The sequence below is a fragment of the Pelobates fuscus genome, chromosome 6 (genome assembly GCF_036172605.1).
Source record: "Pelobates fuscus isolate aPelFus1 chromosome 6, aPelFus1.pri, whole genome shotgun sequence".
In the NCBI taxonomy this organism is placed as follows: Eukaryota; Metazoa; Chordata; class Amphibia; order Anura; family Pelobatidae; genus Pelobates; species Pelobates fuscus.
The window spans coordinates 171,107,569-171,179,657 of NC_086322.1; the positions used below are offsets into that span (position 1 = coordinate 171,107,569).

The 72,089-nt window shown below is 40.9% G+C and overlaps 1 protein-coding gene across 2 annotated transcripts; it reads left to right on the plus strand.

The window, feature by feature from the left end:
* The first annotated feature begins 43,518 nt into the window (after positions 1 to 43,518).
* LSM6 (LSM6 homolog, U6 small nuclear RNA and mRNA degradation associated) lies at positions 43,519 to 50,509 on the plus strand. 2 transcript variants are annotated; one of them, XM_063460088.1, is made up of 4 exons: positions 43,519 to 43,622; positions 45,828 to 45,929; positions 48,110 to 48,223; positions 49,809 to 50,509. In XM_063460088.1, the coding sequence occupies exons 2-4, from the start codon at positions 45,836 to 45,838 to the stop codon at positions 49,841 to 49,843; spliced, it is 243 nt and encodes an 80-aa protein (XP_063316158.1). In that variant the 5' UTR covers positions 43,519 to 43,622; positions 45,828 to 45,835; the 3' UTR covers positions 49,844 to 50,509. The 2 variants fall into 2 exon arrangements, with proteins under 2 accessions (XP_063316158.1, XP_063316159.1); XM_063460089.1 differs by lacking the exon at positions 43,519 to 43,622 and adding an exon at positions 43,638 to 43,659.
* Positions 50,510 to 72,089: the final 21,580 nt, after the last annotated feature.

Below are 72,089 nucleotides of genomic sequence, written 5' to 3' on the forward strand. Positions count from 1 at the left end.
GCGGTTAGGTAGTTACCGATCTCGCTAGCGGGTCCGGTATAGGAAGGCTAACGGTGTACATAAATAACATACTTAACAGAATTGACATATATTACAACATCATACCCATCATTGCCCATCAAATACCAATCGAAAGGCAAAAGGTAGTTCATTTCTGTGTTGAATTTGCTCCCGCCATGTGCCAGTCCGCACGAATTTTCTTCGGAGAAACTCCTCCATGTGCCATGCCCTCACCTTCCGTGTTGCGCCATAGTCCCCATTCTGAGAGGGCCTTCATACCTTCACTTGGATCGGTAAAAATCCGGGTAGAACCCTGTCTCCATACGATCAATTTCGTCGGGTATCCCCACTTATAGTTCACATTGTTGTTGCGCAGCGTCTTGGTGATGGTGACAAACTCTCTCCGTTTTGCCATGGTGGCAGCTGATAAATCCGCAAATAAGGCAATGTTTGAATGTGGATCCGGGAGGGTCGACAATTTCCGTGCTGCTGATAATAAAGCTTCTTTGTGAGCAGTGGCGTACACACAACCCATGGGGCCCCGGTGCGAAAACTGATCCGGGGCCCCCCCCTCCCCCCGCGCTTACTCTGCGCAGGCTGGGGCCGCAACACATGGCGGTGGGCACCGGGTCGCAGGGCTGCGACCCGTGCGACCGTGGTATGTATGCCAGTGCATGCATAAACACATACACTTAAAGGACCACTACAGACACCCAGATCACATCAGCTCAATGAAGTGGTCTGGGTGCCAGGTCTCTCTAGTTTTAACCCTGCAGCTGAAAACATAGCAGTTTCAGAGAAACTGCTATGTTTCACTGAGGGTTAATCCATCTCTAGTGGCTGTCTCATTGACAGCCGCTAGAGGATTTTCTGCGATTCTCACTGTGAAAATCACAGTGAGAAGACGCTGAACGTCCATAGGAAAGCATTGAGTAATGCTTTCCTATGGGCGGTTTGAATGCGCGCGTGGCTCTTGCCACGCATGTGCATTCGGAGCTGAGAGGCGGATGGGGACGGAGAGATCCCCAGCGTTAAGGGAGTCCGGCGCTGGAGAAAGGTAAGTGCTTAAGACACACACACACTCTCATGAACAGACGCAAACATTTACTGACAGACACACACTCAGTGACAGACGCACACAAACATACTCAGTAACAGACACACACACTAACACACACACTCTAACACTAACACACACTCTAACACTAACACACACACTCTAACACTAACACACTCACTAACACACACACTCACTAACACTAACACACACACACTCACTAACACTAACACACACACACTCACTAACACTAACACACACACTCACTAACACTAACACACACACTCACTAACACTAACACACTCACTAACACACTCACTAACACTAACACACACACTCACTAACACACTCACTAACACTAACACACTCACTAACACTAACACACTCACTAACACTAACACACTCACTCACTAACACACACACTCACTAACACTAACACACTCACTAACACTAACACACACACTCACTAACACTAACACACACATTCACTAACACACACACTCACTAACACTAACACACACATTCACTAACACTGACACACTCACTAACACACACACACACACTCACTAACACACTCACTAACACACACACACTAACACACTCACTAACACACACACTCACTCACTAACACTAACACACACACTCACTAACACACACTCACTATCACTAACACACACACACACACTCACTAACACTAACACACACACACACTCACTAACACACTCACTAACACTAACACACACACACACTCACTAACACTAACACACACACACACTCACTAACACACTCACTAACACTAACACACTCACTAACACACACACTCACTAACACTAACACACACACTCACTAACACTAACACACACACACTCACTAACACTAACACACTCACTAACACTAACACACTCACTAACACTAACACACACACTCACTAACACACACTCAAAGGTTTTTTTTTTATTTAATCCCCCCAGCCTCCTTACCTGTGTGAGAGCTGGGGGGATTCCCTGGGGTCCAGTGGTGTTGCTGGCCCTGCTGTCACCCGGCTGGCAGGCGCGCGAGGGAGCACTGTCCCCTGAGTGCTCCCTCTTCAGCTCCCTCGCGCGCCGCGTACTGATGCCGGAGCCGGAAGATGACGTCAGCTGAAGAGGGAGCACCCAGGGGACAGTGCTCCCTCGCGCGCCTGCCAGCCGGGTGACAGCAGGGCCAGCCTCAGGGGGCCCGGAGGTGGCCGGCTCCTGGGCCCCCCAGCAGAAGAGGCTGGCCCTGTGGGTACATACCTGGGTCGCAGGGGTCGCGGCTGCAACTGGGCCCGGCCCACCAGGGGTATGTACGCCACTGTTTGTGAGCATAATAGTGGAATTTGACTATTACGTCTCTGGGTACCTCTGTTGACAGCCGCGATGGACGTGGAAGTCTGTGCATGCGGTCATAGGCCCATGCAGAGTCTGGCAAAGCAGGAACTAAGGCCTTGCATAGAGAGAGCACGACTTGAGGGAGAGCATCTTGGGAGACATCATCCGGGATCCCCCGAAATCTGATATTTTGCCTCCTTGATCTGTCCTCCAGATCTGCCATTTTCAGCTTTAGGGATTCATTTTCTTCTGAGAGAGATTGAAGTTTGTCTACAACTTCATTGTGTGCGTTGCAGAGATCTCCCGTTTTGTTTTCAAGATGGCTCGTCCGGTCTCCCAGGCTCGCAATTTCCCTGCGTAGTTCGCTATCTATGCGGTGAAAATCCGCCTTAATCGTCGTTCTTAGCTCCTGGAGCATCTTGTGTAGGCTTTTTTCTGTGATTGGAGCGTCAGAGTATTTTGAGGAGGTCGAATCTTGATCTGAGGTGCCGTCCGACATAGCCTCAGCATCTTCGGCGCCATCTTGGCTCATTGGGTGGCGGTCTTTTTTCTTAGTTTTAGCCATGTCTTGAATCTTAGGTTGTTTGTAGGGTGACATCCTGCTATGCTGTATGTGCCCTTACAAGTTTAGCCGGTAATTAACGTGAGTTACCGCTTTAGAAAGCTTGTTTGTAGCTAATCAGGGTGGGATTTTGCCAGAGCTCTTAGTCCATGCGACTGCTCGCGCCGGAAGTCAGACACGCCCCCCGCGGGCTATGTTTTTAAGATGGAATCTACAGGATTTGGCAACATGCTGGATGTGAGGCTCAAAGGTGAGACCAGAGTCAAGTATGACTCCAAGACAGCGCGCTTGCAAGGATGGACTGATGTTGGTACCACAAACTTGAAGGGAGAGCGAAAGAGGAGGATCAGTATTAGGAGGAGGAAAGACAAGGAGCTCCGTTTTTGAGAGGTTGAGTTTCAGAAAGCGGGAGGACATCCAGTCAGAGATGGAAGAAAGGCAAGCAGTGACACGTTGCAGGACGGCAGGGGAGAGGTCCGGGGAGGAGAGATATAGCTGGGTGTCATCAGTGTACATGTGGTAGTGGAATCCAAAAGAGGTAATAAGTTTGCCAAGAGAGGCAGTATAAAGAGAAAATAGAAGGGGACCAAGGACAGAGCCTTGGGGGACTCCAACCAAGACAGGGCGAGGGGAGGAGGTATCATTAGAAAAGGAGACACTGAATGAGCGTTGGGAGAGATAAGAGGAAAACCACGAGAGGACAGAGTCACAGAGACCAAGCGATTGAAGAGTTTGTAGAAGGAGAGCATGATCAACGGTGTCAAAGGCCGCTGCGAGGTCAAGAAGAATTAGTATGGAGTAGTGGCCTTTGGATTTAGCTGCGATTAGGTCGTTAGTAACTTTGATAAGGGCAGTCTCTGTAGAGTGGAGAGGGCGGAAGCCAGATTGAAGGGGGTCAAGGAGAGAGTTGGAATTGAGGAAATGAGACACACGGGTAAAGACAAGTCTTTCCAGAAGCTTTGAGGAAAAAGGGAGCAGGGATATGGGACGGTAGTTAGAGAGGGTGGATGGGTCGAGGGATGGTTTTTTTAGTATAGGTACTACAGTGGCATGTTTAAGGTCAGCAGGGACGATGCCAGAAGAGAGCGAGCAGTTGAAGATGTGTGTTAGAGAAGGCACGAGACAAGTGGAGAGAGATCTGATAAGGTGAGATGGGACAGGATCGAGCGGGCAAGTGGTGGGGCGAGAGGAGCAAAGAAGAGTTTATGCAGCCCTAGCCACACCTCCCCTGGCTATGATTGACAGAGCCTGCATGAAAAAAAAAAACTGGTTTCACTTTCAAACAGATGTAATTTACCTTAAATAATTGTATCTCAATCTCTAAATTGAACTTTAATCACATACAGGAGGCTCTTGCAGGGTCCAGCAAGCTATTAACATAGCAGGGGATAAGAAAATCTTAATTAAACAGAACTTACAATAAGGAAAGCCTAAATAGGGCTCTCTTTACAGGAAGTGTTTATTGAAGGCTGTACAAGTCACATGCATGGAGGTGTGACTAGTGTTCATAAACAAAGGGATTTCTACACTTAGTTCCTTAAGTAGACGGTATCCATCCACGTGTACTTAAGGACCTAAGTGTAGAAATAAGTGAACCTCTGTTTTTAATCTTTCAAGATTCTTTTCTTTCAGGAAGTGTTCCGGAGGATTGGAGGAAGGCAGATGTGGTTCCTATATTCAAAAAGGGTTCAAAATCCTTGCCTGGAAATTATAGACCTGTGAGCTTAACTTCTGTGGCTGGTAAAATATTTGAAAGGTTATTAAGGGATTATATTCAAGAATTCCTTGAGAAGAACATGGTTATCAGCAAAAATCAGCACGGTTTTATGAAGCACAGGTCGTGTCAAACTAACTTGATTGCATTCTACGAAGAAGTAAGTAGAAGTATTGATCAGGGTGTTGCAGTGGATGTGATCTATTTGGACTTTGCCAAGGCATTTGATACAGTTCCACACAAAAGATTAGTGTTCAAACTCAAGGAAATCGGTCTAGATGAAAATGCTTGTTCTTGGGTAGAACATTGGCTTAAAAACAGAGTACAAAGAGTTGTCGTTAATGGTAAATTTTCAAGCTGGACAGAGGTGGCAAGTGGTGTCCCTCAGGGGTCTGTTCTGGGACCCCTTATATTTAACATTTTTATAAATGATCTTGAAGACAGCATTGAAAGTCATGTTTCAGTGTTTGCAGATGACACAAAACTTTGTAAAATAATACAATGTGAGCAAGATATTACTTTGCTGCAGAGGGATTTAGATAGACTGGAGGACTGGGCACTCAAATGGCAGATGAAATTTAATGTTGAAAAATGCAAAGTTATGCACTTCGGCGTAAAGAATACACAAGCAACGTATACCCTTAATGGAAGCGAATTAGGGATAACAACACACGAAAAGGACTTGGGAATTGTTATAGACAACAAACTATGCAACAATGTGCAATGTCAATCAGCAGTGGCCAAGGCCAGTAGGGTATTGTCATGCATGAAAAAGGGCATTCATTCTCGGGACGAGAATATCATTTTGCCTCTTTATAAATCACTGGTAAGACCACACATTGAATATGCTGTGCAATTTTGGGCACCTGTTCTAAAGAAGGATATTATGGCACTAGAAAAAGTGCAGAGGCGGGCTACAAAATTAATAAAAGGAATGGAACATATCAGCTATGAAGAAAGGTTAACAAATTTAAACCTATTTAGTTTAGAAAAACGTCGCCTGAGAGGGGATATGATAACATTATACAAATATATTCGAGGCCAATACAAACCATTGTGTGGAAATCTATTCACAAACCGGACTTTACATAGGACACGAGGTCATGCGTTTAGACTAGAAGAAAGAAGATTTAGTCTAAGGCAAAGGAAAGGTTTTTTTTACTGTAAGAACAATCAGGATGTGGAATTCTCTGCCTGAAGAAGTGGTTTTATCAGAGTCCATACAGATGTTCAAACAGCTACTAGATGCATACTTGCAAAAACAGAATATTCAAGGATATAATCTTTCAATGTAGGGTAATAACTGCTTGATCCAAGGATAAATCTGACTGCCATTCTGGGGTCAAGAAGGAATTTTTTTCCTAGCTTGTTGCAAAATTGGAAGTGCTTCAAACTGTTTTTTTTTTTGCCTTTTTGCCTTCTTTTGGATCAACAGCAAAAAACATATGTGAGGAAGGCTGAACTTGATGGACGCAAGTCTCTTTTCAGCTATGTAACTATGTAACTATGTAACTCCTAAATGGCAGAGGATTGAGCAGTGAGGCTTCGGGGGCATGTTCTATACACCAAAACTGCTTAAGCTAAAGTTGTTCAGGTGACTATAGTGTCCCTTTAAACAGTCAATCTAGACATAACTACTACAGCACCTTGTTGCGATTATGGTGCCACGAGTACCCTGGCACCCTCTCGCAGTAAGTAGTTCAACCATTTCTGACACTTAACTGGGTACACCATTTGCCTCTGGTCCTGAACTTTTCTCTGATCCATCTTAAATGGAAGTTACCTTTCCACAATAGATAGCTGTGTGCTAACAAATGAGCTATTCTTTTAATGTAAACATGCTCCACACATTTGATTGGAACAAACTATAGAGACAATTACAGTGCGCTGTAGTGGTTATTTTACTTAGACTATTCATCCGAGCAATTAGATATACAGGGAAATAATTAATATTTACAATACAATAGGTTCAAATTTTCTCTAACATGTGCCAGATGTGCTGGGTAAGTTGCTGGTCCATGCAAGGTACTTTCCCAGAATGGATGAGAGGGTGAAACACAGAGGTATTATGGAGTTTCTTGCAGAGAAGGGTTCCTCAGTCTGCTGGAAAGTTGTATGGGTATGCCACAATTGATGTAAGCAGGGTCTGAATTTGGGTCTTGAAATTCAATGAAGGAGAAATAGACATTTCTGATAAATATCACAGCGGCCAACCATCAACATAATCTACAACAGAAAGAAAAGTAAGTATGAATGCGCTCATTCTGGAATACCATATTGTCTGCAGGTGACTGTGCACGGATATGCAGTTGAAAAGTATAAAGTTATGCACAGAGCTCCTGGAGATGTTTGAGACACAAGATATTTTTAAAGATTTTGGTCCTAGACTGAGCCCTTTTTCTGGGAAATGAAGAGCAATATCTGTGGACACCAATTTGCAGAAATCAATGTTTAAAAGGTGAGGTCAACAATGCCTCAGAGAATTATTTTAACAGGGTTTCAGTGCATGGGTTCAACGGAGGCGTAAATGCATTCAGCACAACAGGATTATGTTGAAGAGGTTTTGTTTTGTATCTCGAAAATAAAGAAAGTTACAGCTCAAGAGGCATTAATTTTTTTAATAACCTCATATTTGTTATTGTATTTATTTAATAGCCATTTAAAATATCTGCCACTTAAAATGGGCTTTTATCATTTGTTACATGACTTAGTTCCTATAAATACGCTCTTATATAACCTGGGTGTCTGATATAATAAATATACAATCATGACATATAGATGGAAATATATTCCAGTTTAATCAAAATATAAACTATATGAAAAATAAGCAAACACAGTGTGTAACATGATGCATATGCTAAATAGTTCATATGACATGATGTTATATCTGTCTTGGACTACATTGCTATTTATGTAATGCAATTAATGTACAATGTGTGGTGTATGTCTGTTTGGAAAATTAAATATTACTAGTTTACATCTCACAGCATACACAAATTCAAATAGGAATGTGTGAATTAGTTTTTGCAGTCAATTTCAGAATGGTCATTAGCATTTTTTTTTCAAGAACAACAAAAAGGATAATGATGGCCAATGTGCAATCTGTATTTTAGTGCAGCTCTCCAAGGATAAGTTTCATCTTTCTGTTTCAATTCTAGTCTTTTCATCTACCAAGGTCAGTACTTTCGAGAGTCTGTGACAGTTACATCTTCCCGCAGCTAACACACATACATACAATAGGTGGATGACCTCAGTATATGCCCAGCCTCCTGACAAAGCAGGGGTTCTTTCTTTCATTTTTTTCCAACCATTCAATGGGTTGAAAAAAGGTTCCAAAGTGTTGGCTAAGCTGCTCTCGCTGTGATGATTACACTCTTATGCACTCTTCTACCTTGGTAAAAGGCGACATCAGTCTACAATAACCTTGCTGCATCAAAGATTTACTACTCTACAATTAACAAATAAATATATTTATCTATAAAAAAAAATTTACCAGGAAGAATACATTCAGATCTCTCTTGTTTTCAAATATGACATGATGGGTACATACAAATATAATACATATACAATTATAAATTAATTGTTACACATATAATAAACATATAAGATACAATTAGAAATTAACAATGAGTGCCGTTTCCGTAGATGGATGTATATTTTGTTTCCTGGAGTTGAGATTGATATTCTCTGGCAGGTTCTTCCATGTATGTGGAGCTCTGTAACAGAAAGATACTAAAACAAGCTCATTTTTTAGGTGGGGAATAGAAAGTAAGGAGCAGGGAGTGGAGCAGAGGATGTTGGTAGTGTGGGCAGCAGGAGTGAGCACACTGCTCAGATAGTGTTAATGTTTTATGGAGAAGTGGTTATGAACAAGTGGTTATCGGCATTCAATCAGTAGCCAGATGCAAACAGTCAATAATTAACAACTTTTTTTCCTATGTAAATGCATTGAATTGGCAATGCAATGCAATTCTGATGATGTCAACCAAGGAGGCGGATCAGGGATGAAGCCAGTGCCGGCAGACCTGAGTGGCGCTGTAAAAAGGGAAGTTGTATTAACTTTTAAGGGAGAAAAGGGGGGTGAGGGAGGTCAAGCCACCTAAATGGTGGTTTTAACACTATAGGGTCAGGAATACACATTTGTGTTCCTGACCCAACAGTGTTTTTTTAAGGACTTCTGGTTGGTAAAGGATCTTAGGCAATATTTTGCTTTTAATAAATGCATGTTTGCAAACTGGTAACATGATAACATGATGGTCTAATGTGCCTGTTGTAGAGATGTGTGTGTAACCCTTAGATCACAAATAAGTTGATTCTTCTGGAATAGTTAAAATTAATTCCCAATCTGCTGAATAGTGTAAAGTGGTTTACTGTAAAAATATTTTATTGCCTCCCACAAAGAGCAAATTACACTACAGGTTATATTAAAGGAAGACTACACCTATAGTTCTAACGCTATAGTGTCCCTCTACCTAGTAAAATACAGATGTCCCTCCATTTGCCATGTAAACATTGTAGTTTCTAAAAAAAAACATGCGATGTTTACATTGCAGGGTTAAAAGTAAAGAACCACTGGATATACCTTCTTTTGTACTTACTTCTTTTATGTGACTGTATGAAAAAGCTTAGTACCATAACTGTTGAATACATCATTTAATTAAGTCATTTTGGATGAGGAGCCATGAAGCTAAAAAGTTAGGAACAATGCATGGAGACCCAAAATAGAATATTTAAACAATTGACTATAGTGTTCCTTTAAGAATCTGTGCTACAAACAGCGGGGTTAAAATGATCAAAGTAACATTGATCTCAAAATAAGCTAAAATAGCCAACATCCTGATATAGCACTATTTTTTTGAGGCTTGAGCCAATTATCTATTGCATGATTCATAGTTTAATTAGGAGAAATGCAATCTCCTTTTCTATTAAAGATTTGTTATAATTTCTTACAACAAATAAAGAATGTTTCAGCTTTTCCCCAGTATCACCTCCTTGCCTGTCTGTTTTCTACTTGTTATAAATGTTTTTCAATTTCGTTTACCTCTATCATTTTGCAGATGTTTATTTTGTGTCAACTCACTGCCATGTCAGATCATTCAAACTTTTTTTTTAGTGAATGGATTAATTATTTCACTACCAAGTTTTTTTTGCAAAAAAAGAAACACAAAAGAGCACTTATTTGAAAATGGCATGCATAGTTAGCATCTGAAATTAGATCAAAACTACTTTGTGCATAGATTTCAGTACAGGAATGTAAAAACTGTAAATTATGTATTCACAGACTCTTTCTTATTAGTGCATCCTAATCCCGAGGTCCCTAAATGGTCACATATATATGTGCTTGTGGGGGGTAGACCATTGCACGCCCAACCCTGCTTTTATATTTAAATAGATCCGCCCATTAGTGGAGGGCACTATGTCCTCCCCCCTTGTAAATGTAATGGTTCATGGGTGGGGACAGGGGGGACATTAGGATCCCCCTCCCCTGCTTTTTTAAATTCCATAGCCCACACCAGATGGCAATGAGTAGAGTAGGTGTGGACAATGGTCTGTCCACCATAAATTAACAACCTTGGGGTCCCCAACCTAATGCCCACAGGTGGGGCCATGGAGTGGACTAGACCCCCTCTGTTTTTTCTCAGACTTTAAGTGAAAGGAATGGGGATTTTCTAGCGACCGGGCAGCAATGGTTAACTGCTAGCGCTGCCAGCAAACAATTAGTACTTGAAATTATCATTCACTTGCAAAAAGCATGTGAATGAGAAATTGCAAACATGCACCCTTCCAGATGAATGATGATACAAGTATTATTATTTATTTAATCAGTGTACTCCAAATATTCAGAATCCTATACATTGTGCAGGGTTAAGATGCAAAAAGCACTCCAACGAATCCAGGAATGGCATACAGCCCCGGACCACAAATTATGGGTGTCACTAGACAGGGAAGGCACAAATAAAGCCCTCCACGCATACGTATGGCATAGACCCTCAGAAGTGACGCAACACCTAGGTAAGGACTCTCCCATCACACAGACATTGAAGACTTGGGTCACTCTGAGAAAGGACTCATACATACCCCCGCAACTGAGCCCACTGATTCCACTGACGCGCAACACTGCCTTAGGTGGCGAACTGCCGCCGAATGTATGGCCCATTGCAGATAGAAGTGAGTTTGTCCCCCTAAGTGGGATTTTAAGCAATACAGGGCTGAAAAGCCTGCGAGAATGGTCCACTGAAGAGACCACCACACTGTTGCACAGGTTTCACTAGGTGCAACTACGACACTTCTATCATAGTTTACCAAATAGGGCTGCAATGCACAAGGGAGCGACATGGTTTGAAAACGTGTGTGTGACCAACACTGAAACAGACGGCAGAGTATCCGTCCTATATCAGCGACTGATTGTAGGAGAACACGTAAGAAAATATGCCTTTAAGAGGCAATGGGAAGATTTGACAGAACGGTGCTCCAGGGAACAGATACTTGTCCTACAACATAAAAGCTCGGTCAGCTCCAGGTATCAGGAAGTCAACTTTAAGTTGATCTCTCACTGGTACCGCACGCCCTCGTTAATTGCACTGAATATTACCAGAGGTCTCCGACATGTGCTGGAGATGCGAATCACAGATAGGCACCCTATGACACATCTGGTGGGACTGTACTAAGATCAGAGCGTACTGGGATGGGATCAAACTGGAACTGGCCAACATCCTGGGCGAACTACCAGATCTCAACATCGAAACCATGCTCCTCCATTTCACAGACCCATTGATTGCTCAATACAAAAAATTAATCCTGAGACACCTTCTCAACGTAGCTATCAGGGGTGGTGGTCCGGTGCCCGGGACCCAGACAGTGTCCGGGCGGCGGTGCAGGACCGGGACCCAGTATGCCTGATGTTCAGAGTAGGAGTCACAGTGTGGAGGTGGATTAGCAGGGTCAGGTGCAGGGTAACCGCACGCCCCCTGGTGTTGAGCACCAGCGTTTGTGCAGCCACATACCAGAACCCTGAATCAGCTTATGCGGATACCAGGAACTAGGAGCTTGGAAATTAAGCAGACCTCCCAGGAGCTGAATAGGGAGGCTCTGCAGCAAGACTGTATCCAGTACTAGAAACAAGGCAAGACTAGAGATAGGCACCACACATTAAAACAAGACAGAACTAATAGAACCCAGAACCAGAGAAAGATAGTAAGCTAAACCCAGAACATATACACAAGACATGAGGAAAACATGAACATAACATGGGCATGACTGGACAGGACTGTACATGGACTGGGTATACAAACTAAAACAAGACAAGATAACAGGCAAAACAAGAGGAGAAATAACTAAGCACTATATATGGAAATCAAACGGGTGTGGCAAATTAAACAAACATTTAAATGAATCCAAGAGACTGGGAAATCCAGGGACGGACTACAGGAATGAACCCAGAATTCCCAGCATAAAGAAAACCAGACATAGAATAGAAAACCAAAAAAAAACAAGAAAAACTAAACAAAAATAGTAAAAAGAGTACTGGATACCAGAAGCCAAGGCCAGACATCTCCACAGAACAGAGCAGGATGTGACAGCAGCTAAGTCATTGATACCCGCCCTGTGTAAGCAAACTTAACCACCCAACACGGCACAATGGTTAGTAAGGGTAGAAGAGATTCATACAGGGGAAGCGAAATATGCAGAAGAATGAAGCATGATGGAAGACTGTATGTGGCTCGTAATTCTGGGAAGGGTAAGATGTCCCCCTGTGAACATAGATCATTAATATGGGTAATTCCCAGTTCTGACCATTTTGCTAACGATAACCATGGTGATATAGATTGTAGTGCCCCTATGGGTGCCCATTTTAGGAATTTGTTATTAGTCGCTTGCAGGCGGTGCAACTGGTCCCAAACCTGTATGGTGGCCCTAGTAAGGGGTAATAGTGTGTGGTATTTGTCTCGTGGGCGTTTAGGTGTCCACATATAGTGTATAGCTGAGCTTCCTGTACAGTATTCATTCTCCATGTCAACCCACTGTAGCGTATTTTTTAGAGCATGTAATTTTATAGCTGCTTCTATGACCGCTGCCCTATGGTACTGTAGAACATTAGGGAAGCCCAATCCTCCTGAGCTAACCGGGGTTTGCAGCAAGGAAAGGGGAATGCAAGTTTTTTCCCACACAAAACCTATAATAATCTCTGAATCTGAGTACTCAGCGAGGGTGAGAGAGGTAGTGGCAACATTCTGAAAACATATAGTAATTTCGGTAGTACCATCATTTTGACAGTATTTATCCTGCCTAGCCATGTGATCTGTACATCTTTCCATTTCTGTAAAAGCTGCTTACACATTTGAGGGAGTGTGGATATGTTATGCATGGCTGTTCTCCTAGGAGTAGCAGCAATTTTGACCCCTAGGTATGTGATGTGAGAGTGTCTCCAGTCGAAGGTGAAGTGGTTTTGTAGTGTAGCTACAGTTGTGGTCGGTAGCCGGATTGGGAGTGCTTGGGTCTTAGCTTGATTTAGCGTGTAGTACGATATTTGTCCAAAGTTATGTAGAGCGTGTGTAAGATGTGGTAGGGATTGCGTGGGCTGAGTCATGGATATTAGGACATCATCCACAAACATGGCCAGTTTGTATTCTGCGCGTTTTATCTGTATTCCCCTGATGTTTGTGTTCTTGCTGATTGTGTGTGCTAGTGGTTCAAGGGATAACACAAACAACAGGGGGGACAGCGGACACCCTTGGCGCGTTCCGTTTGTGATCTTAAAGGGGTTCGATAAGAAGCCTCCATTGGTGACCTTGGCTGCTGGGCTGGAGAACAGTGCCAGTACGCCTGTAATGAATGTTGCGGGGAAGCCGAATTTTAGGAGAACTTGCTCCATGTACTTCCAATTCAATCTGTCGAAGGCCTTCTCTGCGTCCAGCGCCAGTAGAAGACCTTCCATTTTATGTGTTTCCATATGGGCCAGTATGTTGAGGATTTTCCTAGTGTTGTCTGACCCCTGTCTTTGCTTAACGAAATCTGATTGGTCATTATGTGTTATTCGGGTTAGAATGTCTTTTAATCGTTCGGCTAGAGCCTTAGCGTAAATTTTCGTATCGCTATTGAGGAGAGAGATTGGTCGGAAGTTCTGACATAAATTTTCCAGTTTTCCAGGTTTGGGTAGTGTGGAAATATGTGCGAGTAGCATGTCCGGAGGCATAGACCCTGTTGTAAAGCAGTGATTTAAGAGGTCTGTTAAGTGAGGTATCAGTAGGTCGGAGTATGTCTGATAATATACAATAGTAAAGCCATCCGGTCCTGGGGATTTGTGTGTGGGCAATTTATTTATGATGTTTAGTATTTCTGTGCTAGCGATGGGGCGAGTAAGGGTCTCTATTTCTGCTTCCGTGAGTTTGGGTAGGTCAATGTCAGCTAAGAAGTGTTGTATTTGAGTTCCTGAAGGAACGTGAGTAGACTCTTGTTTCTCTAAATTGTAAAGTGAGCTATAATAGTTTGCGAATTCTTCCACAATGTCTTGTGGGTTCATCAGTTTTCGCTTATCTGAAGATAAAAGAAATTCCACCTGTGAGTGGGAAATGCGTGTTTTAAGCTTGGAGGCGAGGATTTTCCCTGATTTGTTGCCTTGCGCAAAGAATTTGTGTCTGTATCTTTGTAGGATATGATTTGTTTTGTCTAGTTCCACCTCATTGAGTTGGGTTTGTAGTGTTCGAAGCTTGTCATATTGTGTTTGTGTGGGGTTTTGTTTATTGGCGTGTGTGATGACCATGATTTGTTGAAGAAGGTTATCGTACTTAGCCGTTCTCAGCTTTTTGGCATAGCTGCCGTATTTGATCAGGGAACCTCTGATGACCGCCTTATGGGCTTGCCATATTGTGTCAATATTTGAGTCTCCTAAGCAGTTTATATCGAAATACGCTTTAATGTCGTCTCTAATGTATTGAACAATTTGGGGGTCTTTTAATAATGACTCGTTTAGTCTCCAGGATCCTCGGCCCTTGTTCGGGAATTTCTCTGTTATCGTCAGGGTTATGGGTGCATGGTCAGACCATGTTATCTGTCCTATGCTTGTTTTCTGTACTATCGGAGTTAAGGAGTGAGGGATCAGGAATCTATCGATCCTAGAATATGAGTTGTGCGCCTGGGAGTGAAAAGTAAAGTCCTTTTCTGAAGGATGTAGCACTCTCCAGATGTCTAGTAGGCCTGCCTTGTGTATGTGACTCCTAACTCGGTGTGTAATGGCAGATCGTTTCTGAGCAGTGGCGTGTGACACTGTGGTGTCTGATGTTGTGTCTAGGTTACTATCTAGGAGAAAGTTTGTGTCTCCCCCTATAATCAGTTTACCATATATATGTGTTTGGGCGAGCAGAGTTATTTTGTCTAAGTATGTACACTGGTTTTCGTGGGGACCGTAGACATTCAGAAGCGTATACGGTACGTTATTAATCTGACATTGTACTAAAAGGTATCTCCCTTCCTTGTCCCCTACTTTCTTATGAAGTGTGAAGGAGACGTCCTTACTGACCAATATTAATACGCCTCTCTTCTTTTTTGTGTAGCCTACATGGTACCCAATAGGGTAGAATTTAGACGAAAATCTAGGCATTTTGTTCTTGAGAAAGTGAGTTTCTTGGTAGAAAGCTACGTGAACTTTGAGGTTTCCTTGCTTCGGCTAGAGCTAATCTCCTTTTATGAGGTGAATTAAGCTCTTTGGTGTTTAGTGAAAAAATAGTCAAAGCCATTTATGTTGTGTATTGATGCTATCCCTAATTCTTTTTTGCGTATATCGCACCCACCTGGAAGTTATTAGTTTATATTTATCACCTTTTTTTGGTGGTTGTACATTAAGAGTCAAGGCGTATTGTCTTATCCTTTCCTGTGTGTTTACCTGACCAGTTAGGAAGTTTTCTGGTGGGTACCATGAAATAGGTGAACCTTGAGGGGGGAGGAGTGGGGGAGGGGTAGATAGCCAAGTGGCAACTATATACAACATGAAGTACAGACGGTCTCCGTCTGTTATCAAGAACTGATCTTGCGGCTCTATGGAGCCAAAGTGGGGGAGGGTGTTCGTGAGATTTGAGAAACTGCCAAATACCCTTGTGGTATCATACGCTCTTGGGGTAGTCTGGGAGCTAGAGTGTTAGGCTGTTTGGCTACATACGGTTCTATGTATACATTTAACATTCCTGTCTGGTAAGATGTTATTAAAACAATAAAACATAATTCTCAACTCATAACAAAACATCAAATGCATTCAGGTATGTATGCTCATGAATCTCTATGACTGTGAACCAGGTCCGTGGTAGAGAACGGCAACCAAAAGGATGTTTTTTTGTTTTTTTTTGTAACTCAGTTCCTGTCACTTGTGTTTAGACACTGATATCCAGTCTTTGGACACTTTTGTAGGTGATTTGCGTTGTTTCCCAGGCGGGTCCGCGGTCTCATGTGTTGCAACGGGCAGGTTCCAGTCCTTGAGCAGCTGGACGCCTTCTCTGGCGGTATGGATTTGGTGCTCCACTCCGTTCCTCCTGACAATGATTCGAGTGGGGTAGCCCCATTTGTAAGGCATATCAGCGTCCCTTAACGCTTTGGTGACCGGTGCCATATCTCTGCGTTTAGCCAGTGTCGTTGCCGACAGGTCTGTGAAGAGTTGTATGCCATCGTATTCCCTTGGGATGTTATCCCTATGCCTTGCCGCTCTCATGACGCTTTCTTTAGAAGTGAAATAGTGTACTCTAGTGAGTACATATCTTGGTATGGAGGCTGCAAGGAATCGTGGCTTGGGAAGCCTGTGTATACGATCCAGGCGCAGGTCTTCCTCTGGAAGATCTGGGCACAGTGCTTTGAATAACTTTATGGTGAAGTCCTGTAATTCCGTCGGCCTAATATCCTCTGGGATGCCGCGCAGGCGTATGTTGTTTCTTCTATCGCAGTCTTCATGGTCCGCCACTTTTGCAATCAAAGTATCGATTTTAGCCCCAAAGGAGTCATAGGCCTCTACTAGGTTATTATGGGCCTCTATGATTTCCTCAGCAAGCTTGCTGAATTCTGTTTGTAGATTGTGTTGCAGCTCCTACAGCATTCTGTGTAGTGAGGATTCAGATGCTGGCGCTGAATTCCCCAGGGAGCTGTCGCTCCGACCGAAGCACGCTGCTGGTGATGTGGGGCCTCCGCTGCCATCATGGGCCCGGTTCCTGGGTGGTGTGAGCGATGTAATTTGCAGCTCCGCCGGGCGTAGTTTAGCTTTTTTCGCTGTCTGTAAGGACATTGTCGGTCTGTGCAGCTTACCGCTCTATTGTTGTGCTGGGTAAGGCCGTTTATGCTCGGCTAATTGCGGTTTTGGTAATCACCCTCGTCGGAGCTGGGAGCTTACGCGTCCACGTTTGCGCGCTCCCAGGCCACGCCCCCCCCCCCCATTTGGTACATTTTTGAAGACGACCAATGTAATTTACCCCGATCAATCCATATGTTTTTGAAAAGTAGACAACCTAGGGTATTTTCAATGGTGGTATTTTAACACTTTCCATGCACTAATTCTACCACCAGTCTCTGTCAAACGTTTAGATTTAGTCATTTTTTTCACACAAGTGAAGAGAGGGAGATCCACACTGATCAGACATATTGGGAACATACTGGGAATAAAATTGTTATTGGGGCAAGCTGTAATTGGATGACGCTAGCCTGCCCCTATGATGAGGCAGGCTAGGGACACCCCCAGAAGCCCCATGATGCACTGCCTTTAGAAAGAGAGCCACATGGCTGGGGGAGGAAGGGGGGTTAATATTGATTATTTTATTTTTTATTTTTACGGTATGTCCGAGGTCCTTACGGATTTTTTGTCGGACGTACCTGATACGTCCGCGGTCAGGAAGGGGTTAAAGAACAGTCTCTTTAACACCTTAAGGACACATGACATGTGTGACATGTCATGATTCCCTTTTATTCCAGAAGTGTGGTCCTTAAGGGGATAAATTGGTTGCTTTCTGCCATGATTACATTAATCCACACCAAATTAGAAGAGATGAGAAAAATTTGACAATGGAAATGTGAGGGGGAGAGACACAGAAAGGGTTTTGGGGGCAAGCGTGTGGGGGAGAGAGATTGAAAGGGATGTGAAAGAGATAGAATGGGTTGCGAGCCAATTAGTTTAAGGCAACACACACCAAAAACCCTGCAAACACACACATTTACACAAACACCTAAGCACTTAATACTGACCGTTATAAACACATTAGGCATTCCATATGCATATACTGCCATGCTGACACTTTGCGCACACACACACACCCTTGCAGGCACTGTACACACATGGATACACAAATGGATTCAAACGGATATTGCACACAAGTAATGTGTGCCATCCACGGCCTCAACTAAAAGTTTGTGTATAGCAGAGATTACACACTTGCTTCTAGTCATTCCCATTCATACCAGTTTTGGGCATAATGTTGGGCTGAAAGCTGTTAGTTGACACTCTCAGCCAATCACAGCCACCCATTGCTGCTCAGGCTAATCCTCCCTCATCTGCCCAAGCAGTAATAAACTCTACCTTTATCTCTTTTTTCAAATAGCATGTTATATAAACAACACAAAAGGCTAAAGCATATATTATGAAAAAATAATGCCGTTTAGGGTGTCTGAGGTCAAACAAACACATATACACACACATGATAGCTGCTGTATATATGCAAAGAAATGTATATATGGGGTTTATTCATGCATTTAAGAATGTTCATAATGTAAATCACTTTTGGACCAAAAAAAAAGACACAAAGAGAAAATCATTATAAGTCTGCATTGACTATTCTATTGTTTCCTCAAGTCTTCAACTATAGTCAGACCAGTGACTTTAAATATGGTTTAATAGGATGATTGTCAAAAAGGAAACATAAATTATGTAAAACATAACATCTTAATAGAATGTTAAAATGGTCCATCAAAGGTAAAGTATCTTTCAAATTAACTTATTGAAAATAAATCTGCAGAGTTATAACGCAGTGCCATTAAAGTCACAGAGAGAGCATTCACTTATATGTTTCACGCTTGTAGCTCTTGATAAAAGACCATAAATATTACTTTGGATTTTAACGTTAATCATAAAGTTTTATTTATCTGTTCATTGAGGGTTTTGAATGACATTAATATATCAGCTCAAAACCTACAGTGATTACCCTTTCTTTTCTAGTATCAATAATGAATTTGACAACGGCCAATTCGTGCGATCTTTAATGTTTCAGCAAAAGTTGTTAGCACAGCGACGGTGTGCGTTAGGAAAAGCTATGAACTATTTCACTACATCACGACCTTTCATTTAAAGGCAACTGCAATTGTCTGGTATCTCAAGGCCAGCGCGTAGCAGATGTGAAGGATCTAAAGTGCTTGAGACATAAACTTTTATTACTAAATTATAAATAATTTCTATTACTAAAAATTTTCACCTTGCAAGATCATCTTGATTGTAACACAAGGGCAGCTTCAAACCCATGTTGTGCGTCTATAAATATAAAAAAGGATTATTGTACCCTAAAGTGTAAAAAGTGCTTACAGTATGACGGAGACATTAAATTAGAGAAAATGGGCTTATCATTGTTTTTGTTGCTTTTGATACAAAACACCCCCCAAAAAACTGAAATGATATTTCTAATAGATACAATATAGATGTGTCCTGTACTGGGATAAATAATATGCTGGGCAAAAGAGATTTAAAGATGTGAAAGCTACAGTTTAAGATCACTCACTACCCATCTCTAAATTCAAACCTCTACATTTACACTGAACAAAATCATAAACGCAACACTTTTGTTTTTGCCCCCATTTTTCATGTTTTTGCCCCCTGTACAATAATCATGCTGTCTAATCAGCATCTTGATATGCCACACCTGTGAGGTGGATGGATTATCTCAGCAAAGGAGAAGTACTCACTAACAGATATTTAGACAGATTTGTGAACAATATCTGAGAGAAATAGGCCTTTTTTTTTCTTTATTCTTTATTTTATTGTGCACGAGAAATACAGTGAGGCAAGCAATGCCACAACAGCCAGTGACAACTTGTCATTCAACATTTAACAGTAACTGTTTGTCATTTCAGGGCATAGCACATTTTATAGTTTAAAGTAAAGTAATTGCAGCAAAAGTTACACCAGGTGTCAGTTACTGGTTATGACAGATAAACTTATTCTGAGTTGCATACTGACATTTGTGTTAGATTTAGAGGTCTCTAGCTTAACCGAGAGTGATAGCAAAGAAATAGGGTACCACCAGGCATAACGTCACACACCGTGCTGTCTCCGTCCACTACCGTAGATAGGGTGCATGCATTCTTATTGATAATTTTAGCTACAGCAACATCTAATGAGGCTATGAGTGGTACAGCATACGGTGTGCATCTTAGCATAAAGGGCTGGGGTGACCGCCAGCTCCGGCAGAGCAAAAAATGAGAGTCCGGGGAAACACAGCTCATGACTAGGTGTGTGGAAGAGTCCCTGTATAGTACCACAGGAAGTCCACTAGGTCCCATTGTCCCGCCCAGTGGCGCGGTGTACGCCGACTGTCGTCGACAAGCTTCCTGGTTGCTGGGTGAGTCTGGGTGCTGTACTCTGTAAGCTGTAGCACTCCGGTGATTCAGGCCCACTGATTGTTGGTGAGGCTTGTTCTGTCAGGGTGGGCCCAGAGTTCTCTCCAGGAGATTGCCGCTGCGGTAAGGGTAGGTTTAATACCTGGAGGCTGCTATGGTTACAGCTTGCCGTCGGACGAGCATGTTCCAGGGGTGGTTGAGAGCTTGTAAGGCACTCCTGCTGTGTCATCTTTGGCTGTGCGATTTATGAGCACAGTGTTAGTATGTCACACAGGGTTCTTCTTTTTGGCTAGTGGGGTTGCTGTGCTCGGTGTCCATGTTGCATCGTGCTCCGGATAGATGGCGGTGGGCCATCTTGGGGTACACCGCACGGACCTCAATCCTCAATGCTCGGCAGGACCGGAGTGGAGTTGTTGCAGTATGCAGTGGTGGTCGCCCGTGGAGACTGGGATGACCCCCCCCGGTCCAGGGGGGGGAGGGTGGCAGAGCGCCGGCCGGAGAACTGGGAGAGCGGCCGTCTCACCCAAGCTCAAGCTTGGAGGCCTCAGGCCTTGATCGGGCCACTTTGGTGCCGGTGGGGGTCCTATCGGGTATCCCCTGGATCGCCGTTGCCTGGGTGATGCCATAATCACGATCTTAGGTCGGTGTCTGCTTTTGGCTCACAGTTAGCACCGATTTTCCAGCTCAGATGCCAGAGCTCAGACAAAACATGTCTGATCCGGCCGGCGGTCAGGCCCCGCCCCCAGAAATAGGCCTTTTGTGTACATAGAAAAAGTCTTAGATCTTTGAGTTCAGCTCATGAAAAATGGGGGCAAAAACAAAAGTGTTGACACAAAATGTAGTAAAATATCCCACAGAGCAGGAAATCATCCCATTTCAACAGTTTAATTTCATCTGGAAAAACAACAAACAAACTAAACATATACTGTATTCACAGTACAGTTATCAACATTTTAAAATGAAACAAGAAATTATTAATTAAAAAGAGTTTATTTTTAAAAATGGTGTGTCTGTTCTACGTGTCTCATATTAACAATGAACTAGAAAAAGGTTGCTAACCAGTATCTAGTAAATAAAACTGACCTACATGCTGTGGGATTCGGAGAGTGTCAGATGTTCCCAAGGCTGCCCAAGTCCTGTGACCACACACGGGTTACCAGTCACACCCAGGAGTTGAGCCAATCAGCAGTCACAGATATTGAAAGACATGAAAAAATAAAGTTGTCTACAACCAACATACATACACCCACTAAGCCTTTGCAATATATTTTAGATACTTTCTGAGTTGCCAGGAAAAAAAAAAATCCAGACACAGGTAGCAGAAAACAAATCAAGAATACAGGTTACTGGAGTGTTGACCACAGTCACTGAGAAGCTTCCAGAGTTCTACCTGACAATTCTCACAGTAATGCATTTGTTATAGGCTGACATTGATGCATTTGTTATAGTTATTATGGAGTTTCATGCAAAGGAGGGTTCCTCAGTCTGCTGGAAAGTTTGTATGGTTATGCCACAATTGATGTAAGCAGGGTCTGAATTTGGTTCATGAAATTCACTGAAGGAGAAACAGACATTTAACAGTTATACAATGTTTGGAAGTACAATCATCATATATGCATACTTCCAAACTTTGCCGCAGCTTGAATCAGGGCTGGGGGCATCATCAGTGATACAAATCGCATCACTGGTGAAGTCCCAAAATGGGTGTGCCCCAGAAAGCATGAACGATAATTAGCAAATGTGCATTTTGCCAGATATATATTTTTTCACATTTTATTAATCTGTGTTTTGTGAATCTTCTGAATTGTATACTTTGCGTTGGGATAAGATATGAAAGTACTGATATTAATCCGGACGGTGAATGCATCCAGGAGATTGCTGCCGATTTTCTCAGGCCAACAGTATTTGGAAAATTTGGTCATTTTCAGCTGATTTAGTCCATCAGGTGTTTAGTGAATAACCATGTAAAATCCCCCTATGCCTAAACTCCCACAACCTCTAACATCCCAGTTTAAAGTATGAAATCATGATTGAAAATACTAGTCAGTAAGACTTGATTTTTTCCATGATTTTTAAATGTAAAAAATTATTGCTGGTTGTTATAATCTTTAAAGGATTACTCCAAGTATAATAACCACTATGGCTGGCTGGAGTGGTTATGATGACAGGAGTACTTTGGGCTTGTTTCTCAGTGAACAGCTTTTGCAACGGTTTGTCCTCTTATCTAGGTCTCTGCCGGGGTTGTTCCTGCTTTGGTGGTGTACATCTGGCTTCTGCAGAACTGCAGAAGCCAGATGCAAATCCCATTGCTCTCAAATGATTAACGCAATTCTGTGCATAGGAGATGTACAGTACTGACATTATCCAGCCCAGAACGTTTGTCCTTGGCTGGCTAATAAAAAAAAAACAATGACGCTGACAGAGGTGGAGTTACACTGAACATACAGACCAAATGTTTACAGATGAAGATTTCATATTTAGAATAACAACTTTTCAGATTAGTTTACAGTTACATATATCAGAACTTATTTTGCTATATACCATTAGAAATACATACTGTAGATAATGATGATATTATTGCAAGATGAACTCTCTCCAGTTTAATAGCTTTATCACTAGTGTTTGGAGAACAACTTAAACATGTTCATTGTGTACACATAGAATTGCAGAATAACAATGGGATTGAGGTCTTTTTCTGAACTTCGTATATTTATTTTATAACAATTCTGCTGTGAAAAAGTGAGTTATCTATGCAGATATAAGTTGAATTAAAGAAAAGCCCACCACCAATAAAATTAGACCGTGAAATACATGCATAGCTGTAACGTATGCCTTCTCACCTTGCGGTATTTGCGCCCAGCGGCCGTGCGTCTGTGTGACTGACTCTTGCAGCATGTTAATGGACGCCGGCCACTGCGGATCCACGCCAAATTATACCCCCATGTCTGCCCACGTTAATGACAACGTCGGCGTGCGCGTGACATCACGCGGGAGACACGCGCGCATGTTTTGGAGTCAAAGGTCGTTTTTGGCCAATCAGAAATGTAAAGCACTTATTTAAGCTCAAATTTACTTTTCCTCATTGCCTTGTCGTGGTTTCCCTAGTTGTTGTCCGAGAGTGTGTTCCTGAGCGTTTATTTCTGGTATTTGACTTTGGCTTCGTTTGACTTCCCTGTATTCTGGTATCCCTGACTTCTGGCTCTCTTATTGCTGTGTCTCAGTCTGTATGCCCCCGACCTTGGCAAGTATCCTGACTATTCTTTGGTACGTTAAATCTGGCCATTCTAAGGCCCGGTAATACATTACTTTTTAGTCCTATGTGTGACACAATTCTATGTGCTGGATCAATTAGTTATCCTGACAATAGCTTAATAATGTATTGGTGGGGGGCGGGGCCTGAACGGCAAACTGAATAGTCGCATGGCGGTGGAGCTCCCACAACCATAGTTGAATTTAGGGAAATTCTTACGGATCCAATGCTCACACTGATGCTGGGATACGCTGCCCGAGATAGGGGCACCCTGGCGAATCGACCTATACCGGACACCGGTATTTCCCGCAAGCGTGAAACAGAGGAGGCCCGCTGCGGCCTGCGGTGGATGGGGGGAGGCGGCCGCTCTCCTCGCCTCTACGCCGGAGGCACTGCACCCCTGAACACCCGCTCCCCCCCTCAGGACCGGTGGGGGTAATCCTGGTCCAACCCCGCCAGACACAAAGGCCACGGTTGACACAGATGGCGGAACCTCACAAGCAACTCCCAGCTCCACAGGCCCACACTATGGCGGACACCACGGACGACCACAAAGGCTGTGCAGTGGGGACCGACACGCTAACAATGCTGGATGCCATCTTCAACGCCTTTTGGGCAAAACTAGAAGACAGAGAGCGGCAGGCCAAAGCACAAATGAACCTACCCAGGGAGAGTCCCTCACGCCTCTGCCACAGCCAAGCTCAACACCGCTCAACCCCGCTCAAAAGAAAGCAAACAAAGATGGCGACGAAGACGGAGACATCTCCTGCCTGCCCGCAAGAGGTTACACTGAGCGGCGTTGCAACCTCGAAGGGACCTACAGGACCCATCTCAACCCAGCACGAAACGGAATCCTGCTGAGCAACCACCGAGTGGCAGACCCACATTGCGGCGCCGGAGGCCGACAAAACCACGGGGAGCCCTAGAGTCCCGGATAAGAGCACCACCTACCTGCACCGCGCTCACAGGTACCCACAGCAACGGGCAAACAAGCCCAATACGGGAACCTTTTCAGCTGGACTTTGCCATGACACAACGGGACCCTTATGCATCCTTTACGCCCTTTCCCATGCTGGGTATCGGGTGAAGAGAAACTCACGTCGCAGGAATGCACAGAGGGTATTGGTTGGTACACCTGCCATACTGAACTCTGGTGAATCCCTTCTGCAACCCTCTAAGCCGAGATAATTGTTTAACACTAAAACTGTTATATACCGCTCAAACGTTTTTGCTCGCTGCAATTATTGCTGATATCTGTATGTTCTTGCTAGGTCTTCTTATGCCCACTGGCGGTGTTCCTATATGGCCGGCTACTGGCCATTCCCATGCCCGGCGTGTCTGGCAACCTACCTGCTTCCCTAACTTCTCGGTTACCCGAGACTTAAAAGCATGTTTTCTACCTATATACCTACTCGTATATAGTCAATTTACCCTGTCCACCCTGTAGTAACAAATCCATAGGACATGCATGGAAAGCGTGCGAATCAGCAACTTACCTATAAGCGATTTTATAAGCATGTTAAAAAGTATGTTCTACCTAAACCTGCATACTAAGCAGCCCATAACTGTCAAGCTGTATTAATACTATGCTAAATATTAATTAATGCTTTAAAACAACATCTCTCTTGACCTACTAACACAAAAATGTGCGCTGATATGCTATTATGCCTTTTCTGTTCAACTCATTGTTCACTCTTTTCTTGCTATAGCTGGCAAGGCATAGCGAGAATGTTTGTAACCCTCATGCGCTTCAAAAATAAAGAATAAGAAAATGTATTGGTGGAAGGGGATTGGAAGAGCATCTTCCCCTTCAGACCTTTCCTAATGATCTTTAAAAAGTACAAATATCTTATAGAACAATAGGGACACAGCTTATTTCTTCACATAAACTATGAATCTAATACGAGCTAAGTGGTCTGAGTGCAGTGTCTTCCTGACATTTACTAGAGATGCTTGTGTTGTGAGAACCGAGTCAAACTTGGTTCTTGCAGCTAACATCAAGTTGATTGGAGGAGTTCAGTGCTGACTGCATATGCTTTTTTGTCCCCAATTTTCCACTTTGAGCAGAATTAGATTTGATGAGAAGAAGAGTCAGCGTGACATCACTGGGGACGGATTAAGCAGCTGAAGGGAGTGGAAACTTTTTTATTAAGATTTAGGGGGTTGAAACTAAATGCAAAGGAGAACACTATAATGCTTTAACTCTGCATGGCTTTTGGCCATGTAGTGAGAAGAGGTTACAGTGACATGATGTATTGTAAAATCTCCATGTGTCTCTCACATCACTGTGGCCTGTATCTTTGGATACAGACCACAAACACAGACAAGCAATGAATTTAATTGGTTTAAAGAGAGATTAACCCCTTAAGGACCAAACTTCTGGAATAAAAGGGAATCATGACATGTCACACATGTCATGTGTCCTTAAGGGGTTAAAAAACAAACCAAAGAAACCAGAAAAAAACATAGAAGTGAGCAAAGCATTTCCTTTTATAACAAGAAACAAAAAGTATTAGATACATTATTATGCTGTATTAATTTGCAACATTGTTGTCATTGTCACATTGTCTAACATACAAATTTTCCAACTTTACACTTAAGGAACCAAATACGATATTTGCATATAGAACACACATACCTACATCTGTGTTAATCGTCAACTGTGTTTTACACCCCAGCTCCAATAGAATGTAAGCTTGTTTGAGCAGGGTCCTCTTCAACCTATGGTTTTTGTAATTGTCCAATTTATAGTTAAATCCCCCTCTCATAATATTGTAAAGCGCTACGGAATCTGTTGGCGCTATATAAATGGCGATGATAATAATAATAACAACTGATAGTTTGAGGTCTCAACATCTGTACTTTCCGATGCTGGTGTTTCTCTAGATGATGAACATTGTCTTTTCATAGGAAAATGTTTTCTTTTTCTGGGTTCTCTTGGTATATTACAAATATACCTATTTATATACTTTATCCTTTTCATAATCCTCTGTACCGCGTTGAAATTTGGACGTCTTACGATCCTCTATTTAATTTTTCAAATCTTCCATCCGCTTATTGAGCTTTCCATGAAATGCATTCAATGTATAGTCATTGTCTCTTTAAGAGCCTGCTCAATTTTACATAACTCAGACTCCAGATCTGTTATTTCCCACTGCAGAAAATCAATTGTTAAAACAATGATGTCCATTCAACATTTATTCAGAATCTGCTCAAAGCGCTCACAGAATTCAATGTTATCGGCAAACAATGTAGGTCTTAATCTGATTCTTAATCCACATGGAATATGCTTAAAATGAAAATATTCAAATAGTGTTAAATTAACAGTTTACCAACAATTGTTTGGTTTCTCCAGTGGTGTTGCCAAATTATTATGACTACGGTTTTGTAAGAAAATATTGCTCCTATTGACCACAGCCACAATCCTGTCTGCCTCCTTGTTAATGCAGGAAAACATCTCCATATCGGGTCCAGCCCCATCATTCCTTTCTCTAGCTTTCTCCATCTCGTCTAGTCAGGACCTACGCCCCTTCCAGTGCATGCACAATGCTGATGTAGCAAAGTAGTAAGACAACTGTGCTGCACTCGGAGGAATCTCATGGAGCTCTGTTCCTCCATAGGGCTGCTACCCCGCCTCAATGAAAATGGAAATATTTAGGAATGTGCATGGGCGAAAAATGTGTCTGCTTCAGCAGTTCGGACCAATGGCATTCGGTTTGGTTCGGCAATTTGAAACTTCGGTAATTCGAACCCTAGCCCCTAAGCCTAATCCTAAACCCTAACCCTTACCCTAACCCACTTCGGAACTTCGGCAATTCTGAACTTCGCCAATTCGGTTCGGAACTTTGGCAATTCGAACTTTGGACATTCGTAAGCATCCACATTTCACGAAATTCTTCCGAATGTACATTTGTAACAAAACGAATTGCACATGTCTAGAAATATTAAACAACGGGCATCACAGCAAGATATGGCACTGGCTCATAACAAAAAATATGTTTCCGCTATGTAAACCTTAATCATATATACACTTAAAATCACATCCACCATATTTAAACCATCACTGGTTACCATTGGTCAAGTAAACACATACATTGGGGTATCTTATCACATTCCACAGTTAGGAACACATGTGAAAGAAAGAACATGAATATTAATATATCCGTAAATATGTGAATAACACTTATATATAAATATACAACAGCAATGATTTTTTCCTACACAACATATCAAATAAACAGATTTAGCAGGAGGATAGTACAAGAACCAATATTTAAAGATGCATCAATTATATTTCTTATTTCTTTTTCTTAAAGCTATGGTTTTAAATTCCAAAAGCAATCTTCCTACACATTTATTGCAATAGCAAAATAATTATATAAATCCCAAGATTTATTCCTAATTATTGATCCTCTGTTCAATTTGCATAGGAAGCAAAATACTTAAAGGTACAATAGCACATATATTATTTAAAAGTAAAACATTATACTACACAAAAAATGGAAGCTTAAAAGAACACTATGTGAATATGTATTCCTAATGCTATAGAGCCCTAGTCACTGTTTAGGTGACTAGGGCCCGTTCTGCCGTGAATAAATGGTTAATTAACCATGTATTTGCTTACCTTAAGCCAGCGACGGATTCCCTCGGCACTGGTGACCTCTCCTCCTCCATCGACGTCAGCTCCCGAGTGGAGCTGAATGTGCATGCGCAGCCAGAGGCATGCGCGTATATAAACCTGCCCATAGGTAAACATTATTCAATACTTTCCTATGGGGATCTTTTTTTTGCTGGACTCCGTGAGGACGTCCAACGTCAAATAAGTGCAATTTACTCTGTGTAAATCGCGGGAGCGGCCTCTAGTGGCTGTCACTGAGACAGCCACTAGAGGCTGGATTAACCCTGCAGTGTAAACATGGTTTCAGCTGCAGGATTAAAACTAGGGGGACCTGGCACCCAGACCATTTAATTGAGCTGAAGTGGTCTGGGTGCCTATAGTGGTCTTTTAACAATGCCTTACAATATATATTCTGTCAAGACCTCAAATTTGGAGAAAACAAAAATCTAAACTAAAACAAAAGTTTATACATATTTTGTAGCTGATTCCTGATAAACATTCCCTGGATCAGTCTGCATAAGAGTCCTTGGATAAGGACACATGCATCTAGGTGCAGAATTATCATACTGTCTCAGAAGTTCAACATAAGTACAGGACCAGCACAACCATAAAGGGGCACAGGTGGCCACCTTAGGGTGGCCCGACTCGAGGGGTGCAAAGATGCCGGGTGAACGGCGGGAGGTGGGGGCACAAAGAAACTCTTTCCTGGCAGTCAGTCTTTGTAAAGATGCTGAATCCACATGTTAATAATCACCCCTTCCATAGTGCCGGCCAAATTTGCAGCCTCTGAGAGCTGGGTGGGTGAGAGCTTTCTCGCGGCCAATTACTATATGAGTTAAGGGCTGCTGGGATACATGACATCATATCCCAGTGGCCAAGTGCTGTGGAGAGAAAATGCTGAGCAGCTTCAATTGCGCAGCAACACCTGGTCACTGGTGGTACCCTTGTTTAAAAGTTATAAGAAACATTAAGTGAGTGTGTGTAAGAGACAGTGTATTAGTGTATATGAACCAGTGTGTGTATGAGCCAGTGTGTATAAGAGCCAGTGAGTGTGTGTGTTAGAGTCTATGTGTGTGTAAGAGCCAGAGAGCAGTTGTGTGTAAGAGTCTAATTTGCATCCTGAACCAGTGTGTGTATGAGCCAGTGTGTATAAGAGCCAGTGAGTGTGTGTGTTAGAGTCTATGTGTGTGTAAGAGCCAGAGAGCGGTTGTGTGTAAGACTCAGTGTGTGTGTAAGAATCACTATGTGTGTAAGAGCCAGTGAGCGTGTTTGTGTGTCAGTGTGTTTATGTATGAGCCAGTGAATGCATGTATGTGTATAGATTAATAAAACTTTGTAATTGAGAGTGAGTATGGGTCAGTGAGCAATAGTGTGTGTCAGAGAGTGATTCCATTCCTATATTATATTTGTGTTAAGGGCTCATGATAGTACAGAAGATACAAACACTTATAAGTGTAGGATGGTATTAAAAGAGCAAGTCGGTTGTGGTGTGCCGGAACCGACGATGAGGTAGGCCTGTAAATAAAGAGGGCCCACAAAGAAGAAATGTAAAGAGAAAAGGAGTTAATAATGAGGAGTGGGTGGGAGGGTGATGCAGCGCTGACCTCGAACGATATGGAGCCAGGTAAGGGGTGTCCCTTAAGTAGGGAAGAGGTGTGTCATACGCCCCTCCCACAATTACAGGCCAAAAGGCCTTAATACTGGTGTTAAGGGCTCATGATAGTACAGAAGATACAAACACTGATAAGTGTAGGATGGTATTAAAAGAGCAAGTCGGTTGTGGTGTGCCGGAACCGACGATGAGGTAGGCCTGTAAATAAAGAGGGCAAAAGTAGAAAATCAAATTTATTACATACCAGCAATATACATACTTTAACCAGACATGTCTTGAAAGGCATTTCTTACTTCTTGTACCGGGTTAGGTATGTATCTAGAGTAAGCCGATGATTTCCAGCGCCCTAGTGACTTGATAACATGAACTGGAATGTTTGCACTGGATGCTGTGGAGGCCGCTCCTATGCGGAAGGAGTGGCCCGAATAGTTAGCTGATTTGAGGCCCAGCTGTGTAAGTAAAGACCTGACGTGTGTCATAAAGGTGGTGGTAGTGAGTACCGAACCTTGTAGACTGAAAGTGGTTGAGATGGTGGTTCGTTGTTATGCTGGGTATATGAGTCCAGTAGTTTGACGGGGCTCCACCTGTTGTGAGTAGGATAGTACTTAACCTCTACTGAAAGTGCATGTTGACTGGTTTTGGAGTGAGGCAGAGTCAAGATATAATAGTCCATGTGTTTTGTTAAGTGTGAATGAAGTAGGATGTGAGTGGACTGTGTTGTGCTGATGGCGGTAAATTCTCTTGGTCTCAAGAAACCATAAACAAGGCTACGTATATGGCGGTTTTAACGATGAGGTTTGTGTTGTTGGCAAAGGGTTTAAATCTAGTGAATTGTATAAGTCTTTAAAAATATGGAAATCTATGGGTAGCCTCTGGGCCGTACGTGGGGGTTCGGATCTCTGAATACCCCTAAGGATGTTCTTAATTGGTAGGAGGACACTTGATTTGTCTGGTTGTAAAGTTAGCATGTGATGTTGGATGCCTGTCAGATATGGTTTGATTGTGTTGTATGATAGTTTGAGTTTGAGGTGGCAAAAAGAAGCAAAGCCCAACCATGATGTCACGATGAAAGGTTGTAAGATGTTGTGTTCAGAAAGGAATCTTTAAATCAAATGAAAGCTCTATCGTAAGTTTCCCGGGTATTAGTAGACAGTGCTAATTGGGACAATGTTCTCCTATGTTGCATAATAGCATCTAGTCCATTACTAGATGGTGGAATAGTGGGGTGTTCGTGGCTGTGAGTGCGGCTGACGGGAGTATTTGACGAAAAGCCTGGAAATTAAAGCGAGACAAATTGTCAGCAGCAGTGTTACATACACCTGGAACATGAATACAAAACAAGAGAAAATTATGACATGCAGCCAGCCAAGTGAGTTTCCTCAAGAATCTCATAATAGTCAGTGATTTGGATCGGCCTTGTTTATAATGTGACAAGTTACTTGGTTGTCTGAGTAGCAACGTACAGACGAACCTGCCCATAAATGCACCCATGCCACGGCAACCGTCACGATGGGATATATCTCAAACAGAGCTGAGGTAGTGGAAAAACCCTCCAGGTCCTGAAACTTCTGAAGGCCAGCTGCCCCAAAGCCATTCGTTCCTGAGAAATTGCTGCAAAACCTGTTTTAGACGCCGCGTCTGACCAAATGGTAGGTGAGGAGTCAGACAATTTTGGAAGGAACATGCTTTTACCATTCAAGGTGGTTAAAAATTTTCTCCACATAATTACGCCTGCCGTGGCTTGGGTATCCAGGGGTGACCTGTGTCCATCATGTCTAAAAGTGGGAAACATGGAAAGGAGTTGTGGGAAACATGGAAAGGAGTTGTGAGATGAATTCCGGCCTTGAGGTATGATGTGAATGGCAAAATTCAGTGACCCAAGCAGAGACTGTAATTCTTGCGGTTGCAAGTACCGAGTTGTATGTAGAGATTATGTTGATCAGAATGTTTTCTACCTTGGGCGTGGCAGGCTAGCTTGCATGGTGGCTGAGTCTAGTATGATACCCAGGAATGTGATGAAGGTATCTGGTCCTTCAGTCTTGGTGGAGGAGACTGGGACACCCACCTGTTCGAATAGACTGATGGTTTCTTTTAGGCTACTGGGAGGGGAAATATTCTCCTCGACCAGTAAGAAATCATCCAGATAATGTATAACTGTAGGGCGTCTGGCTATATTTAATAAAACCAGCATAGGGTTTCGGCGAATACGTCGAAAATGGCCGGACTACTTTGGAACCTAAATGTTAAACGTGAGCAAAACAGTAGTTCCCTGCCCACTTGATACCATGCAGGTGACACAGTGTAGGGTGGATAGGCAGTAACTTGAAAGCATTGTGATATCAGTCTTACTGAGCCATGCTCCGGCCCCTGCCTGCATGATAGCCGTAATGGCGTAATCTATGGTGGAATATTGCAGTGAAAATTCCTCAGAGGGTATGAGGGAGTTCAGATGAGTGTCAGAGGTGTGAGGTGTTGATAGATCAATGATAAGTCTCTGTTTGTGAGAAGATTTCCCCGTGACAATACCGATGGGGTTTGTCCGCTATGTGGTGAACGGAGGGGACTGGAAGGGCCCCCATAGGAAGTCCTCTGCCACTTCCTGGCTATGAGTGTCTCCACCGCTGTAGGGTTTGTTGTGCGGATTGTAAATTAGGACATTCCAGGATTCCGGAAGGCATGTGTGAATCCTTCTGATAGACCCGAGATAATGAATTCCACCAAATGTCTAGATGGATGATGTGGCAGTAATGTCGTAAGTACAGAAATGTTTATTGATGTTAAGTATAGTTTTGGGATACATTTTATTTGGACACAGATTTAGCATGTGCCCTGAAACAGATGGCTGGAGAAAGTGATTGCAACTCAACCAGTGCTGGAGGGGTCGCAGCGGCCGACCCAGCCATGGTAAGGGGTGTAGTGACCGATTCCCCAGGGGTGATACTGGCAGGCTAACTAGGCCTGAAAGGCGAAAAATTAATCTTGTTTTGTGACAGGTGAGGCCCTGCTAGTTGCCAAGTGGCTATGAGAGGCTCTGTCTATGAGTTGGCGCGAGGGGTTATTGAGGCCACCGGTCGTAGTGGCAGGAATCGTAGGCCTCTCGGTGATAGTAAAAGAAAACAGGGGGAGGGAGTGACAGGTGAGGCCCTCTCTATAATATTGCGAGGCGGCTAACTCACGTGTGGCCCGATGGCGTTTGCCTCCAAAACGTTGAGGCGGGGTGTTGGCCTTGCGGACCACTAAACGATAGGCAGAAATGCCAAGAAGGGAGGTACCTATTTGGGCCTATACCCCTAACTTGCCAGTACTCTATGGCCTAGAAGAATGAAACGTATGTGAACTACAACGTGAGCAGGCTTACGTACCTGGTAGTATGTATGAAGTTTTGAGATTCGACAGGTATGAAAACCTGGATAAACCTAAAAAGGGATAGAGTGAGAATGGATCCTGTGAGACCTGTGTAATCTGTATAGGCTGGGATTAGGGCTTCTAGCAGTATGTGTGGGAGGTGTAAAATCTATGAGTATGATAGTGACATGACTGCCCATGCTAGGTGACAAGCGTTACGCTGAGTCCGATACCTGGCAGCAGGGGGATTGGCCGTGTAATGTGTATATATGGAAGGTGATCAGATGATATGCATGTCACTAAACTGATCTGGGAATGCAAGGGACTTTTTAATGTGAAGTGACAATATGCAGAATCATAAATGTTGCTGTAAAGTGACGTATGAATGTATGAACCAGAACGTGTGATTCAAAAACCGAAAGTCTTGTGAGACGTATATGCCGTGTTCTTGAATACTCGTGTTACGTCGTCTGAGTGTGTCAAGAAAAGGCCTGAGTTTGTAAATGCCATGTGAAATGACAATCTATGCAGAAAATGTTGTAACGTGACGTATGAGTGGTTGAACCAATGCGTGTGATTCAACCCGAAACCCTCTGTGGAAGGTAGGACCGTGTTCTTATATACTCGTGGTATATCGTATGAGCATGATAAGAAATGGCCTGAATAGTTAGTGCCATGTAATCGTAATGTACATGGTTGTAATAACATCATATCTCCATTATACTCTTTGAAAATAGGACCGTGTGTATGTGAACTCGTGGTATGTCGTACGAGCATGACAGAAAAAGGAGCCGTAATGTAGGCTAACCATAACAGTAATATACATGTAATATCTGCATTGTAAAATAAAATAACTATTATTATTAAAACCATATATATATATATATATATATATATATATATATATATATATATATATATAATAAGCAAACTGAAACAAAATAGACAACCTAAGATCGTGTAAAATAAGTATTTGAAAGTTTAACCGATTACTGTGCAGGAAACGTATGATTGGTTGGATCAGTACGTGTGATTCAACCCGAGTATGCATGAAAAGGAATTAAATCCTTGTGTCATGGTTAACAACAAAGAAATGAGGCCTGTAACGTAGGCTGATTTAATTGTAATGAAATGGATAATTATATAAAAAAAAAAACTCCAGTAAGCGTGGGAGTCCAATGTCTATACAGAAATGTTAGCTGGTTTCATACCCTTGATGTAATAAGTGATACCTTAAAAATAGCATGAAAATGGTCTGTCTATTTAACCAAGCAACTTTTTAACCAAATGTAAATACATGAAATGATGAAATGTAACTCACGAAAAAGATCTATGTGAATACATAGCAGAATAACCGAATCTTAGTATGAAGGGAAATAGAAGTTAGCATGAATAGCTTAACCGTATGCATTTTAATGCGAACAGCAATCGTGCATAGAATAAACTATGAATAAGTGCCGACCAGAAAACACAAACCGAAATGACAATCGTTTAAATGAAGCAAGGTTGGTTTTTACATGAAATGCAATAATGTCTGAGAAGCCTGTAGTACACTGAATGACCGGTAGGGGTCAGTGTGTAGGCGAAAATGCAGTGGTTCGTTGGTTTGTACATGAAATGCAATAATGTCTGAGAAGCCTGTAGTACACTGAATGACCGGTAGGGGTCAGTGTGTAGGCGAAAATGCAGTGGTTCGATGGTTTGTACATGAAATGCAATAATGTCTGAGAAGCCTGTAGTACACCGAATGACCGGTAGGGGTCAGTGTGTAGGCGAAAATGCAGTGGTTCGTTGGTTTGTACATGAAATGCGATAATGTCTAAGAAGCCTGTAGTACACCCAAAGACCGGTAGGGGGTTTAAACGAATGATATGCATGAACATGCAATGGTTTTAGAACAGACTTAGACAAAATGCAGCCGTAAAGTGAGGACCTGGCCCGTGCATGGTGCCGTGGGACTGATGCCTGGCATAACGGGTAGGTTGACTTACAGTTTGTGAGTCACTTGGACACCATCCACGGCGATGGATTGAAGAAAGAAGGTGGTAGGCCGGAAAAGCCTGTGGCTGGATTCCTGACACAGCTCTGCTTAAAAAACCTCATGGAGTAATCAGGTAAAATGGCGTCTGGATGACCCGGAAGTGGAAATGATGCAGCGCTGACCTCGAACGATATGGAGCCAGGTAAGGGGTGTCCCTTAAGTAGGGAAGAGGTGTGTCATACGCCCCTCCCACAATTACAGGCCAAAAGGCCTTAATACATATGTATAAACAGGCTACAGAGAAGAGTAGGAAAATCCGACAGGGGATAGAGGCACAAAGACACAAAGGTGGGTTAGAGACAAAAGGTTGCAAAATAGATAAGATACATTAAAGGGGGAAAGACATTCAAAAGAGGGATAAGAGGACACAAAAGGTATGCTAAAGACTCAAAAGCATTAAAAGAATGACAAACAGGGGATACAATAGGCAAAACGGTAAAAGAAAAGCAAAAATGCAGCAAGATGCACAAAAGGGGCAAAAGAATGGGTAAGATGGGCAAAAGGGGAGGGGGTTATTAGACACACAGGTGTTCACGAATTTGGGGGACGGCATAATGCATCTTCATCTATGTGAACAAAAATGGTTGCATCAGCCCTGCATAAATAGGAGGTATTCCTGTAGACCAAGCATGTAAAACTCAAAGGCTAGCACGGGCCAAATAAACAAGGTTTACGTTTATGTGGGCAGCAAAAAAAAATACAAAATTTAATTTTCATAGAAACGTAGGTTTGTTTTGAAAAGTATAGTATAAAAAAAAAACAGCATCCCCCTCTACTAAACCCCAGTCCCCCCCTCTATACTAAATCCGAGTCTCCCCCTCTACACTTAATCCCAAATGTCCCAATCTACTAAGTCCCAGCACCCCCCTCTACTAAACCCCGGCTCTTGTTTAACCCCTTAACACCGCAGCCAAATGTACAAGTTGTGAACAGAACAAAACGTAAACAAAACCTGGCATTTGCGCTATATGTCTGTCCAACCGTAATTCACCTCTTTCATATTAACCCCTTCAGGACCGGCCTGTTTTTGCGATGTTTGTACGTTAAGGACCAGAGCAGTTTTAACACTTTTGTGGTGTTTGTGTTTAGCTGTAATTTTCCGCTCTCTCATTTACGGTTCCCATACAAGTTATATATTGTTTTTTTCAGGACAAAAGGGGCTTTCTTTACACACCATTATTTGTATTATGTCCAATATTGTATTTAAAAAAAATAATAAAATATGGTGAAAAATTTAAAAAAAAAAACATGTTTTTGGACTTTTACTTGAAAGATCTTTTACTTATCTACAAAAGCTAATGAAAAAAACTGCTAAATAGATTCAAAATTTTGTCCCGAGTTTAAAACCACCCAGTGTTTACATGCTTTATTGCTTTTTTTTGCAAGTTATAGGCCTATAAATACAAGTAGGAAATTGCTGTTTCAATATATATATATTTTAAATGTATCAATAGTGACCTTGTAACACCGTTATCTGTCATAAATCCCCGAAACACACCTAACATGTACATATTTTTTTTAAAGTAGACAACCCAGGGTATTCAAAATTGGGTATGTCCAGTTTTTTTTAGTAGCCACTTAGTCACAAACACTGGCCAAAGTTAGCATTTATATTTGTTTGTGTGTTAAAAATGCAAGAAACGCTAACTTTGGCCGGTGTTTGTGACTAAGTGGCTACTAAAAAAGGCTGAACATACCCCATTTGCAATACCTTGGGTTGTCTTCTTTTGCAAATGGTATGCCATCATGGGGCTAATTCTCATTCCTTGGCTACCATACGCTCTCAAAGGCAACCTAACCAATCCGACAAATTTCAATAAAAAAAAAAAAGTAAAATCAAGCCTTATATTTGACCCTGTAACTTTCACAAACACTATAAAACCTCTACATGTGGGGTACTGTTATACTCAGGAGACTTCGCTGAACACAAATATTAGTGTATCAGAACAGTAAAATGTATCACAGCAATAATATCCTCAGTGAAAGTGCTGTTTGTGTGTGAAAAATGCAAAAAAATTCACTTTCACTGACAATATCATCGCTGTGATATGTTTTACTGTTTTGAAACACTAATATTTGTGTTCAGCGAAGTCTCCCGAGTAGAACAGTACCCCCATGTACAGGTTTTAGGGTGTCATAGAAAGTTACAGGGTTAAACACAGTGCTAGCAAATTAAATTATCTGGACTTTCGGCCTGGGTTGGCAGGCAGGTCCCTCAAATTGCAATCATTAAAATTACTTAATTAGGTAAAAATATTACATAAATACACATGTAGAATTTTAATATATATACATATTTATATATTTGACGTCTACGTGTATATTTATGAAATTATTTATGTAATTATGTATATGGACATATGTATATTTCGTATTGTTTTTATTTATTTATTTATACATAGATATATATATCATTACATTCTAAGTATATTTTGATATAAATATATATATATATATATATATCAAAATACTGTTAGAATAAAATTGCATATATAAATATTTTTTTATAATTATTAAAAATTATTTTTATTTTTTGTTATTTATTTTTATTAACATATTATTTGTATTTTATAATAATATATATATACCATATATATAGCAATTATATATATATTGTATATATTCGTGTGTAATTTAAATATAAGTGTATTTTTATATTAATATACGTATATATAAATATAAAAATACACTTAATATGACATTATATATGATACATATACATATATTATATATAGATATAATACATGTGTATATATATCATATATATATATACACATATTATTTATTTATTTTTACACTGATTTTACACTCTTTTTTTTTTACTTTATTTTTTGGATTTTTTACTTGCAGGGAGACTGCCTGTCAGCACAGACAGTCCCCCTGCAGGCAGATACACAGACCCCTATTGCGGTCATGTGATCGAGTGATCACATGGCCGTGGGGTCCTGATCTGCCGAGGGGGGACTGCCCGGGCAGACAGGCAGTCCCCCTGGACCGGGTGGAGCACTGATCGCCGCCGTGGGACCGACGGCGATCAGGTAAGTAGCCCCAGACCGTTATGACGGTTCAGGACCGTCAGCGGTCCAAACGCACGTTTTACCGCTGACGGTCCTGAACCGTCAGCGGTCCTGAAGGGGTTAAATGTACCCCCCCTTATTATATATCATTTTATTCAGGGGAAACAGGGCTTTCATTTAACATCAAATATTTAGGTATTGAACATAATTTAATATAAAAAATATATTAAAAAAATGGGAGAAAAAAAGAATTTTTTAATTTTTTTTAGTTCTATGTGACATTTTAACTGTGGATGTCAAAATACTGTTTGCTTTTACTGCAATACAATACACATATTTGTATTCAGCGATGTCTCACGTGTAAAACAGTACCCCCTATGTACAGGTTTTATGGTGTTTTGGGAAGTTACAGGGTCAAATATAGCGTGTTACATTTGAAATTGAAATTCGCCAGATTGGTTACGTTGCCTTTGAGACTGTATAGTAGCCCAGGAATTAAATTTACACCCATAATGGCATACCATTTGCAATAGTAGACAACCCAAGGTATTGCAAATGGGGTATGTCCAGTCTTTTTTAGTAGCCATTTGGTCACAAACACTGGCCAAAGTTAGCGTTAGTATTTGTTTGTGTGTGAAAAATGCAAAAAACGCCAATTTTGGCCAGTGTTTGTGACTAAGTGGCTAATAAAAAAGTCTGGACAAACCCCATTTGCAATACCTTGGGTTGTCTACTATTGCAAATGGTATGCCATCATAGGGGTAATTTTCATTCTTGGGCTACCATAGGGTCACAAAGGCAACGTAAGCAATCTGGCGAATTTTAATGTGAAAAAAATGAAACACAAGCCTTATATTTGACGCTGTAACACCATAAAACCTGTACATGTGGGAACCTGTTGTACTCGGGAGACTTCGCTCAACACAAATATTTGTATTTCAAAACAGTAAAAAGTATTGCAGCAATAATATCGTCCATGTAAGTGCTGTTTGTGCGTGAAAAATGCAGAAAACTTCACTTTTACTGGCGATATCATCGTTGTAATACATTTTACTGTTTTGAAACACTAATATCTGTGTTCAGCAAAGTCTCCCGAGTAAAACAGTACCCCCCATGTACAGGTTTTATGGTGTCTTGGAAAGTTATAGGGTTAAATATGGTGCTAGCAAATTAAATTCCCTATACTTTCGGCATGGGTTGTCAGGCAGGTCCCGCTAATTGTAATTAATTAGGATACCTAATTATGTAAAATTATTACATAAATATATGTGTAGAATTAATATATGTATATATATACATATGTGTATATATACGTATATATATATATATAATTTTTTTAATATTTTTATTTATATATAGGTATATATATAGTGATATATACGTATATATTTATGTATATAGATATATATATTATTATATATATATTATTTTGTTCTACGTGTATTTTGATATAAATATATATATTAATATCACAATACAGTTAGAACGAAATAACACATCTATATATTTTTTAATTATTTATTTTTAAATATTTTTTACATTTTATTTTTTTACGTATTTACATATATATTTTTTTATATTATATATAAATATATATAACAATAATTATATATATATTTAATCAGTATCAGTCTACGTGTAATTTGATATTAATATATATATATATAAATATTTAAATACACGTCGTGTATGTGTAAATGTGTGTGTATGTGTATATATATATATATATATATATATATATACTTAGATCATATATATATAATATATATGATCTAAGTATATTTTATTTGTAACTGTAATTTTTTAAATTTTTTTTTTAACTAATATTTTATTTTTATTACAGGACAGGGGGCAATGACAGTGTCAGCCAGTGATTTCACATCACTGGCTGACACACAGGATCAGTGATCACAGTGACTGCCTGTCACTGTGATCACCTCCTGCAGATTGGGTAATTGACCACAGGGGGGTACAAGCACTCCCCCCTTCCAATCTGCAGGGGGATCACTGTGCCAGTTACATGTGTCAGCCAATAGGCTGACACATGTAACACTGATCGCAGTGACAGGCTGTCACTGCGATCAGAGCGCTCTGAGATCGCAGTGACAGCCTGTCACTGCGATCTCAGACTTAGCAGATCGCGGTCACTGACCCCAGGGGGACTGCCTGGGGGGCCAGGTAAGTCCCCCGACCGCGATCTGCAGAAGGGGAAAGCCGCCGGCCGCATGTGTCAGCCGATTTGAAATCGGCTGACACATGCTGAATACTGGTCGCAGTGACAGCCTGTCACTGCGATCAGAGACTGCAGATCGCGGTCACCGGCCACAGGGGGGGTTGCCTGGGGGGCCAGGCATCCCCCCCGACCGCGATCTGCAGCGGGCGATTAGCGCCGGCCACGTGGGCGGCCATTATGGCGAGGACGTACTATTACGCCCGCCGGCGTTTAGAGCCGGTTCCTGCAGGGCGTAATAGTACGTCCTCCGGATTTAAGGGGTTAAAAAAAAAATAACAATATTAGCCAACAAGCAGACTTCACTCACGTTGCTGCTGCCAGTATGTGACTCCGGAGTCCAGCCTCTGGTATACCCCCAATGGCGCTGTCCGCACCCTGTGCCAAACCACATCCTCCCGCTATTTCTTAAAACCCTGTGAAGGTGGAGCACGTTGACGTCACGTTGGAATGTGACGTGGCCTTGCATGCCTCTGTACACATCCAGTTCCTCCACTGTCCAGCCGCGGCTATCGCAAAACTGACCAACACATACTCACTTATAGACACACTCACTTACACATACACACACACTCACTCTCTGACAGACACACACTCTGACAAATATACACACACACTCTCTGACAGACACACACACTCATTTACTAACAGGCACACTCACTGACAGACACACACACACACACTTACACATTCTTGCACACACTCACATCATTTTATTTATTGTTCCCTACCTTTGGGAGCTGGTGTGGGGCCCCTTACTGGGGTCCAGTGGGGATCTTCTCTCGGGAGGTCTCCTACCTGCTCCTCACGCGCGCAGTTTAGTGATGATGTCATATTCCGGCCCCCGGCATCACTACAGACGGCCCTGCGAGGGAGCAGGAACACTGAGCTATGTTTACAGCTGCAGGGTTAAAACCTGGGGGACCTGGCACCCAGACCACTTCATTGAGCTGAAGCGGTCTGGATGACTATAGTGGTCCTTTAGTTTGAAATTTACATCTCGAGTCCCTGTAATTCTCTCTTTATTGAGTAGACCCTATAATCTGATAAGTAGGCGAAGATTATTTGGATTGGGCAGAGCGTTGGGGCAGTGGGTGTGGTAAATTTTTAAGGTAGCAATTGATAGCTGTGCTGCAAAGTGTCCCTGGAAATTCTTTTCAAATGTTGGAAACTATGCAAAAAGTCTATTCAAGAGCTTAATTAATTAAAGGAACAGTACACACCTTTCCACATTGGAGTAATTGTGATAATTTCTGGCTACCACAGGCTTCTGTGTTACATTGTATATTTACTGTGAAAAAAAAATTTTGTACAACTACACTATTGTCAATTTTATTTTATAAACCATTAGGTCTATTTGTTATGAGACTTACAAATTTTATTTATTTTTGTTTTAATTGGGGCCTCACTGCCATATGTTCACGCTTGCAAAAAATTATTATTTTAATAAGGACTCTTGGCAAAAGAAGAAAAACAAGAAACATTTAAAATCGATAAATTACACACTTTTTGCATGTTATGATTATCTTTAATATTTGGTGATTTTTGTTTGTTTTATCTGCCTCTGCTGCAATATTCACCTCAATATAAAATCCAATTACATTTACTTGGATGAGGGAACAAGGAACCGTCACCTACAGGTAAGATAATTCCTTTTTAAGAATGATGAATCCTGAGTCGCATGCAGTGTTATTCAGTAATGTGTGACTTGTTGGGAGTTCAAAATGAATTTCAAAATTCAACTATGAGATTGTTTTCTATTGTAGTTTAAAATGGCAAAGTAGCTTTGAATTCCCAAGAGTTCACATTTTAAAGGGATACTATAGGCACCCTGACCACTTCATCTCATTGACGTCTTATAGAATGTAAGCTCATTTGAGCAGGGTCCTCATCAACCTATTGTTCCTTTAACATTTTGTAATTGTCTGATTTATTGTTAAATTTCCCCTTTTTTTCTAATATTGTAAAACACTGTGTAATAAGTAGGCACTATATAAATGCCAAAAATAATACAGTGGGACCTCGGTTTACAAACGCCTCGGTTAACAAAATTTTCGGTTTACAAATGAAAATCCATCGAAAATAATGCCTCGGTTTACAAATTTGTTTCGCAATACAAAGCAAGTTTCCCCAGGACGCATTGCGCTTGGGAGGTTTATAGGGCCGCCCCCTGCATGCTGGAGTCTGTGGGTATCACGTGGAGTCGAGTGTGGAGATGTTGGAGCGGCTTTTGCATCGCGTTTTGGAGCCATTCTGGAAATTGTTTGCAGTTTTGGGACTTTTTGGCGCATTTCTCAAGCTGTGGAAAGGTAGGGAGCTGAGCTTCATCGTTTGCATGCCTTTTACTGTGTGTTCTACATTGTGGGTTGGTTTCCATGCCAGCTCATTTTGACTTTTTTCTGACCTCCAGAACGGATTAATTGGTTTTCAATGCATTCCTATGGGAAACCGCGTTTCGGTTTACAAATGTTTCGCAATAAGAAACGTCCCGGAGAACGCATTACATTCGTAAACCGAGGTCCCACTGTAATAGTAAATGGTCTGGGTGCAGTGTCCCCGTCCCTCTTAGACCTGTTATGTAAAACACTGTAGTTTTAGAGAAAGAGACACTACAGGCACTTTCTGCAAAGTCAAAGCGTCACGCAAAACCACATGGGAAGACATTGATTCCATGCTTTCCAATGAGGAAGGACGTAGCACTTGTTGCACATGTACATTAGGTCCCCCTATCAGGTAACGGTGGCAGAGTGTAACCCAGTGCTGAAGGACCAACTAAATCCTGACTTGTGCTATGGTTTCTTTACTTGTTCAGTGGGGGTTAGTGAGGATTTATGGTTAAGTGGAGAAAGCTGATAATACTATAACAATGTTTAGCTTGCAACATTACATCTTCTGCCCTAAGGGGCCCCGTAGCCCATAGCTGTGACGCCAGGACTCTGTAAATATTGTTAGGATATTGCAGGATTGAACACAGAGCTCATTCCATAGTGACGTCACTCGTTCCATTCCCAGACACAACAGTTTCTCATCCGGAGGCCCAGGAGACAGGTTAACAATAAACCCCGCCCCCGCCATTTCCTGCACCCGGAAGAGTACGTTGATTGGTTGTTGGGAATTATGTTCTTCCGATGCGTCATAGCAGGAAGTAGAAGGCGTGCTTTGTTTAGCTGCCTTTGTTGGTCCTTACTGTCCACCGTAGAAAGGGCGGAGGCAGTGAGACGCGGGAGGAGGGAAACATCGGCTGGGGTACAGGAGAGGTGAGGGTACTGTGATCCGGGTTACATGCTGTGTGCTGTATGTATATAGTCCGGGTTACACTGTGTGTGTGTATATATACACGGGGCAGGAGGCTTTGTGAGAAGGGAGAGCCATAGTTGCAGCGAGCAGGTAGCACCATGTTGGAGCAGTGTGTGTGTGTATTTTAAATGGTCATGGTGCTAGTCTTCCTTCATATATTAAGTAAGGTAACGGAAAAGTTAGAAAAGACAAACTCAGTCATAAATAATATTTCAAAGGCCAATATATATATATATATATATATATATATATATATATATACATATATATGTGTGTGTGTGATGCACACATTAATGATGGTGTTAGAGTAACACCTGTATTTCTAACACTTGGTGTCCCTGCCTTTTTGCAATAATAGTACAATAAAGTTGTTGTTTGTTTTTTTAACCTAAAGGGACATTATAGTCACCAGAACAACCACAGATTAATGTAGTTGTTCTGGTGAGTATAATAGCTCCCTGCAGGCTGACCACTGTAAACGCTGCTGTTTTATTGAAAAGGCAGTGTTTTCTTTTACTCTGAACCTCCAGTGGCCACTCCTGAGACCGATAGTGGTGCTTCCTGTGTCAGTGCTGCACATGCAGCGTCTTCACTCTCTGCATGGAGACACAGCTTTCCGTTATAGAGATGCATTGATTCAGGATATGCCCATTAGCTGGGGTAGCATTTGGCTCTGTCCTGCACCACCCCCTTAGCTGAGATCATATGAATTGACTATCTCAGTCAATCCAGTGCTTTCCTATGGAAAAGTATTGTGATTGGCTGAGATCATCATCACTTCTGATGTCAGACAAGGAAGTGGAAACTGTGATGGCAGACCCATGCGGAACTGGAAATAAGGTAAGATTTTAGTATATTGGGAGGGGGATAAATAGTCACCAAAACCACTGTAGCTTCATGTTGGGGCTCTGGTGTATATAGCCTGTTCCTGCAGTCTTTCCAATGTAAACACTGCCTTTTCAGAGGACAGAGAAAAGACAGTGTTTACATTACCACTCAAACAGCCACTTAAATGTGTCCTGTCCTTTATTCTGCATCTCTGCATGGAGGCGCTGAACGTTCCCATAGAGATGCATTAACACAGTGCATCTCTATCAGGAGATGCCGATTGGTGCAGCATTTTGCCACACATGTTCAATAGCTTCCCAATATTTTTCCTATAGGGAAGCATTGTATTGGCTGAGATAATCAAGATTGATAATCTCACCTATGGAGGCTTGCTAGCCGAACGGAGATGGGTACGCCGTTGGAGGTAAAAGAGGTAAGTAAAAACACCATTCCCATGCGATCAGAGAGGAGCTGGTGACCTAAACATACACATTCACTGACCAACAGATACACTCAAACAGACAAAAGTACACACACATTCTCACACACTCACAAAGTATTATTTTAAACACTCAAAATAAATATATATAATATAAAAAATACATATTTTAACCACCCTCCTGTTCCCTACCTTGTGGGTGCAGATAGGTGGTTTTGATGGGGTCCAGTGGGACTGGACAGCAGCAGGTTTCAGTGGAGCTTAATGCGGCTAATGGTAGTGGGCTGCGCTTGGTCCTTACTCCCCATGCAGCTCTCTGAGCACCAGGAGGAAGTGAAGTAAACTAAACTACTGAAGCAGCGCAGGGGAATGAGTGGGCAGACAACTCTGTGGAATAGGCTTTCGTGCGAATGGCTTGGCGGAATGTGCGGGCGGGTGGTGAGTAGACAAATCTGGTCCCTTGACAGCTTGTCATTCCCCTGCGCGTCCTTGGCGCCGGTAGGAGGAAGTTACAGTTCACTTCCTCCCGCAGCGAATGTGATCAAGAGACCAGAGGTGGAGGGAACAGCCTGACAAATCCCAGGTGCCAGGACAAAATTCTTAGTTGCCATGGTGTCTGGGATTTGTCGAGCCCTGAGTTATCCACTCTGAGTTTCACCAGGTTGAGCAATGTGCATGACAGTTGACATTAGGTAATTAGAAAAATGCTGATACATATTAAATAGCTTGAGTGCTTAAAAATATTGGCCTGTTTTGGTGCATTTATTTTAAAATGTATGGAAAGAAAGTTTCTTAAAACTGTGGATTATTTAAAGTAACGTTATCCAAAAATTGTTGTGCTAAAATTACATTTTTGTTTCCTCATGGCTTTGTTCCTGGTTATATTTGTCTGTAAAAGAATTCAGAATGAGCCTTAGGAAGCAAACACCAAGTGACTTCCTGAAGCAGATCATTGGAAGACCAGTGGTTGTGAAACTTAACTCTGGAGTGGATTATAGAGGTAAGTGGGGGATAAATTTATATATATATATATATTTTTTTTATCTCTGTGATAATGTGTGTTGGTATTCCTAACAGTTGCAATGGTTACCATATTTTACTTTAAAAGTGTGCAGCAAAAGAGACATCTGTTTTGATAGTTTGTCGTTTTCATTGTAATAAACGTATAAAATAGAAATACCTGCAACAGTATTTAGTGTGTGTGTGTATATGTATATGTATATATATATATATATTCCCATATATATTCCCATAAAGCGGTCTTGTAAAAGCATCACCACTTGCTGGATTTTCCTTAGTATTTACAGTTTCCAATTTCTTTCAGACAGCATTTGTATTGTTTTTTTTTTTTGCTTGGTAATGAACTGTTACATGCATTTCTACAATCGTGTTTTATAGAATTTAATTTTAAACTGTATTTATAAACTTTTAAGATCTCCTGGTTGTCCATATTGCCTGTTACATGTTCTTTCTAAGCACAATGTACACTACACAGTGCATTGTAGTGGTTATGATACAAAATGTGTTGACACATTTCTGCAAGTAGTGACAACCTGGGGCTCACCTAGAGCTCTAACCCCTTTTCTGAGAATGCCGACGTTAACTTCACGTTATTGGAAGAGCTCGCAGCCAAGGATGCATGCACAATAATACCTGCTAAGGGGAAAATAAAGATGCACAAGCTTAAGTTCATTTAACGATTATTCCCTATGCGCCTTTTTTTTTTTTGTGTGTGCTTCAAGGGATTCCAAATGTAAAAAAATAAAAATGGCAGAAAATAAAAAAGGGCTCTACTCAAAATAAATTTGCATTTCAGAGTATGTGAGTTATTCCTTAAGGATAAAGGCAGTTGTGCAACGTCTGACCAAAACAAAACCTAGAATTTGAGCTATATGTTTGTTAAACCATAATTTTCCTTTCATATTGAGTCCAATTTTTTTATTTATTTAATTTTTTTTTTTTTTTAAGAAGAATCAGGGCTTTCATTTCACATAAAATATTTATGTATGAAACCTAATTTAATATGAATAAAATCTAAAAAAAAAAAAAAGAGATGAAGACCCTTTATTTTCCAACTTCTGCATGGCAGTTTAACTGTGACTCTCATACTGTTTTCTTTTTCTGCAATAAAACACACATTTGCATGCTGTGATGTACCATGAGTACAACGATGCTCCCATGTACAGGTTTCATGGTGTTTTGGAAAGTTACAAGGTCAAAGAAAGAGCTTGCCCATTTCAGTTATCCACTCTGAGTTATGCTTTTAAATTTTGATAGGAAACAATGTACTTTTGAATATCCATGGTCCTGTTTTAGCCTAAGGGCCATTTGTTTTTTTTTGTCTCAAGCATGTAATATTTTAACATGTGACCACAATGCTGTAACCTAGTCAGTTTAAAAACAAAACAAAAAAAACCCCACCTTTTTATGTGCTTTTTTTGCAGTTTGTTGATCCTCTAGTCTAGTGAACAAACTGTGTCACAGTTGATACCTCAGTGATCAGTGCCCCTGCTGTTCAGACTTTCAATATCAGCCAACTCGTCTTTTCAGGTTTCTTAAAATTAGTATAACCTCTTTAAAATAATTTAAAATAAAAATCACATAACATCCAGACATTACGGGATGCCTGTAAGCTTAAAGGGACTCTCCGGTGCCAGGAAAATATCAGTTTTCCTGGCATTGCCGAACACTGCAGTGCCCCTCCCTCCCACTCCCTATCCCATGTTGCTGGACAGGTTAAAACCACTTCAGTGACTTGCCTTAATCCAGTGCCGATGTCCCTCGGTGCTGGGTCAGGCTATGCCCATGCTCCTCCCCTGTCAATGTCAGCCGGCGGGGGAGACCTAATGCGCATGCACGGCAGTGGCCGCGCGTGCTTTAGACCTCCCCATAGGAAAGCATTATTCAATGATTTCCTATGGGGATTCCGGCGACGCATAGCGTGAGGACGTCCACCGTCGCTTAAAACACTCTTCGTGTTCTAAGAACATGGAAGGACTTAACCCTGCAAGGTAATTATTGCAGTTTATAAAAACTGCAATAATTACACTTGCAGTGTTAAGGGTGGTTGGAGTTTGCACCCAGACCACTCCAATGGGCAGAAGTAGTCTTGGTGCCTGAAGTGTCCCTTTAATGTACCCCTAATACTAATATACTATGATTTACTTTTTTCATTTGCAGGAGTGCTGGCATGTTTAGATGGCTATATGAACATTGCTTTGGAACAGACAGAAGAATACGTCAATGGACAACTTAAGAACAAATATGGGGATGCATTTATCAGAGGAAATAATGGTAATGCCATAACAATTTATAGGACTGTTTGCTAAAAGCTATTTTTTTATACAATTAGTATAAAAGAGAAAACGGTTTCTGTGGAGCTGCATTGTTTAACATTGTAGCACAAAGTGCAAAAGGGACACTGTACCCAGACCACTTCAATGAGCTGAAGTGGTCTGGGTGCCTATGTAAATGTTTTTGGCTTGATTGTACTCTCAATGGTTATCACTTTCTCATTTTACAGTTTTGCCAATCTAATTGCCCTTTTGCATGCAATATTGGCTTCCTTATCTTTTTTCATAGGAGGCCTCTGGATTTTTTTTTTTTTTTTTTTTTAATACTCTTTCCTTATTTTAAATTTTTTTCTGGTTTACTTTCTCACTAAGCTACATTGGTTACAATTTGTTTCTTTTGTATTTGTTAACCAATAGTACATACTGAGAAATGTAACTTTCTAATATTTGTTTCAATTTATCCTCATGTGTTTTTTCACAAGAGTTTATGTAACTCAAATAATGTTGTAAAAGCTGCCCTTATCTTTTTGAAACTGGCCTTTTTAAAATCGAATACCCCATGTGCTTTTTATTTTTTCTTTATTTTTGTTTATTTCAAAATAAACAATATTGTTATCACTATTTTCCAAGTGCTACCATACTTGAATGTTGGTCAAAAGATCAACATTGTTATAACCAGATGCAGACAAGTGTCCTTTCTAGTTGGTGCTTGTACCAGTTGTCACATGAAAGTGTCATTTAACAGGTCCATAAATCGGATTTGCGTTGTTGAACTACTAGATCATTTATCCCAATTTATCCAGTTGGAGTGGCCCTTTAAGTTAAAGTTGTCTTGATGCTTAGTGTCCCTTTAGTTACAGTTCCTATTTAGGATGCACTGTTCCTATGCTTTTATTTTCATTTTAAATAGTGCGTGTATAAGCAAGTAAGTGCTACCAGAGTTTCTGGTGCCTCAACTCATTGCTTAGTGTTCAGACAATCTCCGTAGCAGAGATGGTGCCAAAATATATGTTGTAAAGAGATGATTATTAATCTTTATCTGTCTTCGGCACTCCAGGTGTTGTGGGCTACATATCCCATAATGCTCTTACGGACATATTGCAGGAAAAGCATAAGGGGAGATATATTGCCAAAGGGTGCCTTAAAATAAAATGAAACATAACATTTTCTAAACTCTGAATTGCAAGATCTAACCGGTGACTACAGCTCAATATGAGAATTTGTTCAAATGAGCTCTTTTTGCAATTTGTGTTTACTAAAATTAGTGAATTGTCCTGTTTATATTCATGACATATGTAGAACAATTCAAGGAAACCGTGGACACATTACAATGATCAGTTGTGAAATAAAACGGTTTGCTGATATTTGATAAATATTCTGTTCTCAAGATTCTTAATCTACGGTGTGATTTATTCTGTTTTGTTGTTTTTCTTTTTTCATTGCACTGTTTGTGTTTTATGCTTTTGTTTAGTTGTACATATTTATTTGCTCTTATTTTTTTGTACATTTTTCAATAAAAAGATGACATATGATGTATACAGAACAAGTGTTATATTCATATATATATTTTTCTTTTTTCTTTTCAGTTTTGTATATAAGCACACAGAAAAGAAGGATGTAAAAAAAAAATTTTTTTTTTAAACTTTTTTTTTTTTGTTTTACTTATTGTAAGAAGAACCCAACTGTTCTACATAAGATCAAAGTGATGAAAGTTGCACTCCCTCATAATATTTTGGAGAAAATTTATTTTTGTTTAAAGTGTACCTGTCATGCAAAACAGCATAGTATCATTTATTTTTATTTTTTTGAGAATATTATTACACTTGACAATGAACTACCAAGTTTCTAGTACATGGATAGCTTCAGTTTTATTTGAATATCTATTTTTATTTTAAGCCCTCCTTGCTGTCAGCAAGTACCCAAAAACTACAAACATGGCCAAGTTAATGGCTGTATGCTTTTTAGCATACCCCAATGTGCCTGGCATTTCACAATGCTGCCAAGCATGCAGCTGAACCCTATTAATTATTGGTTGCCATATATAAGCTATCAGGGGCACACATGTTTTTGGAAGTGGAAGGAAGCTTCAGGTAAATATGTTAATCGATACATTTGTGTTTTAACTAGCATAATGTATTTCTTGAATTTGAATAGTTACTTGATGCTGACCTTGCCTTCCATACACTTTGTGCATAAAAGGTTAAATTGAAATATTCGGAAATGGTTTATTGATTTTATTTCATCATGTTATTCCAAACACTGTAAAATAAACGGCATTCATCGGAAACTGTTTCATTGTTTTTATTTAAAGTGTATACAATTACCTAATTCAACCGAGAAAATTGCATATTTGAAAGAATTGCAGAATCTGTTCATCAATTAGCAGGCATTTGATTTGTCAAACACAGCTGAAGGGGATTTGTGCAGAAGTCAGCTAGATTTACAAAAAAAGTTATTTGCAAACAGTTGAAAATCTAACATATAGAAAAATGTTTTCCTATTGATTTAATAGCTTTATCAGAGCTAATTTTGTTGTATACTATTAGAAAAACATAGATGCGTGTACATATATTTGTAGAATAACAACTGAGCTTAAAGTTTTTTGTGTTTTTTATTTTTTTTATAAAACTTTTTCCAATTTGTCCCCCACTCACTTTATTCAAAATATTCGAGACCTCGTGTGTTATACATGGGTGGTGGCAATAGTTCCCTTCCTTAATAATACATATTATCCCTCCCCCAACACCCCCCCTATATGCCCCAACACTAATGGCTGCGTAGTCACTAGTTTTAAAACATTTAGCAGACTTTCTCCCACCTGACGCATGGTGGGGACATATGGAGACTTACAACTTCAACTTTAGTATTATTAGTGGTTTTGGTAACCCTCATAATTATTTTTTTTTTATTTTTTTTTTATAACTAACCCACCACCACTTGATTAACCTTCAAGCCACCAAGGGCTTTTAACTATTTGCTTTCTGGCTGCTGCCAGCATTTAAATAGTTTCGATTGAAACTTTTTAAAAACATATTTTTAGTCCTGGAGTTGAAGCCTCTGGGCACAGATTTAAATGATATGGTGCATATCTCCATTGTACGGCAGCGTTCAGAAATCTGAATAAAAATCAGGCCCGTTCGGGGCTTGATTTACAAACTCCGGACATTGAATTTAATCAACAATGTTTGGTTTTTGCAGTCCGAATTAGTGAATAACCCTAATATAGTGCAATATCATTTAAAATGTGCTCTCCCAGGGCACTCCCATGTGTTGCTGTGTGCCACTCAGACAGATGAGCACCGGAAGGACCAAGCCCTGGAGACTGTTGGTTTCAAAGGAAACAGATGAGGTATATTACTTGTGCACCATTTATACATTTATTTATCAGTTTCATGTTTGCTTGTTGATGTAAAACAAAGTTGGCTGATGCATGTTATTGCAACAGCACTTTTTTTTCCATAAAATAAGATTTATGCACTTGGTTTGCACCAATTGTATAATGTGCACTTTAAACATTTGAGCACATAGCACATATGAGAGTAAGTGCATTGTAAGTCAGCACTTTTATTCCCCCCCCCCCCCCCCCCCCTTATTTAGTACCACTTTATATCTTGGTATTTGGCTAAGCCAAATAGATTTATTTAGATTTAAGATCAAAAAATTGCATTTGTGTGTGCTATTCCTTTAATCTGTATTTTTGTTCAAGGCTGCCCTTGCGGGTTGTACAGTTTCCTTCTGTGATTTACAAAATATATGAAAATGTTCTAATATATATCCAAGTAGTTGCAAATTACTAGAAGATATTTTGGGAAGAAAAATGTACTAAACATGGAGTTTCAATTTTGATAGACATGTACCTTAATTGCCTGCAGAACATGTTTAAAACTTTAAACTAGGTTGCTGTGGGATATTGTTGCAGGGATAAATCTGGAGAAAGAATGCAATTAAACACTGGACATATCACTGGCAATAGTAATATGAGGTATTTTGTTAATGTTAAACGGTTGCAGTTATAGAAACAGAGTGTGGGGCCACTGCTCTCTGGCAGCGCTTGCAGAAGCTGTGTCTTATTTCTCCTGATCTGTAATATTCTGGTTCTTTTCAAATATTTATTTTTTCCCTTCAGATTAGAGGCAGTGCTTTTACCAATGGGATTTCCAATCTGGAGGGAAAAAACAGGCAAGCAATTCTCCGAATTTTTAACACCCTCCCCCTAATCAAATCCTTTCCGTTAAATATCATCTCATCTTGAACATACCCAGTTTTTTTGCCTGCCTTCGGCAGGGGAGGTTAGACAGGAGGTTCTCCAAGGAAGCAGGTGAGAAGGGCTGAGGCTCGGGAGGCTCTGCTTCCTTTCTCTGTTAAGTAGAAATTAAAACGCCGGATGGCGTGGTCTGCCTTCATTTATGCCGTCTCGTTCCGTGCCAGGTGCTGGTCTGACGAAGGACGCAGGCGTGCGTCGGCTGGGAGGTCCTGTCGGTGGAACGCACGCACAGATTGCGTTGCGTTCCACCGGGAGTTTGCAGAGCACTATGCGCAATGTGAACCTGGATTCAGGCGCCAAATCTGAACTCTGCGTTTTTTGGTTCAGTGGCTTACAGGACTTAAAGGAGCAACTTACCAGCAGCAACCTCTGTTTGCCAGGAGCTCTCAGAACTGTTGCAAGTGTGTTTCTCAGCTGCCCTCCAACACACTGTGAGGCCATTTAAGGTAAGACATCTTAGCTTTTATTTTAAATGGCTTCAGTCTGAATCTTAAAGGGAAAAAAACATATGTCTAAATTTGTTTTTTATTTTTTAATTTTCCCTTTCTTTCCTTGTCTTTCCTCAGTATGTCTAATCCTGAGATTCTGGATAAATCGTCAGAAATGGGGAAATGTACATCAAAAGCCAAGCATTTAAGTTGCTCTGTGTGTTGCCAACCTATGCCAGATGGCTATAAAAAGAAGCTTTGCTCACTATGTTTTAAAGAAGCTTCAGAGGAAGCGAAAAGAGCAGAAATGTCCACATTTCTCAGCTGGTTACAACAGAGTATGCAGCAAACTTTTGTGGATATGCAGTCTGCAGCTATGCAGACAGCCCAGGCTTCGGTTGCCCAGGATTCACAGATAGTGAAACATTCAAAGAAAAGACAGAGATCGTGGGAAGATTCAGATACGAGTTCAGGTACTTGTGGTTCTGATTCTGGCGAAGATTCCGATAATGACTCATCGGATGAGGAATTTGCATTTCCAGAAGAAGCTATTGGGAAACTTATAAAAGAAGTGCAGTGCATTTTTGAGAAAGGGGAATCAGGAAAAAAGTCTAAAGTGTTCCCTTTTCACCCACAGCTTAAGGAGTTGGTTTTAAAAGAATGGAAGTTCCCAAGCCACAAACCTTTTATTTCAAAGCATTTTAAAACACTTTTTTTCCATAGAAGCGGACCAGGACTGTAAGCTGGATACGGTCCCTGTAGTGGACGTTCGTATTGCACAAATAGGAAAGAAGACTACATTACCTATTGGGGACTCGAGCGGTCTAAAGGATGTCATGGAAAAACGCATGGACTCATCCTTAAAGAAGATGTTTGTCTCCTCAGCGGCCCAAGCAAGAGCTCTGATTACTGGAACATCCGTGGCCAAGGCCCAAAAACTTTGGCTGGAAGAGCTAGAGAAGACCTATACAGGAGAATCAAAGGAAGATCTAGTAAAGCTGTTAAAAAAATTTTTAAAAATGGCAGCTGATTTTTTTTTAGTAGATGCCTCTTCGGAAAGCCTGAAACTATCTGCCAAGAATTTGGGTCTATCAACAGTTACTAGAAGAGCTCTTTGGCTTAGAAACTGGTCAGCTGACGCAGCATCTAAAAATAGCCTTTGAACCGGGAAGACTGTTCGGCTCTAAATTGGATGATCTGTTAAAACAGATAAAGGAAGGAAGGAAGGCTTTGCCGGAATCCCATAGGAAGCAGTTTTGGAACCGTAAATCAGAGACTCATCCCTCATTTAGAAGTTCCTTTCGCGGGTGCAACTACAGGGGTCAACAAAAAAGGGTTTTCGATTATAGGAAGAAAGAAAGATTCACAGACAAGAGAAATAAAAGATTGTGACGCCAGGCCAGTGGGAGGAAGGTTGAGGCACTTCCTAAATCACTGGAAAAGGACAACATCAGATCGCTGGGTCCTCTCAGTAATAAGGGGAGGGTACGCTCTGGAATTGTCAAATACCCCAAAGAAAATGTTCTTATGTTCCAAGGTTCATTCTCAAGAAATGGAATTTACTCTGATGCAAGAAGTATCAAATCTCATACAGAAGAGAGTTGTGGAAGAGGTTCCTCTAAGGGAAAGACATCAAGGCATGTATTCAAGGCTATTTTTGGTGCCAAAACAAGATGGTTTGTTCAGACCCATTTTAGACCTAAAAACCGTAAACAGGTGTATTATAAAAAAGAAGTTCCGGATGGAAACAATAAAATCAGCTGCTCTTCTTATTCAACTGAAAAATTGGTTTGCGTCCCTGGATTTAAAAGACGCCTATCTTCATGTGCCCATAGCAGAATCCAGCAAAAGGCTTCTAAGATTTGCGGTGTGCATCCAATAGGGAACCAGACATTACCAATTCAGGGCCCTGCCATTCGGCCTGTCATCTGCACCCAGGGTAGTCACAAAGCTTCTAGTAGTCGTCTCAGCATTTCTAAGAGGTTTGGGGATTTAGGTCATCCCTTATTTGGACGACTCGCTGTTGATAGCAGAGTCACAAAATCAGCTAAAAGTAGACCTTTGTACAGCTATACAAACTCTTCAAACGCATGGCTGGCTAATAAATTTCAACAAATTGGAATTAGTGCCGGTTCAAAGGATTCAGTTCTTGGGTCTAATTTTGGACTCAATCACTATGAAGATTTTCCTGCCAGAAGAGAAGAAGCTAAAGATCAATCTATTAATCCAGAACCTCAGGGAAAAAGGATTTTTTTTCAGTCAGAGAAGCAATGAGTTTACTGGGTCTGTTTACAGCTTCAATTCCGGCAGTCGGTTGGGCAAAAGCCAGAATGAGGCCTCTTCAGAGAAACATTCTGCAAGTCTGGAATCGACAGACAGACGGCCTGGAAGGGCTGATGAAGTTCAACAATCTAACATTGAGGAGTCTGCATTAGTGGACCTCGTCTCGATTCCTGCAAGCAGGTCTTTCATTCCAAATGAAGTCCTTCAGAATAATAACTACAGACGCCTCTGCACTAAGTTGGGGGACCTAAAGAAGCATGGGTGTTGGCAAGAGAAGGATACGAAAAATTCCTCTTTCAAGGAATTGAAGGCCGTATGGATGGCGCTCTTGGCATTTCAGTTCCTCATCAACGATCAGCATATTCAGATTCGTTCAGACAATCGAACGACAGTGGCGTTTTTGAACAAACAAGGAGGTACAAGATCGACAAAGTTGGAAAGTCTATGTTCAAAGATCATGCTGTGGTCAGAAGTTCACCTTCTATCGATCTCAGCGGTTCACATCTTAGGAAAATTCAACGTGTTAGCAGACGCCCTGAGCCTCATCATTTAAAGCAAACAGATTGGTCCCTGTCATGCAGAATTTTCAAGCTCATTACAGACCGCTTCGGTTGTCCGGATATAGACCTGATGGCCTCCAGGACAAACAGGAAGACAAGACATTTTGCATCTCTGAATCCAGCAGACAATCCCGATATCATAGATGCTCTGTCAGTACCGTGGAAGTTCAACCTTGCATATATCTTCCCACCAGTAGTTCTTATTCCCAGAATACTTCAAAAGATCAAGTTGGAAAAAGTAAGGATTATCTTAATCCTTCCCTGGTGACCAAGACGAAGTTGGTTCTCGGTTCTTCTAAATGTTCCAGGGGCCACTTTTTGGAAGCTTCCTCTATCAGAAGAAGTTTTAGAACACGCCATGGTGCCTCTTACAACCCTTCGGAGATACCAGTTGACGGCTTGGTATCTGAACTCCAGATTTTAGAGTAAAATTTTATTAGCTACTAACAAGGAATCTACGTCTAAAGTCTACTCTAGGATTTGGAAGAAATTTTGTCAGTGGTGTTGTAGGTTTAAAGTCAACCCTGTTTCCGCATCCATCCAGAAGATTCTCAGTTTCCTTCAGATGGGATTTGCAAAGGGTTTAAAACCTGCTTCGTTGAAATTACAAGTTTCTGCGATCAGTTTTTCTTTCAGATGTTTAGCCTCAAACATTCTGATATCAAGGTTCTTCAGAGCTCTGACCCGTTTTGGTTCCCAATGTTAGGGAAACCTGTCCTCCCTGGGATCTAAACTTAGTCCTTTCCGCTCTTTGTGAGACACCCTTTGAACCAATAGAGAGTGCGTCCCTGAAGATGGTTTCATTAAAAAAAACGTTTTTTTTGGTGGCAATCACATCAGCCAAGAGAGTGGGTGAGATCCAAGCTCTTCGGGCGAATTTTCCTTTTTTGGTTTTTCATCAAGACAAGGTGGTTTTAAAGCTCGACCCATCGTTCATCCCTAAGGTTTTGACTGCTTCTAACATCAACCAAGAAGTTGTGTTGCCTACTTTTTGTCAGAATCCTTCTAACGCCTTGGAAAGTAAATTTCACTGCCTTGACGTGAAGAGATGTCTTATGCAATATCTTAAAGCTACGGAATCCTTTAGGAAGGATAACAGTCTTTTTGTCTTGTTCAATGGCACAAGGAAGGGTATGAAGGCTTCAAAGAGTTCGCTGGCTAGATGGCTGAAGAATTGTATTCTTTTGGCATATTCCACAAGTGGCGCGGAAATTGCAGACCCTATAAAGGCCCATTCTACTAGAGCTGTTTCTACGTCATGGGCTCTGCGAGCAGCAGCTTCACCTTCTCAGATTTGTGCAGCGGCTACTTGATCCTCACTGCATACGTTCTCAGGACACTACAGGTTAGACATACTGGCCTCGGAGGATGCAGCTTTTGGGCGTAAGGTGCTTCAAGCAGTGGTGAAATAAAACCTGTAGTGTTGGAAGAGTTTGTTTAAATAATCCCAACAGAAAAAGTAGAAAGTCGCAATATCAGGGTCAATAGTTTGTATCAGTGATAAAATCTTCTTCACCACAATTCCTCCAACATTTATCAGATTTAGAAAAATATATAATAAGTGGAGCGCTGATTAAATGAATGTGCAAGGGGTTTAGCTAAATAGGGTACCTAACTACCTATAAAATATAGTACAGAAACATAAATATATAACCCCTACTAAAGTAATAGATCAGAAAATGACCTTACTAGCGCACTTGGAGATAAATAAAACACAATTTATTGTGAAAAATTCAATGTAAAAGAAATCACTGATACATAAAAATGTCCTGTCCGAACACAGAAAGCAACCACTTTCAATCACAATCACAATTAAAAAGAAAAATAAAAATAAAATAAAACAATCGCTTATGCAAAAAAAAATGTCCTGCTCGGACTATTTAAGTAAAAGCCATAAAAAGAGTCCAGACCTTATTCAGATGCTCGGCGTCCCGAGTCAGAATATATGATGTTTGAAAAAAATGTTGAATAAAAGTCCTTTTGTAATCCGAGTTAAGGCTTGTAGTGATGGGAGTCAGACCTCTCCAGACGCGTTTCTCCGCTCCTGCGGCTTTATCAATGGATGAGGTCTGTCTGAGTGCGTTCACTTATATAGCAGCTTGCCGATATCAATTTCGTCAGAGTAAATTCCTCACAGATACAAAATTTAACTTCCGTTTAACTTATTGGTCGCAATGTATCAAAATACAATAACTATTAAATCTCATTACTTGTTATAACCGGCAAGTATCGTTTTAACAATCTGTTGATTAGCGTTGCTATAGTAACGCCCGCCCAGGCAGATTTAAATGTAACTGCCGTTTTTATGTGCTCGGGCAGAAGATAGCAGAATATTCATACACGCTAATATTTAGAAAAATAAAATAAAGTAAAAATGTATTCAGTTTTGGTGCTATATAACTAAACGGTTCAATAACAATGGCATTTATGATGTTATATATAACCAATATAACATCATAAATGCAAAACCTCCATGACAAATCAACAATAAGATTTTTATTTTTATTTTATTTTATGCAATGCCATTGTTATTGAACCGTTTAGTTATATAGCACCAAAACTGAATACATTTTTACTTTATTTTATTTTTCTAAATATTAGCGTGTATGAATATTCTGCTATCTTCTGCCCGAGCACATAAAAACGGCAGTTACATTTAAATCTGCCTGGGCGGGCGTTACTATAGCAACGCTAATCAACAGATTGTTAAAACGATACTTGCCGGTTATAACAAGTAATGAGATTTAATAGTTATTGTATTTTGATACATTGCGACCAATAAGTTAAATTTTGTATCTGTGAGGAATTTACTCTGACGAAATTGATATCGGCAAGCTGCTATATAAGTGAACGCACTCACAGACCTCATCCATTGATAAAGCCGCAGGAGCGGAGAAACGCGTCTGGAGAGGTCTGACTCCCATCACTACAAGCCTTAACTCGGATTACAAAAGGACTTTTATTCAACATTTTTTTCAAACATCATATATTCTGACTCGGGACGCCGAGCATCTGAATAAGGTCTGGACTCTTTATGGCTTTTACTTAAATAGTCCGAGCAGGACATTTTTTTTGCATAAGCGATTGTTTTATTTTATTTTTATTTTTCTTTTTAATTGTGATTGAAAGTGGTTGCTTTCTGTGTTCGGACAGGACATTTTTATGTATCAGTGATTTCTTTTACATTGAATTTTTCACAATAAATTGTGTTTTATTTATCAGATTTACCTGGAAACATTATTGGAACCCATGTCAGAACTAGATCCCACCTCTACAAATTCAAATTGTTTGCACATTGAGTCAACATAAATTCTAACTTCAGACTAAAACCAGAGGACAGTCTGGTTAGGAATGTAAATGGATATTTTCTAAATGTATGCATTATTAAAGAATCCGATTTTTGGTCTATATTTGATATATTTCTTGTAATTCTTGATCTAATTATATTGTGAGATTAACTAATTTGAGTTATTTAGTCTTTAGAGTGTAAAATTAAATTAGTATATTCTTAGAAGGAAAAAAAACACCAATTTAAATGTTTGATAGAAAATGAATCCAAATCAATACTGAAATGTGAATTAAGAGCGAAAACCATAGCCAGTTGCAATAGCTCTAGAACAGCCTTGATATAAATTATTTTCATATAATGTAGTCCATAATTGGCTTGGTGATTTAGTTGTAGGGAACCAATTTAAATGTTCTAATCTTTTTATTGGTGGTATCCATAACGTCTTTTATAAATAGGGTGAAATAGATTCTCCTTCCATTACAAGCCGATGTAGTAAATTTGTCTCCAGGATATATATAACAATCTTTGAAGTCTAGGACACGTATTTTTTTAATTTTTTTAATAGCTTTGCATAAGGGCCAGTTTAGTTATTTTTGTTTTGTTTTCCTATATGAATTCTACAATATCAGAATTTGTAAAAAAAATAAAAAAAAAAAGTGTGTAAAGAATTTGGGGCAAAGCCAGACCGTGCATCAAAATGGCTGCATATAAAAGTGCTCACGTAACCCCGGCAATTAAAAAGCTATCTACCACTGTTTGGAACGAGCACTGACCCTACCTTGCTCCTGGGCGCAACACAAACATTTCGACACTGCTTTCTGCAATGGGGGAGGCCACAAAAAAAAGTGACCTCACACTTTCAGTAGCCTCCCTGTTCTGTTCCCGAGGGACCCGAAGCCATCTTACTCCCAAAGACTGGATGAATCTGCTTCCGATTTGGAGCACAGTGGTGCTTTAGTCAAGACCTGAGCCCTCCATGAGGCTACTATCGACATCAAAACACACATGGCTGCTGAGCTGAAAAAGCAAATACAGTTGCAGATCTGGGAAAGAGAATAGGCTGGGTTGAACAAAGGGCAGATGAACTGCTGAGAACCGTTACTGTCCAAGGCACCTCACTCCAATGCTGTAGGATGGGGTGAAAGACCTCAACAACCACTAACATTGCAATTATATCAGGATCAGGGACCTACCGGAGACCATCACAGTGGGCATGCTTATCCTGACTCTGCAGAAAGTCTTTCTGCCTCTCCTCCCAGAGGCGACCCCACAAGAACGAACCATAGACAGGGCTCACACGGCTCTGAAACCCCCAAACCACAGCCAACTCACAGCCAGAGACATGATCTTCCTGCTACATTATTTAGCAAAGAGGCCATAATGGCGGCAACTAGAAAATGTGCGCCAAAACTTGACTCTGCTCCACAGGCATTCTACCACATTCTCTCTTCTGTTTATTTTGACTAAACGCCGCAAGTTGAAACCACTCACAACTGTGCTCCATCAAGCTGGCATGACATACCGATGGGGCCACCATTTAAAATAACTGGTTTGACACAATATCACCCATGTCCTCCAAGATAGCAACCTTTGTAACTACACTCTGCATCAACCTGTTTACAGCCTCGCCTACCACCCCGGGATCTACAACAACAATTAGACCAGCGCTGCACCGATGTGAGAGAAACCCTTGACTCCTAGGAACCTAATGGAAAGGGGACCTTTCCAAGCTACATAGGCAAAACAGGCCAAGAGACCATGAACTGCAGGTCAGAAAGTCTTCTGGATACAAACTCAGGCGCATGTGCTGACCTGGTCATCGGGCCTCTGACACTGACTCCACGTTCCCTTCCTACAAGTTCTCAGCACCGCTGAGGTCATACTCTTAGAGGGAAACATACCTTACAATTACTTCCTCACCTCCAAACAACCAGTGAACGAAGCCTAAACTGGGATGCACTTTGAGGCTGCCCTGCCGTGATACCAGGATGGTGGTTACGGGCTGACTGTATTGGGAGTTGCTCGCCCTCCTAGCCCTACTGCGCATCTCTTCTCAACACACTGCCCACCATCACCTGCATCTCTCTTAACTAAGGGTCTCAACGGCCCCTCTAAGCAAGACAAACTTATGTGTTGCGCTAACCGCACTAAGGTCTTCCTACAGGAAACTCACTCATCAACTTTCTTGATTTACAACAGTAGTTTTTGCCCTCTCACTTAAACCACTACTTTAACTTTACTGAACTACACAATCTGTAACAGGCTTCACTGTACACTCCTAAACCTATAAAGTGACAGCATAATCAGACGACCTCCTACTCACGGTCACAAATCCTCTTCACACTTTACCCCCAATCATACAACTACTGACGGAGTATTCAAAAGTATCAGGATATTAATATAATGAGCAAATTAAATATAGAGAAAACCAAAGCTCTATCGCTGAATATCACAGCAAACGACACAGCTACACTATACTCTTCACTCTTTCACTAGAACACATCCACAATCCTTTATATAGGTATTCAGTTACCAGCAGACTTGCCACACACTTATTCTCTCAACTAAACCAAAAAATGAAAGTGTAGGTACACTGAAAACAGAGATGGGCATGTTCGTTAATGAAGACCAGGAAAAGGCAGTAATTTTAAATAACTGTTTCTTATTAAAGAGGATCCTATGGTAAGAGATATGCAAATGATTGCTGCAAAAAAAGTTGCAGAAAAATTGTGACTGGATGACTTAATACAAGGTGCTACTGCAACTAAAGAAAGTTAAAGTAAACAAAGCCCAGGGGCCTGATGGTATTCACCTACGAGTACTTAAGGAGCCAAGTATGGAAATAAGTGAACGTCTGTATTTAATCTTTAAAGATTCTTTTCTCTCAGGAATTTTACCGGAGGATTGGGGGAAGGCAGATGTGGTTCCTATGTACAAAAATGGTTCTCTGCCTGGAAACTATAGACCTGTGAGTTTAATTTCTTTGGCTGCAAAAGTATTTGAAGGGTTATTAAGGGAAAGTATTCAGGAATCCATTGCAAGGAGCAATGTTATTAGCAATAATCAGTATGGCTTTGTGAAACATAGGTTATGTCAAACTAACCTTATTGTATTCTTTGAAGAATTAAGCATACGTATAGTTTAGGGTGTTGCAGTGGATATAATTTACTTGGGTTTTGCCAAGACATTTGATATAGCTCTTCATAATAGGTTAGTGTTCAAATTAAAGAAATTGGTCTAGATGAAAATTCTTGTTCTTTCGTAGAACAATGGCTTAAAAATAGAGCACAGAGAGTTGTCAGAAATGGTAATATTTCAAGTTGGACAAAAGTGGTGTGAGGATATTTATGGGGATTAATTTTCATTAATTAAAGATAATATTTTTATAATTATTAAAATGAATAATCTTTATTAAAATATCATTGGTTGATATTGGGGCTATTACCAATTATTAGTTTAAAATTATCGGAATTCAAATACCGTATATACTCGAGTATAAGCAGAGTTTTTCAGCACATTTTTTGTGCTGAAAAACCCCAATTTGGCTTATACTCGAGTCACTGTCTGTATTATGGCAATTTTTATTGCCATAATACAGACTGGGGGCTGTGTGCGGTTACTTACCTCTCCTGCAGCTCCTGTCAGCTCTCTCCTCCGTGGCGGTCCGTTCAGCACCTCTGTCAGCTCCCAGTGTAAGTCTTGCGAGGGCCGCGGGGTCATAGTGCGGCTTTCGCGAGACTTACAGTGTGAGCTGACAGAAGAGCTGCACGGACCGGCGCAGAGGAGAAGGGAGCTGACAGGAGCTGCAGGAGAGGTAAGTGCTCTCTGCCAGCCCCCCCCTTTCCCCCCCACTGAACTGCCAATGCCACTGGACCACCAGGGAAGAGAGCCCCCCTCCCTGCTATGTATCAAGCAGGGAGGGGGGACAAATTTTTTTCTAATAATAATAATAATAATAATAAAATAAAAATAAATATTAAAAATGCCCACCCCCCACCAATGCTCTGCATCACACACACACTGCATTCACACACACTGCACTCATACACACACTCACTGCACTCATACACACACACTGCATTCATACATACACACTGCATTCATACACACACACTGCACTCATACACACACACTGCACTCATACACACTGCACTCATACACATACACACACTGCACTCATATACACACACACACACACACTGCACTCATATACACACACACTGCATTCTTTATATACACACACTGTAAATAAATATTCAATTAATATAATTTTTTTAGGATCTAATTTTATTTAGAAATTTACCAGTAGCTGCTGCATTTCCCACCCTAGTCTTATACTCGAGTCAATACGTTTTCCCAGTTTTTTGGGGTAAAATTAGGGGCCTCGGCTTATATTCGGGTCGGCTTATACTCGAGTATATTCGGTAATTTTTTTCTGTCAATAGGTACAAACATACATGATAATTAGTGAACAGTTTTTAATTACAGTGAACAAAATATGGCATAGTATAGTGTCACAATCACAGTAAAGCAATTTCAAACTCTGTTACATTGATGGGATTGTTAGTCCATGACAATTTCAATCAACAGGGTTAGCATATAGGAATATTTTACTCATATATAATTGATTGTGACAATCAACAAATAGTATGTCACCATTTGTTAAATTATAAAGAACCATATGAGTAATCAGCATATGGATTATTATTATAATTTAATGACAGATTTTTCAGAATCTTAAGGAATACAATCTTAGTTTTACTCTTGGTTACATTTTCAATCACGTGTGGATTGTTTGCCTATCGTAAATACCATTCATTAGACTTCGCTGGACATAGTTCGTAATTTACTCCTACTGACAGAATTTTAACCAGCCCAGTGCTGACAAGTCAGTTTAAGCTTTTAACTCACACAGGGTTTTAACTAGCTCACTGCTGTTTCACAGAATAATTAATTATGATTAATTAATTCATCCAGTAACTAAATTATTGCAGGTTTAAGTACAACAATTATTTATCTGATAAATATTTCTTAGTCTGTTATCTGATTAATATTAATCTGGGTAACTCTTGATATTCTATCTTTATTTCATGATATCAATTTGTCTCCCGGTCTGCAGTTTGAGATACAAATTTTTAATCATGGGCTATCATGAAACCAAATCTGGATTGTGATCAGCTTTTGCCCAGAAAAATACTAACTTTTTGATATGTAATTTTATAATTCAGATAATTGGCTTATATTTACCGATGTTCTGGATGTTTCTGGAGCAGATTGATTCAGAGTTAGTGAAATATAGTTAAAAGTTCTGGAGTTGGAAGTGTTTCCAAGAATAGAGTATAGATAGAAATTCCAAAGATTTTTTCCTTGCAAAGAGATAGCAGTGGTGAAGTTAACAGATGAAGCCAAGAGTAAGAAGGCAGTTCTTCGGGTGTTAGTTTTAAAGTTTAAGATATCAAGGAATTTCAAGAGATCATCCAGGCAGGTCTTTCTTTTTATCTTTTTCTCACCTCCCCTGCCCCCTTATCTGTTAACCTTCTGACCTGGTCCAATGGAAATCTTGGGGCAAGTCTTATGTTAATGGATGTTGACGTCATTTTTACATATATTTCTATATGTTTCAAACAGTAGGTGGAGCTGTTGGCTTACGTCAGGAATATTACCAGCTATTATCTTATGTAAGATTAACTCTTGTGCAGGACAACAAGTAGGAATGTTTTAATTTCAAGATTCTTTAGTCAGCATTTTTCTTTTCTCAATTTGGACTTTGGTTCCTCAAACCAATTTGTCCTTGCTTACTTAAGCGTTATTCTATATCCATGTTTTAAGTTGTCATACTTAATCTATGTATAGATAAATACTTATTTATATGTTTCTATATATGTATGTGTTGCTAACTAAGAATATATGACATTATATTAGTATTTTGTATATAACTAAAGTTAATTATATACCTTATAGCAATATGTATTTGTGTTTGCTGAACAAATACTTTTTCCCTTCGTATAGTGGCAGTACTTACAAGTGGGATGTTCCTTAGGGTTCTGGACAAGAAGCTCCCCCTTCTTTAGAATTTAAATGCTGTGCTCCGCCTGCTGCCTCCATATAAGCTGTAACCCAGAGACACACACCAGTTCTTCTTGTCCCGGCAACGGGACGGACAGGTTCCCCCACAGTGCAGGTGGAGATTTGGTGCGTTCAGCACAGGTTGCTGACCGGGAGGTGAGTGCCCGATAGTTTCCCAGGCGGGAACTGAGCGGCAATAGTACTTCCGGGTTCGCGTTACGGAACGCGACCGGGTACTGGCTTTTTTGTGTTTTTTTTTTTTTATTTCTGATTTTGCTCGTTACGCATGCGCACAGCGGTGGAACGCACGCCCGGGAGGTTTTGCGTTCCACCAAACATAGAATCGCGCTACTGAGCATGCGCGAAACGGTGTTTGGCGCCAAATTCAAAATTTGGACCTATATGGCTGTGCAGGACCTTCCTGACCCCAAGGGTGGGTGTACAGTCCTGGTTCTCCGTGTCACCAGCCTCCTACACGGATCTTAGGTGATTTGAGGTGAGATTTATCTATTTAAACTCTCCTTTTTTCACCTTTCTTTATGCATGCTCCTGGAATTAATGTATTCTGGTGTTTTTCCCCACAGTCCTGTGTCTCCAGATAAGACAGATAAGACAAGATGTCAACTTCTGTTCCGAAAAAAGCCACAAGCAAATCTAAGCACTTATGTTGTCTGGAAGTGCAATACCTCTACCTGACGGATGTCGCAAAAAAACATGCAATCAGTGCGCAACGGAACTGCTAGAAAAAGCCAAGCAGACTGATATGGCATCCTTCCTGGGCTGGTTTCAGGAACATTGGTCCCAGACATTTGGAATCTTTTAAAGATGCTGTGACTATTCGGGAGAAACTGCCCACAAAGTGTAGGAGGAATAGATCTCCTTCTGTGGTCTGACGTCTCTTCAGGTGAATGCTCTTTTTCTTCACCTTCAGAATATTTACAGCCTGGCTTCAAGTGTGGAGGAGGGGTTTCCACCAGAAGAGCTGAAGAAAGTTATTAAAGAAGTGACAACGGCAGTACAAGAAACTGAACCTACCAAGGGTAAGGTTAAAGGTTTCCCAATGTCTCCTAAAATATTGGATCTCCTTCATAGAGAATGGAAGAATCCTGAAAGACGTGCGTTTATTTCAAAGCATTTTAAACTGCTGTTCAAGCTACAGTCTGAAGAAAAATGGGAAGAGCTTCCTAAGGTGGATGTTCAGATTGCCCAGCTATCACAGAATACCACTATACCCATTGGCGAAGTCTCAGGGCTTAAAGACCCAATGGACAAACGGGCCGAAACTTTGTGTAGAAGAAAATTCCAGGCCGCAGGATATCAGTGCAGAGATGAAATTGCAGGTTCAGCGGTTCTCAGAGCTCAGAGCGTTTGGCTACAAGCCCTGGAAGATTCCCTTATGGGAAAATCAGATACAGATCCTTCCCATCTCTTGTTCCTACTGAAACTCTCCAATTAATTTCTTTCGGATGCCTCTGAGTTTCTGCGTTTATCAGCGAGAATTATGGGTTTGTCGTCCGTAGCCAGAAGAGCGCTTTGGCTACGAACATGGACAGCTGATTCTGCATCTAAGGCATCCTTATGTGACTTACCCTTTGAGAGGAACAATCTCTTTGGCACTCCTTTGGAAGACATTATTGGACAGATGTCAAATACAAAGAAAGCCCTACCTCTGGAATCAAGAACCAGGGATACAACAGATTTCAGTACAAGGGGCAGAGGTTTTTTCGTTACCAAGGGCGGTTTCGCAGGTTTCAAAAACATGGTGGAAACAACAGCCAGTGGTCTAGACAGGAATCCAACAGGCAAGACACAAAGGGGAAGTTTTGACGCCATAAGAGTGGGAGGTCGCCTTCGGTTCTCCGCCCACGTATGGGAAAAGAGTACTTCAAATGGGTGGATTACAAGAACCATTTCAGAAGGTTACAGAATAAAATTTTCATCAAAACCACGTCCATCCTCCCTACTGTCAAGCTATCCTTTAAGAGTAAAAACAGAGGCTCACATAACAGAAGCTCTTCTTCTTTTAAGAAAAGATGTGGTAGAGAAGGTACCCAAACGTTGGGAATTTCAGGGAATTTACTCACGCATTTTTCTGGTTCAAAAACCAGATGGATCCTTTCGGCCGATCCTAGTCCTGAAACAAGTAAACACCTGCATACCGTACCAGAAGTTCCGTATGGAAAGTATTCTGTCTGTGACACACATTTTACGAAAGGGAGATTACATGGCAAAGTTAGATTTAAAAGATGCTTATCTCCATGTACCGGTTTAGAATCTTCCCGGAAGTTTCTCCGGTTTGCGGTTTTAACAAGTAAGCGAAGGATTCTCCATTTACAATTCAGGGCTCTTCCCTTTGGCCTATCCTCAGCTCCTCGAAAATCCTGTCACCCATAGCAGCAGTTTTACGTCTGAAAGGTATCTCGATTGTTCCATACCTGGACGATTGGTTCCTGAAAGCCCAATCAAGACAACTGCTACATCTTCATCTCAAGATTGCAATGAAGGTTTTTTTAAAGATCACGGTTGGATCCTGAACCTGGAAAAATCCAAGCTGACTGCGTCACGAAGTCTAGAATTCTTGGGTCTTCGAGTAAATTCACAGTCCCTCTCTTTTTTTCTACCAATAGTGAAACAAATGAGGATTTTAAAAGCCGTATAAAAGCTACAAAAAACCTATGCTCTATCAGGGATGCTATGAGGTTACTGGGCCTCCTCACTTCTGCAATCCCGGCGGTAGCCTGGGCAAAGGCAGAATCAAAACCATTGCAAAGGGACATCCTTTCCCAATGGACACGAAAACAGGAAGATCTAGACTCGCCCTTCCACCTATCCGAAGGGGTGAAAAGACAACTGAACTGGTGGAAACACAGAAGCAACATCTCAAAGGGCCTATCGTTTGCACAGAAACAGTGGATTACGATAACCACAGATACCTTCCAGACGGGTTGGGGCGCCCATCTAGGTTCTCAGTTCCATCAAGGTCGTTGGAACAGTGTGGAGGCAGGCGCTTCATCAAAATTTCAGGAAATTAAAAGCGGTTTGGAAGGCACTGGTTTCCTTCAGTTCAGCCATCACCAATCAGTCAGTGAGGATTCAGCGCCACTACAGTGGCTTATTTGAATCACCAGGGAGGCACGAAGGTGAAAGCTCTACAAGATCTCTGCTGCCGCATAATGTCTTGGGCTCAAGCGAATCTTCTCGCTATATCAGCTACCCATATGAGAGGGTCTCTTAACATTATTGCAGACAACCTCAGCAGAAGCCATTGGCCTCAGGCAGACTGGGCACTGTCAAGCCAAGTTTTCTGGGAGCTGGTTTCATGCTTCGGCAGGCCAGAGATTGCCCTGTTGGCCACAAGGTGAAACAGAAAAGTACAAAGTTTTGCTTCTCTCCATTCAGGAGATTACCCAGATGTCCTAGACGGTCTTTCGATCCCTTGGAACTTCGACATGGCTTATGTTTTCCCTCCTGTCACTCTTTTACCACGGATTGTTCGGAAGCAAGATGGAGAAGGCAAGAATTTTGGCAGTCCTGCCCTTCTGGCCGAACAGAAGTTGGTTTTCAGAAGTGGAAACATGACAATCTCACGTTGGCATCTCCCAGTCTCTTCTCAGATATTGGAGAATATGACTCTCCCCGTGGAAACTCTGGAGATTTTTCACCTGACGGCATGGTTGCTGCAAGGGTGATCCTTGAAGGCCATGGTCTTTCTGACCTTTTATGTGATGTGTTGCTGTCTTCTGTCCGCTTGTCCATTTCGATAATCTATTTCAGAGTTTGGATTTAGTTCAGAACCTGGTGTTCACTTCGAGGTTTGGATCCGGCCAAAGCCTCTATCCCGGAAATTCTTTCTTTTCTGCAAGATGGGTTTGAAGCCGGCCTGGGAGTATCTACGCTCAAAGGCCAGATTTCAGCTCTGTCACTTCCTGGTTCGTGTCATTGCCTCAAACCTTCTTATTCGAAGATTTCTTAAATCCTTACGGCTTAAGAGGCATCCTAAGTTAGTACCTTTCCATACTTGGGATCTGTCTCTGGTGCTTCAAGCCCTTTGTGAACCACCGTTTGAACCTTAATGGAGGTTCCTATCAAGTTACTTACCTTCAAGACGGTTTTCCTGGTGGCTATCACCTCTGCTAGATGAGTAGGTGTTATCCGAGCTCTCTTTTCCTCTCCGGAATTCTACATTTTTTTCATCAAGACAAGGTGGTCCTGCACACCAAGCCTTCTTTTTTGCCTAAGGTTATTTCTAGTGCTGCTATTAACCAACCTATTGTCCTGCCGGCCTTTTGTCATCTCCTACATCGGATCTGGAAAGAAAGTGATGTCTCCTAGATGTTAGAAGATCCCTGAAAATCTATCTTCAGAAGACTCAGGGATTTAGATCCTTAGATCATCTATTTGTATACCTTCATGGCACTAACAGGGGTTGTGCTGTCTCAGGACCCTCTTTGGCCAGATGGCTGACGTATACAATCAGGTTGGCTTATCAATCCAAAGGGATTCCCCTTAGTTTCCCTTTAAAGGCTCGTTCCGCTACAGCTATGGCGACCTCCTGGGCTGAAAAAGCAGCCGCCTCACCTGAAACATCTGCAAAGCTGCTACTTGGTCTTCCTTACATAATTTTATCAAGCATTGTAGGCTGGACGTATTCTCATCTGAAGCTGCTTTGGGCGTAAGGTGCTACAAGCTGTGGCCTGCTGAGTTCCCACCCTTTGTTTTATGCAGGGGTCTTGCTATATCCCACTTGTAAGTACTGCCACTATACGAAGGGAAAAACAGTAATTTTACTTACCGTAAATTCCTTTTTTCTTAGTATAGTGGCAGTACTGGCTTTCCCTCCGCTTTCAAATAGATTAAATTCTATGCATCATTCGGTCTCCGTTTGGTTCTTTTGTATTACTGGTGTGTGTCTCTGGGTTACAGCTTATATGGAGGCAGCAGGCGGAGCATAGCATTTAAATTCTAAAGAAGGGTGAGCTTCTTGTCCAGAACCCTAAGGAACATCCCACTTGTAAGTACTGCCACTATACTAAGAAAAAAGGAATTTACGGTAAGTAAAATTACTGTTTTTAATTAAAAATACTTCTCTTATCTTTGACACAGATGTATTTACTCACTGTCTGGCTCTTAAAGCTGAAAAGGCAAATCTTTGAGAGAAAAAAATCTTGTTTTTCCTCATCCCAGGCACCTCATGGTATATTATAGGGATGTGCATAGGGAAAAAAATCGTTTTGGTTCGGCATTCCGAAATTCGGGACTTAGGCATTTCGGAACTTCTGGACCTTCGGCGTTTTGGAATTTTGGAACCTTGGGACATCTGCATTTCGGGACTTTGGATGTTCTCTTGCAGCCGCTTAGTAGATAACTCCCTAATTCCCACAGTATTAGGGAGCTATCTACCAAAAGGCTGAAAGACCTAAATTGGTCTTTCAGTCAAATTTACTAATACTAAGTAAAAATTACTTAGTATTAGTAAATGTTGCCCCTTCTCGCTATACCGATTACTAAGTAATCTTTACTTAGTATTAGTAAATTTGGCTGAAAGACCAATTTAGGTCTTTCAGCCTTTTAGTAGATGGCTCCCTAATACCGTGGGAATTAGGGAGTTATCTACTTATTCATTCCTGTCATTCCATTTACTGGCTAAGTAACTTACATTTTATATGAATGTGTGTTACTTGATTGTTGTAAGTGTTGCAAATGCTTACAGCTGAATCCTGGCTATGTTTGTATACTTTTTATTTAAACTTGTATACAGTGTAACATTCTTCATTCTTTCACTGGGTAGGTATATTAGTACTTCGGCAATACTGTACTTCGACACTAAGGAAATTCGGCAATTTCGGAACTTCGGAAATTCAGCTTTTCGGACATTCGGAATGAAACGAATTGCACATGTCTAGTATATTAGCTAAATTGCGTTTTTGCCATTATGCATATATTAGTTTTATCCTACAATATATACATATTTCCTTTCCTACACTATCTCTAATAGTGGCAATTGGTGTCCCTCAGGATTCCATTCTGGAACCTCTTCTGTTTAACATATTTATAAATGATCTTGATATAGGCATTGAAAGCCATGTTTTAGTATTTGCAGATGACCCAAAACTCTGTAAAAGAATACAGTGTGAGCAGGGTATTGCTTTGCTGCAAATGGATTTAGATAGATTGGGGGACTTGGCATTCAAATGTCAGATTAAATTTAATGTGGTAAAAATGCAAAGTTATTCATTTTGGGATAGAGAATGCACAAGCAACGTACACCTTAAATGGTAGTGAATTAGGAATAACAACCAATGAGAAGGATTTGGGAATTATTATAGAAAATAAACTAGGCAACAATATGCAACGTCAATCGACAGTTGCTAAGGCCAGTAAGGTATTGTCATGTATAAATAGAGGCATTAATTCTCGGGCTGAAAATATAATTTTGCCTTTTTATAAAGCACTGGTAAGTTCACACTTTGAATATGCTGTGCAATTTAGGGCACCTGTTCTATGGCACTAGAAAAAGTGCAGAGGCAGGCTACAAAATTGATAAAAGGAATGGAGCATTTTAGTTATGAAGAGAGGTTAACAAATTTAATCTCTTTAGTTTGGAAAAACAGCGCCTCAGAGGGGATATCATAGCATTATAAAAATATAGTAGGGGCCAATACAACCATTATCCGAAATCTATTCATAAATAGGACACGAGGTCACGCATTTAGACTGCAAACAAAGAAGATTTAGTTTTAAGCAAAGGAAAGAGTTTTTTTTACAGTAAGAACAATAAGGATGTGGAATTGTCTGCCAGAAAAGGTGGTTCTATCAGAGTCTATACAGATATATATACATATATATCTATACATATAAATTATAATTAGTGGGGTAATAGCTTCTTGATCCAAGGAGATATTACTGCCATTCTGGGGTCAAGAATAAATATTTTTACTAGTTTGTTGCACAATTGCCACTAACTAATACGCAACAAA

What these genes read in the sequence shown, in the direction of transcription:
- LSM6 (XM_063460088.1), top strand. Translation starts at nt 45,836, where the DNA reads ATGAGCCTTAGGAAGCAAACACCAAGTGACTTCCTGAAGCAGATCATT. An exon ending in CTCTGGAGTGGATTATAGAG is followed by an intron (nt 45,930 to 48,109) that starts GTAAGTGGGGGA and finishes TTTCATTTGCAG; the next exon opens with GAGTGCTGGCATGTTTAGAT. An exon ending in ATTTATCAGAGGAAATAATG is followed by an intron (nt 48,224 to 49,808) that starts GTAATGCCATAA and finishes TTTTCTTTTCAG; the next exon opens with TTTTGTATATAAGCACACAG.